Source organism: Capra hircus, chromosome 3, assembly GCF_001704415.2.
Source record: "Capra hircus breed San Clemente chromosome 3, ASM170441v1, whole genome shotgun sequence".
Classification (NCBI taxonomy): domain Eukaryota; kingdom Metazoa; phylum Chordata; class Mammalia; order Artiodactyla; family Bovidae; genus Capra; species Capra hircus.
Window position 1 is genome coordinate 94,361,384 of NC_030810.1, and position 71,482 is coordinate 94,432,865.

Sequence of the window (71,482 nt, forward strand, 5' to 3'; positions counted from 1 at the left end):
CATCTTTAATCCTAAGAGTTTACTGGGACGTCCACTCATCATGCCATTCAAATGCTATTACCTTGTTATTTAAGTGTTCAGTGTGTGCTAGATCAGTCTCCTCCAAATACTGAGCAAGTTCTTTGTGGTTAGAACAGCCGTTTTAAACTTTATATGTGAATAAATGGATTGTATATTTCCTAAGCACCTAGTCCACATTGGGTATACAAAAAGCTATCTATTAAGAACTTGTTTAATTCTTAATAAACAAGAAGAACTGTTTGCTCTCAGGTTTGTCTCCCGTCCTCTGGCTCCCTACGACATTTACATTCACCATATAGCTCAGATTTCCTAGAACTTGCAGATTCTCCTGTCCTACCGTCTCTGTAAATACAGTTACACACGCCACACCATATGTCTGTACATATGGTCCTCAATAGTTGTACGATTAAGCCATCTCTCTTGCCATGTCTGATTGCTATTCCTCCCTTTTTGTTGACTAAGAGATCTGATTACGATTTCAAATAGTCCCCTTTCTTTTAATTACACCCTCGATTTTTAATATTACAAACGCATACTAATAGAAAAAGTCTGACAATACAAAATTTACAGTATAAAACTCCCTTTCACGAAAGGCGGTCTATTCCTCCTGTTGTTTCCACTCTGACATTTCTAACTCAGGTCTCCTACACTGAGTGCCTGGAGAACACACAGTAGACACAGGAGGCAGTTTTCTGAGCACCGTCGGCCAACTGCCCACTCACTAATTCTCTAACCTGGGGGGACTCAAACTTTTGAATCTCGGGGTCCTTAAAATGCTGCGCATCCCACCAGGTTGTCAAGACAGACGTGTAGGGGTAAGGACTGTGTCGTGGGTTCTAGAGAAGTCTTTAGGCCCGCTCTACAAGACATGTCAGTTCACCGCTTAGCTCTAAAGGACGCCCCAACGGCCCTCACTCGCACCCCGCTTCGCCTCCACATGCAAATCCAGTGCCTCTTCCTGAGGCGGCGGCTTCTCTGGGACTCCCCTCCCTAGCGTTGGAGCGCGGAAGCGGAGCGCCCACCAGCGCTAGGACCCGGCTGGCATCCCGAAGACCGCGAAGCTCTAGGAGCTCTCGGCCTCGGGAAGAGAGTCTTTGTAGAGCTCTTCTCTGCAGTCTGTAATGCCTGCTTCCTCTAGGGATGCCTCTAGGTCTTAAATGCGTGCAAGGTAGAGTCGACCAGATCCTTCCTCGCAAAGCTTCCCTCCTCCGGAAAGCCCCTGCTGCTACTGCTGCTGCTGAGTCGCTTCAGTCATATCCGAATCTGTGCGACCCCATAGATGGCAGCCCACCATGCTCCCCCGTCCCTGGAATTCTCCAGGCAAGAACGCTGGAGTGGGTTGCCATTTCCTTCTCCAATGTATGAAAGTGAAAAGTGAAAGTGAAGTCGCTCAGTCGTGTCCAACTCGTAGCGACCCCTTGGACTGCAGCCTACCAGGCTTCTCCGCCCATGGGATTTTCCAGGCAAGAGTACTGGAGTGGGTTGCCATTGCCTTCCCCGCCGGAAAGCCCCGCCAGCCTCCAAAGCTCACTCCAGCTTCAGCCACGCCCCACCGACCCGCCAAAGACCAGGTTTCCCCCGCCCCATTTTTGATTTCGGCGCGCCGCGAAACTCAGGGCGGCAGTGTTTGGTTGGAGGTGAGCACATTTCCCGTCTGATTGGCTGATAGTAGTTAGGGTGGGTGTGGCTAAAGCCGCGGCGGTGAATTATGGGGGATTAAGAGTGGAGGAGGCGGGTGACGATTGGTTTCCGAATGAGGAGGGCGGAGAAAAAGGCGGAAGCAGGCGTTGGGAGAGGCGGTGCCTTCGGAGAAGACGAAAGCTGGAGCGAGATGGAAGTAGTTAGGTGTCCTGAGCATGGTAGGAGGTCAGGGTCCGAGGGTCCAAGGGGTCTGCCAGCCTAGCGTGGTGTAATCGTTGTCGACCTTCTCTCCTTAGGGACTTTATGTCTTCTGAAGACCGGCGTCCGAGAAGGCCCGAATAAAGGAAAGAGCTTCTACGTGTGCCGGGCGGACACATGCAACTTTGTGCGGGCCACCGAGTAGGTCTCCGAGCTAGGCCCAATTCCCTGGGTCTGCGCGTGGCCACTCAGGAGGAGTCGCCGGCTCCCCGCTGCCCAAAAGGACTAGGAGAGATGGGACTCCTGGTCTGCAGAGCCAGGGCCCTTGAAGTAGTTGGTAATCCCCGGCAGGTTAGGGACATGCTCCGCTACTGCTTGCTATGTGACCCATGGCTGTTTACTTTCCGTCTCTGGGCCGCCAGGGCTCTCATTTATAATCTGGAGGATTGGCTTCATCTGGATCCTTCTGGACATTTTCAGTTCTGGGTTCACTGGCCTGGCCTTGACAGTCCCTTTTCCTGTTGGGACATTACTCCCATCCCGTTTATAATTGAGAACGTGCAGACATAGCAGAAAATAATTGGCTCCAGCTTTACACTAGTCTTAGGCCCAATTGGTTTCCAAATGTTTAAAACACCCTGGTAGTCAGATTAACGGGACCCTTTAAAAACAGGATTCTCTGCATTTAAGTGGTGAGTTTGATACTCAAAAAAAAAAAAAAAAAAAATTAGGGATTCAAGCTGAAAAAACATAAGTAATCTGATTCAGCACTCTCGTTTTTACAAAATTAAAAGCTGAGACCGAGAAATAATAAGCATCGTCTTTGAAGTGAGAAAATACTGTTCTCATAAGTGTTGTTAGTATTTCATAGTACCTGGTGTCCACAGTTTCTATGTGAAATTTTAAACTATCACAATTATGCATTTTTTCCTGCTTTCTACTGAACTTGGTTTTAGAAAAGGCATTTTCTACATGTGTAAGACACTATGGATATCAATAGAAAAAAATTTTTTTCAACACATATATTAGCTTCTCATGTTTTCCCCGAATGATTTAGATGACTTGTGTTTTTGTTACACTTCCACTTTAAGTGGAAGATTTTTATCTTTTTTCAGATTTAGAAAATAAATTTTTTAGAGGAAGTATTTTCTTAGCCTTCTTTTGAGTTGTTTTTTCATTTGAAAGAAATTACTGGGATCCATTTAAATTAAATACAAAATGACTTTATTTAAATTAGTGTTAAATCTTAAGATAGAAGGAACCAAACAAATTACTCAAGCTATAAACATCATTATGTCAGGGTTTACTGTTTCATTTCTAATATGTATATGGAGCTTCTTAGGTTCAATACCTAGCTCAAGTTGCATGAGACACGAAAGCACATTCGCATTTGTAGAAATTAAATATTAATGGAAGCATGAGATTTGGCTTTAAATAAAAAGGAAAATGCCCTTATGTAAAGTACCATTTATAAGAACATATTGCTATACAAACTAGTATAATAATATTTGACTCAAAGGTGGTTATTTGATAATTTGACCCATTTGGGATATGTCTGGAAACCAGATTATAAGCAAAAAGAAGGAAAATGCCACAGGTCATATGAGAGTACTTTAGATTTTTGCTCTCAAATATTATATTCTTTCCTACTAAAAAGTTGGAAGGGAGGAGTTAAACTTAGGCCAATCAAGCATGAAGTGTAATTAGTAGAATGTGTTGCCAGAGTTCTCTTGTTGATAGTGACAGCTATCAGGTTATTAGAGGGAAAAGGATGATAGGAGAACCTGGGAAAAATTCACAGCTTGGAGGAATCACAGTATAGTGGTATGTAGCACAATATCATTTTAAACTTGAGTCCTCAGGAAAAAGATAAGTATGTTTATTGTCATACTTTATTTGGGGGCATGAGAAAAGAGGAAAAGATGGGCCCTTTCCCCAGAGGAATGCACATGGACAAGAAAGTGTGTCGGATTTACAAACCCAGTAGGGATTATACATGGGCCCTTATATTTAAGACACATATTTTAGATTTCATTTTAGGATATTGACTTCTATGCCTCCTAAAACACAAATTTCCTTTTTTTTTCCCTTCTAGCATTCCTGTTTCTCACTGTTTATTGCATGAGGACTTTGTGGTAGAGCTTCAGGGTCTGTCTCTATCACAGGGCAAGAGAGAATACAGGTAAGTGTCCAAAAGGAACAGCTAAGTGTATTTGTTTTTGTTTTCCTTTGCCTGAAAGGGTTATGGTCAGGTGTTTTCCTAGGATTGACTAGTCTTTAAAAGTCAATAAAAAACAAATGCTGTTTCTGTATGTACAGAATATCTTCTGGACTGTCACTTCCTAACTTCTGAGCTACTTGTTGATGTGAGAAGCCTGACCTCTATTCTGGATAAACTGCTTCACCTCCCTCCCTCTCCAGCTTTCAAGTAGCCAATAACATCAGCTCACCAACAGTCATTAATTTGCACTTGCTTGTCAACTTTCTCATTCTGGTAGTAGAACGAAAGTGAAAGTTAGTTGCTCAGTCGTGTCCGACTCTTTGCGACCCCTTGGACTGTAGCCCACCAGGCTCCTCTGTCCATGGGATTCTCCAGGCAAGAATATTGGAGTGGGTTTCCATTCACTTCTCCTGATCTCTAGCTCTCCAGGGGATCTTCCCCACCCAGGAATTGAACCCGGGTCTCTCGCATTCCAGGCAGAATCTTTACCATATGAACCACGAGGTAATGTATAAAAATGTCTGATGTATGTTAAGCACTCAATAAATGCTAGTTTCCTTTTCTATGGGAACTCAGAAGAAGGGCAGGGAAGTCTACATAGGTGGCAGATGATATTTGTCATGAGTATTGAAAAGTAAGTAGGAATTCCCTAGGGGCAAAAAGAGGTCATATATAACAGACCAGTCAGTATCCTGCATCAGTATATGGAGCGTGAAGTAATTGCAAACATTTGGTTCAATGGTTTTTTGTTTGTTGTTCAGTCATTAAGTCATGTCCAACTCTTTTTCGACCCCATGGACTGTTGCCCGCCAGGCTCCTCTCTCCATGGGATTTCCCAGGCAAGAATACTGGAGTGGATCTTCTTGACCCAGGGATCAAACCCATGTCCCTGGCATTGGCAGGCAGATTCTTTACCACTGAGCCATCAGGGAAACTCTGTTCAGTGGTCGTTTAGCATATATTTACGTGGAGAATTCAGAAGATAAGATTGGCCAGAAAGGCAGGGGCCATATGTAGTGGTCTTTATATGACATTTGTATGTAATGATCTTTATATGACATTTGTATGTAATGGTCTTTATATGACAGTTTGAAGTTTATATATTCTGGATTGATCCCTCCCCCCCACCAAATACAGGCATTCAAGTACCATCTTCACAATTTTATATAACTGAAAACTGCCTGTACTGCTATATTTCTTTACTGAGTTATGCATGCAATAAGATGCACAGTTCTTAAGTGTTCAACTAGTTCAGTTTTGTTTATTTTCTGATTGAGTTTTAAGAAAGGTATATACCCATCCTTAAAATCAAGATCCCAGTCAAAATATAGAATATTTATTTCCATTACCCCATTAAGTTCCATTGGATCCCATCTAGATAATCCCCCCATCTATCATAGCTGATTACTGTTTTTATTCATACTGCATGTATTCTTGGAATCTGGCTTCTTTTATGTAATAGTGTCTATGGAGATTTGTCCATGTAGTTGTATCTATCAGTAATTCATTCTTTATTATTGTCCAGAATACCATTTTGAATACCGTTTATGAAAGCCATTTTGTTTCATGTAGTTTTTTGCTATTTCTGTATATCTTCTTTGATGAAGTATCTGTTTAAAATTTTGCCCATTTTTTTAAATGGAAATTTTTGTTGAGATAATTATAGATTCATAGGCAGCTTAAGAAATAGTACAAGGAGATCCTCTGCAGACTTTACCTAATGGTAGGTATACATTTCAGTTCAGTTCAGTTCAGTTCAGTTCAGTTCAGTCGCTCAGTCAAGTCTGACTCTTTGCGACCCCATGAATCGCAGCACGCCAGGCCTCCCTGTCCATCACCAACTCCAGAGTTCACTCAGACTCATCCATCGAGTCAGTGATGCCATCCAGCCATCTCATCCTCTGTTGTCCCCTTCTCATCCTGCCCCCAATCCCTCCCAGCATCAGGGTCTTTTCCAGTGAGTCAACTCTTCTCATGAGGTGGCCAAAGTACTGGAGTTTCAGCTTCAGCATCATTCCTTCCAAAGAAATCCCAGGGCTGATGTCCTTCAGAATGGCCTGGTTGGATCTCCTTGCAGTCCAAGGGACTCTCAAGAGTTTTCTCCAACACCACAGTTCAAAAGCATCAGTTCTTCGGCGCTCATTCAGTTCTGTGCAAGTTTATCATGTGCACATGCATGCGTGCTTAGTTGCTCCGTCATCTCTGACACTTTGGGACCTCATGGACTGTAACCTGCCAAGTTCCTTTGTCTGTGGGAGTCTCCAGCCAAGAATACTGGAGTGGGTTGCCATTCCCTTCTCTAGGGATCTTCCCACCCCAGGGATTGAACCTAGATCTGCATTGCAGGCAGATTCTTTACCAGCTGAGCCACCTTTTGTGTATTTACCACAACAGTCAAGATATTGGGCAGTTCCTTTACCAGAGGATCCTTCTTGTTGCCCTGTTGTAACTATCCCCACCTTCCTCTTATTTCCCTCTGTACACTCCTGGCAACCATGAACCTGATCTCTAGCTCTAAAATGTTGTCATTTCAAAGTGTTACATACATGGAATCATACAGTGTAACTTTGGGGGATTTTTTTCTATCTTTAAAATTGTATTATCTTTTGTTATTGAGTTGGAAGGGTTCCTATGTATTCTCTGCACAGGTCCTAGTGTATATTTCCTCCTAGTCTGTGGCTTTGGTTTTCTTGACTGTCTTTTGAAGAGTAGAAACTTTTCATTTTATGAAATCCAATCTATCATTTTTTTATGATTTGTGCTGTTTGTCTTCTGTGGGAAATCTTTGCCTAACTCAAGATCATAAAGTTCTTCAGTGGTTTCTTTCAGAAGTTTTATAGTTGTTTTCTTTATTTTTTTATGACTTTTTGGTTTAGTCTACGCCTTTTGTTGCTGTTCAGTTGCTCAGTCTTGTCCAGCTCTGCATGCCCATGGACTGCTGCACGCCAGGCTTTTCTCTCTTTCACTATCTCTCTGTGCCCTACCTCAGATTAATTTGGCATACCTTATGAAATAGAAGGTCATTTATTTTTTCATGTAGTATCGAATGAATGCCATCCAATTGTTTCAGCACCAGTTTTTGAATGTTTCCCATGGAAACACTTGGCACCTTTGTGAAAAATTGACCGCTGTGTGTGGATCTATTTCTGGACTCGCTAATTTCTTCCATTGATCTTTTCGCCTATCCTGACATGATCAGATAAGATCCTGTGAGTCTTCTAACTTTCCTCTTCAAGATTTGCTATTCTGGGTCCTTTACATTTCCATATAAAATGTAGAATCACCTTTTACGGTTTCCTCAGAAAGCTCAGTTGGGATTCTATTGAATCTGTATAGATCAGTGTCGGGAGAACTGATATTAATCTTGATCTTCCAGTCCATAAGCAAGGTATATTTGCTTATGACGTTTAAAATTTCTTTTAGCATTTTGGAATAGTTCTGATTATAGAGTGCTATATACCCTTTTGATTAAATTTAGTCCTCAGTGTTTATGTTTCTTGACAATCTTATTATGAATGGAATTAAAAAAAAATCATTTATTTACCAATTTTTCGCTGTGCTGGGTCTTTGTTGCTTTGCACAGGCTTTCTCTAGTTTGGTGAGTGAGGGCCACTCTTGATTGCAGTGCCAGGCTTCTCATTGCTGCAGCTTCGCTTGTTGCGGAGCACAGGCTCTAGGCTCTCAGGCTTTAGTAGTTGTAGCATGTGGGCTAAGTAGTTGCAGCCTGTGGGCTCTAGAGCACCAGCCCAGTAGTTGTGGCTGGCCAGCTTAGTTGCTCCGCACATGTGTGATCTTCCTGGACCAGGGATCCAAGCTGTGTCCCCTGCATTGGCAGGCGGATTCTTATCCACTGCACCACCAGAGAAGTCTTTATAAGTGGAATTTTAAAAAATTTCACTTTTCTATTGTTTCCTGCTAGTACAGTGGGGCCAGGAAGCCTTTAGTGCCTGAATTTAAAGCAGTCTCCTTTACATACTACTGGGGGCCTTGGATCATACAGAAATACTGTTCTATGTGGTAGGAAGATGCTGAGGAATTTTTTATTCAATTTGCATCAAAAAAAGAACTATGGAAGTTAGATTAGGAAGTGATGGCAGTGGAGGCAAGGAACCCACTGAACTATTTGGGGCTATCGAGTGCCTACTACATGGCATGTTCATGACCTCTTCATAGAATCTACTGTGATAGGTTTCAGTATTCCTGTGTTATAGACAGATGAGAAAGCATTTAGAGAGGTTAGAAAAGGAATTTGAGGTCCCAGCATTATAATGTGGCATGGCTTTGATTTGAGCCTTGTTGTTATGTAGGCACTAAGTTGTGTCTGATTGTTTTGTGACCCCATGGAATGTAGCCCACCAGACTTCCCTGTCTATGGGAATTCCCAGGCAAGAACACTGGAGTGGGTTTCTAGTTCCTTCTCCAGGGGACCTTCCCAACCCAGGGATTGAACCTGTGTCTCCTGCATTGGCAGGCAGATTCTGTGCCACTGAGCCACCAGGGAAGCCCCTGGGATTTGAGCCTAGATCTAACCAACTTCAGGCACACCAACTTTCTCTAAGTGAAAGATGAATTTGGACTGAAGCCCTGGCATTAGAGTTGGGTGTGCTTAGACCAGTGGATTAGACAGTAAAGAATCTGCCTGCAGTGCAGGAGACCTGGGTTTGATCCCTGGATTAGGAAGATCTCCTAGAGAAGAGAATGGCTACCCACTCAAGTATTCTTGCCTAGAGAATTCCATGGACAGAGGAGTCTGGCAGGCTACAGTCCATGGGGTGGAGAAGACTCAGACATGACTCAGGGACTAACACACACACACACACACTGGAGGACACTTGCTGAAAGAGAATTGATACAACATGTTTCCTGGTGGTTAAGCATGTTCTTTCCTCCATTTAATCAGCTGGGATAGCAGTCATGGTAGCACTGGATTCCCTGGGCTGTGAGGGTCAGTGCAGTCATGCCTGTGATCACTTCGTTTGGTGTTTAGCACATGGTCAGCGCTCAGGAAATGGTTTCCTGGTTGGGTGAGTTTACCATTAAGCAAAACAAGGAAGGAAAGTTAACATCAGTAAAGGATGGCTAACACATAGAGCTTTGGACTCAACGTGTCTTGTACACGTGAAGCAGGCTGGAAAAGTGAGTGGGCAGTTCCAAAGAGAGGGCTAGGCTGAGGGTAGAATCTTGAAAACTTGTCTCTATTACTCTTTACACAAGGTAGACGAGGCTGAGGTGCTCATTATTTTAAAAATAGAAAAAATTCTTGAATGCATTTCTTTTAGCTCAAGTCTAGAACACTTATTAAGAGGAACTTAGTAGAGCTTTGAAAAGATTGTTTTAGCACAAATAAAATACAGTTCTACAGCACACAACAAATTAACAACAAAGCAAAAAAACAAAAAACAAACAGCAAAAAATCCAACAGGTATACCCTGATAAGTGGTATAGGCTGAAAACGTAAAAAAGAAATAGCTAATGTATCTATGGATGATGACTTCCTTAGTAGACAGTAAAGCATTTAGCCAGAATCCCTGCACTCTGGAGAAAGACATCAGGTAGCACAAGCTTTTCTTCCCCAGATTTGGGTTTTCTTTTCAAGAACTTTAAGGACTTTATATCCTTGAATTAGTACTGTTACGTTTAATGCTTAACCTAGCTAGGAGACAGTTGTAGCAGATTAGTGGAGGGGAGGTGTGAACCAAAGTGACACTAAGGTGCCCATTTTTCTTATGTTGGCATGAAGGTACTTTTTTGTGTAGTTCTGTTACTAAACACCAGATGGTACCACTCACCAGCATTTGACTGGCCCTTCAGCCATGACCCTGTTGTTGGGCATTAAAGAAAACTGTGATTGTTGCTCAGTAAAACCAGAGAGAAGAGCTCCTGCCTTGACAGGAACAGTGTGGCACATGTTGATATAGATGTTGGACATGGTCATCAAGCTCCTGAGTTCTGTTCTCTCCTCTCTTCCCTCTCTCTCTCTGTCTTTTAGCTTTTATTCTCAAGGATCAAAATAGATGGTAATATTCTTCGTCTATAGATTGGTAAAACAGGTTTTAGTTCTTTAAATAACTGGTGGTACTGGGATGTTTAAAATACTTTTATGTTTTTACTTTTTTTTTAAAGAGGTTTTTTTTTTTTTTTTTTTTTTTTTTGCGTCACTGGGTCTTCATTGCTGTGCGCAGGCTTTCTCCAGTGTGGAGAGCAGGGCCTGTTCTTCGTTGCAGTGTTCAGGCTTCTCACTGCAGTGACTTCTCACGTTGTTGAGCAAAGGCTCTAGGCATGCGGGCTTCAGTAGTTGTAGCAAATAGGCTCAGGAGTTGTGGCTCACCTACTTGGTTGCTCCAAGGCATGTGGAATTTTCCCAGACCAGGGATCGAACCCGTGACCCCTGCATTGGTAGGCAGATTCCTATCCACTGTACCACCAGAGAGGTCCCCCAAATGCTTCATTTTTAATAGCATATGAATCTGTGCACATCTAGGACACCCCTTTTGTGGTCGGTTGATTACTGGGTAAAATTGGCGTGCAGATTACCTAACCCAATGATGATGAGCTAGGCTGATGACAGAGAGGCACTGGAACGTGAGCCAGGCCCATGCAGAAGGACCTTGGGCTCCAGCAGCCCATAAAGAAGCCCACTCAGCAGAGCCAGTGCTGTGGCTAGGTGTGTGGAGTAGCATGTGCTGTGCTGTACCGCAGGAGTAATTCTTGTATGGGAACATTATTACGTGTGTGTGCTCTCTCAGTTGTGTCTGACGGTTTGCGGCCCCAGGGACTGTAGGCCACCCCCCCCCCCCCCCACTCTTCTGTCTGTGGGATTTTCCAGGCAAGGATACTGGAGTGGGTCGCTCTTTCCTTCTCCGGGGGATTTTCCTGACCCAGGGACTGAATCAGCATCTGCTGCATCTCCTGCCTTGGCAGGCCCACTGGGACACCTGGGAAGCCCATGGAGAGGATATTAGCCTTTTGTAATGTGTACAGCAATTCCTTTCCCCAGGTTGTCCTTTGTCTTGTAATTTTGCCTATGGTATTTTTACTATATGGACATTTAATACCTCTATGTAGTCAAATTACTAAATCCTTTATCTCTCAGCTGCAGGATTTTGTCATTCCCTTTTTACATTAGGATTGCCAAAATATTCATCTCCGTTTTTTTGTTCCTAGAACATTTACATTTTTATTCTATTCATTTTTGTTCCATCTTAAATTTTTGTGTAAAAGGTGAGGTAGAAATCCAGCTTTATGTTTTTCCATTGCTGCATGTGGAAGGGAACCTGTATTTCTAAGGGCCCTAAGACACGATTGGGCTTAGAGTTAAACACAGGAAGGTTGGTGAGCAGTCTGATCTGCATGCTATGCTCTGCTAAGTAGCTTCAGTCGTGTCCGACTCTGTGCGACCCCACAGACGGCAGCCCACCAGGCTGCCCCGCCCCTGGGATTCTCCAGCAGAACACTGGAGTGGGTTGCCATTGCCTTCTCCAATGCATGAAAGTGAAAAGTGAAAGTGAAGTCGCTCAGTCGTGTCCAACTCTTCGTGAACCCATAGACCGCAGCCTACCAGGCTCCTGTGTCCATGGGATTTTCCAGGGAAGAGTACTGGAGTTGGGTGCCATTGCCTTCTCCGCTGATCTGCATGTTAGAGTGCTAAATTGTATGTGTTTGAATGCCAGATGTTTCTCTGACTGTAAAACCAATGGTAAGAGATTAAGGCTGATGAAGGTTACTGAGAAAGTGGAGGAATTGAGACTTGAACTTGGTCTTGAATGATCCCTAGCTGGTTTCTTCATTTTTCTTGTTCATAACCTATGCCTTGGAAAATAATTAACGAATATACTGTAGAAATTACACTCTTTTTCATAGTGGACTCAGTGTTTGCTTTCTCTATGATAATATATTTCCACTGCTTTTTCTATTGATTTACAATTTAACAAACATGACAAACTTTTATCCTAAAAACAGAGAAGCTCTTCTAGATTGTTTTTAATAAAAATGTAAGCAGAAACATTTTTTGCAGTGCGCCTAGCACATAGCTGATGCTCATTGTGTGGTGTTTACTTCCCTCTTCAAATCTTGCCCTTCTCCTGAAAGTCTATGAAGTTTGGGCTTTAAAATACATGCTGTTTATAAAATATTCTTTCAGATAAGGTTTCAGGTACTTGATATACTTTCAACAGCAAGAATTTGTTCTTGACCTGTTTTCATAAGTAGTAGTACTCCCTAATAGTAGCCTTTGAGTTTTTTGCAATCAAGGCATTTCAGAGATTTTCAGAACTATATGCTCAGAACTAAATTTTCTTATTGAAGTAAGAAAAAATTAAAGAGACCAACACAGGTTTTTTTTATTGTGAACTTGAATGAGAAAATTATGAGTTTGTATGATAGGAGCTGGTCCTTTCTTCTTTTCTATTTTTTAAAAATAGTTTTATTTATTTTTTTTGGTTGCATTGGACCCTTTGTTGTCTGCGTGGGCTTTCTCTAGTTGTGGAGAGTGGGGGCTACTCTCTCGAGGCTGTGTGTGGGCTGCTTTTGTTGTGGAGCACAGAATCTAGGTGCACAGATGGCAGTGGTTGCAGGATGCAGGCTCAGTAGTTGTGGCTTGTGGGCCCTAGAGCATGTAGGCTCAGTGGTTGTGGTGCACGGGCCTACTTGCTCTGTGCCATGTGGAGCCTTCCCAGACCAGGGATCAAACCCGTGTCCCGGCATTGGCAGGTGGATTCTTATCATCTGTGCCACTAGGAAAGTCCATGTCTTCTTTTTCACTCTTATGGAACACTTGTCCATTTGGAGCTTGTTATCTTTGCTTTTACACGCAAGTGAAGTAATGGCATCGAGGGGTTGTGATCTGCTCAGGATTCATTTTGAGTTAGGACTCAGACTGTTGTGATTTGTGTTCTATTTGTTATTTAGTTGCTAAGTTGTATTTGACTCTGCGACCATGGATTGTAGCCCCCCAGGCTCCTCTGTCCCTGGGCTTTCTCAGGCAAGAATACTGAGATGCCGTTTCCTTCTCCAGGGAATCTTCCCAACACAGGGATCGAACCCACGTCTCCTGCATTGGCAGTCGGATTCTTTGCCACTGAGCCACCAATGAAGCCCTTGTGTTGTGTATCACAGTACTAATTTAAGAAGCTAGAAAAAGGACAAGAAATTAAACAGAAAGAAAACGAAAGCAGGAGTTAATGCAGATAAAATTGAACTTAATGAGGTAGAAAGGAAAAAAAAAAGTGAGCTAATAAATAAAATCTAGAAGCTAACTGATGAAGGAAAACAGAGAAGGCTCTAATATACAGCATGAAATATAGAGAGTTGCCCAATGGATATATTAAAACACCTGTTAAATGGCATATGCAAAAGGTTATTCATTGTGATATTGCTTTTAATAGTAAAGGATTGGAAATAACCAGAGGGGTCTGGTTAAATAAATAATGGAACATCCTTATAGTGGAAAACTGCTGCTGTGTAAAAAACTGTGCAGTTGTAGAAAATATATACATATAAGGAAGTCCTTTATGTATATGTTTTTATAGAAAAATCTCCAAGACATGTTGTTAAGTCTTTTTAAAAAAGGCAAGCAAGATATTTACCTGGGCTTCCCTGGTAGCTCAACTGGTAAAGAATCTGCCTGCAATGCAGGATTCTCTGGTTTGATTCCTGGGTCTGGAAGATCCCCTGGAGAAGGGATAGGCTACCCACTCAAGTATTCTTGGGCTTCCCTGGTGGCTCAAACAGTAAAGAATCCACCTCAATGAGGGAGACCTGGGTTTGATCCCTGGGTTGGGAAGATCCTCTGGAGGAGGGCATGGCAACCCACTCCAATATTCTTGCCTGGAGAATCCCCATGGACAGAGGAGCCTGGCGGGCTATAGCCCATGGGGTTGCAAAGAGTCAGACACAACTGGGCGACTAAGCACAGCACAGCATACTATGCTACCCACTTGAGTAAATAAGGAAGAAATAAAGAAAATACATTGACCTAAATATTCATTAAAGCTATCTCTGGAAAGGCAAACCAAAAACTAAGAGAAATGGTTACTTGGGAGGGATGTGAACTGAACAGATGGAGAGGAGGTGCTTTTCACTGTCGTTTTATACTTTTTGATTGAGCATTTTACCTATTTAAACAATTAAATGGAATACATATGTCAAAGGCTCTTATTTAACTGATTAAATGTTTTTGAGGAGTTATTTGGGGTAAGGAAGAATTCAGTTGGTTCTGTTAAATTCAACAATACTTAACTATTATGTACAAACAGCGAGGCTTAGGAATAAAGAGAGAGTTATCGCCTTCTAGTTGCTGACAGGCAGATATAAGCATAATATAACCATATACAACAAAAATACAGAAGCAGTACAGTGCATGAACAGGACAGAGAGCATGCAAAGGTGTGGAGGGACCTGTAGGATTGACAGCTGGTGATGGGGTAATGGTGGGCAAATAGGGGTAAGGAGGATATTCTTTGGATGGAGAGTGGTACACGTGCAAAGTCCAGTGGGATGGAGAGGGTGTGGCTTAGTTTGAGCTCGGGACAGCACAGCCATTTTTGCATAGCTGGAATATAGGTAGTGTTTGTGTGAGCAGCGACTGCCTTGCCCTGGGATGTAGGCCTGTAGTCAGTCTTTTTTTTTTCTTAATGAAAGATTGGAAACATATACAAAAGTAGACAGGATAGAATTACTGCACGTGAGCTTCAACAGTCACACTCATGGCGAATCTTGTTGCATCTATATCCTTGCACCCTACCCACCAGCTCCTCCATGTTTGGAGACAAATCCCACATAATGTCATTTCTTCTGTAAATATTTCAGTGCATAGCTGTAAAAAATATGGACTGTTTTTTTTAACCAATTGGAGTACAGATTTCCAGAAGAGTCATAAATACTGTAAATAGTTTATTTTTGGTAGTTTTTGCTCGTTTGCTTAAGTCAGAATTTGAATAAGGTCTACAGGTTGCAGGTAATTGATTTTCTCTTTACGTCTCTTAAATAGGTCCCCCCAGTCTTTTTCTTCTCCCTTGTGAGTTACTTATTGAAGGAATCAGGTTGTTTGTTCTATAGGAGTTTGCAGATTACATCCCCTGGTCTAGTTTTACGTGTTCATCTGTTTGCATTTCCTGTAAACTGTTAATTGGACCCAGAGGTTTGACCAGATTCAGGTTCGTTTTTGTCTTAGTTTTCTTTTCTTGGCCACGCCACTGTAAGTTTTGTGGGGTCTTAGTTCCCAGACCAGGGATGGAGCCCAGGCCCCCTGCAGAGGAGGTGCAGTCTTAACCATTGGGTAACTGGGGAGATCTTTGATTGGCTTATTTTTTTGGTTTTACTTTATAGGAAGTATTGTGGCCTCTCATTAGGGACACACAATGTCTGGTTATCTCCTTTTTTCTGGTTTTAGCAGCCCTTGTGGATCAGTGTTTCCATGTCAGTCATTCTGTAGAGTTAAAAGAATTAATCTATGAATACTCTGTGGTTACTATGACATCTGTACTCTTACACTTCTCAGGTCTTGTAAATATCCTATGAGGTAAAGAATTTTTAAATTAAAATTTTTAAATGGAGTACATGTTAAGAGCAATTGGTTTCAAGTGACCTTTCAAAGCTGTTATCAAATAAAAGGGTTTCTTGAATTAAAAACAAGTTCATCTTTTATTTTAATGGATTTTCACAAACTCGGTTATTTGTGTTTTATACTTTATCAGGTTGCTCTTCCGATGTGTTAAAAGTAAAGCAGAGGGGAAACAGTGGTGTGGAAATATCCCATGGCAGGTAGGAATTATTCATGTGTTTTCAGATCTGACTGCGTAAAGATGTTTAACCTGTGGGATCATCTGAAAATACCCTAAAGTCCATTATAAACTGATTGGTCTTCATCGAACTTTCTCTGAAAGAGTTCTTTTCTTTCAGCAAGGTAGACCCTGTTGGGACTCTTAATTCAAAGGACTATTTGGATCTTTTTTTTTTTTTAATTTTTAATATTATATTGGACTATGGCCAGTTAACAAACAATGTTGTGATAGTTTCAGGTGAACAGTGAAGGAACTCAGTCATACATAAATATCTATCCATTCTATAGTTAGTAGTAGTAGTGTTAGTCGCTCAGTTGTGTCCAATTCTTTTTGACCCCATGAACTATATATAGCCTGCCAGGCTCCTCTGTCCACGGAATTTTCCAGGCAAAAATACTGGAGTGGATAGCCATTCCCTTCTCCAGGGAATCTTCCCCACCCAGGAATCGAACCCAGGTCTCCTGCCTTACAGGCAGATTCTTTACCATCTGAACCACCAGGGAAGCCCATTCTATAGTTAGCATTCTCCTATTTAGGGAAAAAATTTAAATTTACTTGACTAACCTCAGGAATTTTTTAAAAATATTTATTTATTTGGCTACTCTTATTTTATTTGTAGCATGCAGGATCTTTAGTTGTGACATGTGGGATCTAGTTCGCTAACCAGGGATCAAACCCAGACCCCCTGCATTGGGAGCATGAAGTCTTAGCCACTAGACCGCCAGGGAAGTCCCAGCATGTTTTTATAGACTGTTATCTACTTGATGTTTGTATAAACTGGGTGTAATTTGTAAGCTTCTGGAATGTGAGAACTAGGAGAGACCCTGCAGATGTCTATTACATGAGGAACTAGACTGAGGGAGGTCTTGAGACTTGTAGAGGGATAGCTTGGACTTAAGGGTCTAGATTTGAAACCATCCTAAAGCCAAAATCAGAGCTGTTTAGGTTTGGGGAAAAGTTCATCTTGAGAGAGTCATTTTCATGAAAAATACACATTGTGGCTATTGCTATTATTAAAACAGTTTGACCCGCACACTGCTTTTCCTTGGGACCTGTAAAAGCAGTGATCACGGACAGAGAAGGAACCAAGCATTGAAAGTACTGTTAAGAAACGAATACTGTGTGAGTTTGGCAGTCCTTTCTAGAGCAGGAAATGATCCCAGGAACGTTTAGAAAAACTGGACTGCTTTTACTTTTCCCATTTCCTCTGAAGAAAGGCCTTCTAGGTGTGAAGGTTGCATTCATATTTTATATTAAGATTAGATTGTTTCCTTTGTCTTTTAGGATCCTAATTCTAAAGAACATTCTGGAACCAGTAAGTCTCAGCTTGCCTCTGAGCCATCTCATTATCCTTCCAGCCAGCTGAGAAATCCGTTCAAGGTACTTGATAAGAATCAAGAACCATCCGTCTGGAAACAGTTCATCAAAGGTGAAGATGAGGAAAAGACAGCTGATAAGAAGCAAAGAGAAAAGGGAGATCCACGCCTGGATCAAAAGAAGGAACAGAAGCCGGAATCTAAGTGCTGGGCGGAGAAAGAGCTCTCATCTGGCCTGGGAGCAAAGAAAAAACAGCCTGCAGTTCAAGACAGACAGCAAGGGGAGAAGACAGCGTTTCAGTGCGAAGCAAAGGAGATAGAAGGGATGCACGAAAGAAACCTTTTAGACATGAAAGCCAAACAGGTAGAAGGGATGCACAAAAGACACCTTTTAGAGATGAAAGCCAAACAGGTCTGTGGAAATGGGCTCAGAGGACCATCTGCATTTCAGGGGAAGTCAGATAGTGAGAGTCATTCTGTCCAAAAAGAATCAGAACCTCCGACAGAAAAGGAAACTAAGCCTTTGCCTCAAATTGTTCACAGTCAGCACTCAATAAGCCAGCCCGTGAAAGGGGAGCACCTCACCAAGGAGCACCCTGAGAGCTGGGAGGCTAGAGAAACAAAGACAGGGAATGACCCAAGCACACAGACTCTCCAAAAGAGTCTGCTCCAGGGCCATTTTCAGGCTCAGTCGGGGACCTGGGACATGCCTGCTCCAGAGGAACCAGCTGCTCAGCCTGCGCCACTGGCCGCAGGGCGCCCCGCAGGAGAGAGGCGAGAGGCTGACACAGGCAGTGGTGGCAGTGAGGACGATGACGTTGTTTTTGTTTCGTCTAAGCCAGGGAGCCCCTTACTCTTTGACTTGCCTCCTGACACACAGGAGAAGAAGGACCTTAAGCTCCCTGGTCAGAGTGTGCAAAGAAAAGTTTCTTCTGCCTCGAGTGTTTCCAAGAAGGGAGAACCTTCAGACCCAACAGCCCAACGTGTGTTCCTCACAACACAACTGAGACAAAAGAAGGTAACTGCCATCTGTGTTTGTTTATGAGGTCAGAGCATTGCCTGCTGTGGGCAGGTCAGGTGCGCCACGAACAGATATTAATGTGTGAAATATATTAATGTAAGGAAGGTCTCACAGGTGGATGTTTAGTTTCTGCCTTTTGCTATGGTTGTATGTTCAGGATTGGTAAATCAGCTGGGTTTAGAAAGAAGAAAGGTTCTGGTTTTCACACACATAGCTAAAAGACTAATGCTACAGTTTTAGCTTTCTAGGCTGTTTTAATCTGAAAGTACCTGTGACCTCTCGAGAGGAGCGAGTGACCCATTTTATAGGATCTGTTTTACAGAACACACTGGCATCGGTGAACATCCAGGCTCTTCCAGACAAGGGTCAGAAGTTGTTCAAGCAAATTCAGGAGCTGGAGGAAGCGCTCAGTGCCCTGGCCCTCTCCCCAGAGCAAGGTAAAAGGGGTTCTGCCCCTGAACCCGGGGTTTGCGTGAACTTCAAGAGACATTTGAGAGCCATTTCGATAAAGAAGAGGTTGGGGGACTTCCTTGGCTGTCCAGTGGTTAGGACTTCCCCTTCCAATGCAGGGGGTGCAGGTTCAGTCCCTGATCGGGGAGCTGAGATCCCAGATGCCACGTGGCCCCACACCCCCCAAAAAACCCAAAACATGAAAAGAGCAATGTAACAAATTCAATAAATACTTAAATTTTTTTTTAATCTGAGGAACAGTTCCTGACATTAAAAGAATAGGTTGATGCATTGACCTGCCCATCTTGTTGTCTGTTTCAGAACTTCCTTTTAAGCTGGATCTGTGATTGATAAAAATTTTCTCCTATTTCCTGTGGACTCAAGTCTTTTCCCATTGTTTAAGAAGCGGTTTAAATTCTTCACACTCTAGGAAGCCTTCCCCTGCTCATGGTGATCCCACCCTCTTGACCTCACCTCGCTCATAGAATTCCTTCACTTTTCTGAAGTGTAATCTGTTCTTTCCTGTGTTTTGAGCAGACACTAAGGAGAAGAGTAACACTCAAGAACCTCAGCAGAGTAACTTCACCAAAGAGACCACTGACCCTCCCCGCTTGGTGCCTCCCAAACCCCTGCAGGGTCAGGATCTCTGGCCTCTGGGTTTTCAAGGACTGAAGGCTGCCCACCAGGAAGCTGCTGGAGGGTCTGGTCAGTGCTGTGGAGGTGAGATCCGAGGGCCTGGCCCTGGGGGAATAGCTACACCTACAAGTTCAGTGCTGCCTTGTAGGTGCCTTTGTGTCCATGAGAAGGGAGAAGCCATTCTGTCTTGTGTAATAAAGCTGGGGGTGCTCAGCTGAGTTTTTACAGTGTAATTTAGACCTTCTTGAGAGCAGAGACTGTGTCTGCCCTATTCATTGACCTTGTTCATGGCCCTTAATCAACCAGCTTGGTGGCCAGCATGTGGGAGTCATCTACTAAATGTTTGTGAGTGAAAACTCAAACTTACATGAGGAGGAAGGCAAACCAGTGGATATGTCTGTAGTCGTGTGTGTGTGTGTGTGCGCGCTGAGACAGGGCAGGGGAGTAAGTGACCGTGACCAATAGACCCACAGAGAGCAGCACCACCCTATTTAAATGAGCGTTTCCATCCTGAACTCTACAGACAGCAATGAATTCTGAAGTAGCTGCAGGAGAAGGATCCCCAGAACAGCCTCAACTATGTAATATGATCATATGGTTTACTGACCAGGACACAGGAACTCGGCTGGGCTGACAGCGATGAGAAAAGCAAAAGCCAGTTTTCTCCTGAGAACTGCTCAGGTTGTGGAAAGGAAAAGGAGAGAAAAAAGAAAACCGGAGGGAGGGGAGAAAAGTTGAAAAGCAGTAGTCAGAAGAGGGTAAGGGATAGACAGGGTGCCATGTGACCCAAGGATCCCTCTAAAAGGGCACAGAGAAAATGTACTTATATAGGTAAAATAGATAAGCAGCAAGAATCTACTGCATAGCACTGGGATGTCTTATAATAACCTATCATGGAAAAGAATATGTATAAAAAAATGCATATAACTGAGTCACTCTGCTGTACACTCAAAACTAACACAGTGTTGTGAATTAACTACTTCCTCTGAAACAAAACAGAAAACGTATTTAGTCCAGTGGCACAGCTTAGTTAGGCTCCAGACGGAGGAACATTGCTGCATGACAGCGTCGTGCAGTCATCACCATGGTGATGGAGTTGCCTAGAGAAATTAAGGTGGATTATTAAGGTAAGAAGTTATGTAGTATGTTTAGGAAAGAATCCCATTAAAATAGATTTTCATTTAAAAACATTTTAACGTTTAAGTGGATAATTGATTTTTATTCATTTAGGAATCTCTTATTTGGGTACTTCATCCCTAAATTTGCAACCAGCTAAGGTGCTTGTATTTATTACCTAACCTGAGTAGAAGTTCTCTGTGTATCGATAGAACGAGTGGTCTCCAGCACTGAAGTATTCCCGGTGCAGTGCAGGCATCTTGGGATGTGCATATTTGGGGCTCTCTCTGTGCCTGAGTTGACTCATTGGAAAAGACTCTGATGCTGGGAGGGATTGGGGGCAGGAGGAGAAGGGGACGACAGAGGATGAGATGGCTGGATCGCATCACTGATTCGATGGACGTAAGTCTGAGTGAACTCCGGGAGTTGGTGATGAACAGGGAGGCCTGGCGTGCTGCAATTCATGGGCTCGCAAAGAGTCGGACACGACTGAGCGACTGAACTGAACTGAACTGAACTGTGCGCTCGGTCTCTTCTATTGCTGGCTTTTCTTCTTGGAATCCAGCCCCAGGGGTCTTTTTTTCCAAAAGTTCTGATGGTGTTGTTTTCTCTGCCACCTCTTCAAAGCTGAAAAAAAATTAAAAATATTATAGATTATCTTATATTTTAGTTATACTTTCTATTACTTTGTCCTTTATTAGAGCACTTATTAGTGGGAACTTTAAAAGACGGACATACAGAGAATGAGGCTAAAGGAGCCAGAGCGGCTAGGAGAATCTGGAGGCAAGAATTTTTAGCCCATACAGATCCATCATCTGGCAAATAATGAATTGCCTTTTTGCAGCTCTGGTCAGGACGTAATACTCACAATCTCGACTTGTCTGCAGGCACTGTGAGCCAGAATGGCCTTCATGCAGTGTGGAAGATCACAAGTGAAGCCATTGATGAGCTGCATCGCTCTCTTGAGTCTTGTCCTGAGGAGACCGCCATGGCAGAGGATCCAGCTGGGCTGAAGGTGAGCTGGGAAGGCCCGCAGGGCAGAGTATCCTGGATAATGCCCTAGCACCCACGAGGAGGGGGCCCAGCCGTTGGGAAAGTGCCTAGCAGAGTGCCATTCTTCGTTGTTTTTCTTTAAATAGTCCTTTTTGGTTTCTTTTTTAATTTACTATTTTAAAATTTTATTATGTATTTTTAGTTGTGGTTGCTCTGGGTCTCTGTTGCTGCACATGGGCTTTCTCTGGTTGCGTGCGGCGAGGGTGTTTTACTCTTCCTTGAGGTGCGCAGGCTTCGCATTGAGGTGGCTTCTTTCATTGTGGTGCTGGGCTTAGTTGCTCCCAGGACCTGTGGAATCTTCCCGGACCAGGGATTGAAACTGTCCCCTGCACTGTCAAGTGAGTTCTTATCCGCTCTGTCACCAGGGAAGTCCCAGAGAGCCGTTCTGACATATCTTTTCTACAAATCACACTCAAGTGGTTTCCCTTACGGTGTTTGCTTTTTTCCTGTTTAGCAGTGAAAATAAAAACCACTTTTTTTTCCTTAACATCATTAAGTTATATGTCTGTAGCAGTAACAGATGCATTTATCATTTATTGAGCTTCAATAGGCACCACAGGGATGCAGACGAATTACTGCGTTTAATGAGCTAGTTGGAGTAAAAATGCGTGTACAGTCAATGTAAGATGATTAGGCAATCATTGTAAGACAGAAAATGTGCATTGTCACATACTGTGACGTGTATGCAAAGTACAAAGGCATTTGAAACAAAGGAAAAGTTTTTCTCGGTCAGGAGTATTATTTGTGCCTTAAAGAAACTGCAAGCCTTTAAATAGGATAGAAACCAAACACCAGTGAGAGGGAGTGGTGGTCAGAGGGAAGATCAGATATTGATATTATTAAGTGATGATCCCAGCACCTGAGCTGGGAGCAGCAGGTGGTGTAACTTAGCACAAAGAGTCTCTTGCTATGGAGCCTAGCATTGGTGGAGGAATTTAGACTAGGATAGCATAAGAGAGTGGAGAAGGCGATGGCACCCCACTCCATTACTCTTGCCTGGAAGATCCCATGGACAGAGAAGCCTGGTGGGCTGCAGTCCATGGGGTTGCGAAGAGTCGGACATGACCGAGTGACTTCACTTTCACTTTTTACTTTCATGCATTGGAGAAGGAAATGGCAACCCACTCCAGTGTTCTTGCCTGGAGAATCCCAGGGACGGGGGAGCCTGTTAGGCTGCCATCTATGGGGTCGCACAGAATCGGACACGACTGAAGTGACTTAGCAGCAGCAGCAGCAGCATAAGAGAGGGCTTCCCTAGTAGCTCAGCTGGTAAAGAATCCACCTGCAATGCTGGAGACCTCGGTTTAATTCCTGGGTCAGAAAATTCCCCTGGAGAAGGGATAGGCTAACCACTCCAGTATTCTTGGGCTTCCCTGGTGGCTCAGATGGTAAAGAATCTGCCTGCAATGTGGGAGACCTGGGTTCGATCCCTGGATTGGGAATATCGCCTGGAGGAGGGCATAGCAACCCACTCCAGTATTCTTGCCTGGAGAATCCCCATGGACAGAGGAGCCTGGCGGGCTACAGTCCACGGAGTCGCAAAGAGTCGGACATGACTAAGCATAGCACAGCTTAAGAGATACTATGGAATCACTGTAGAAATTTGAGCAGGGATATTTTAAGGAAGTTATTTATGTCACCGAATTCCAGATAAACTGGGTGAAGGGAAGACTAGCAGGGAGGCCCCCAGTTAAAGGGCCATCATTTATGACTAGCACTGTGGACTGAGACAGTGCCCACAGAGAGGAGAGTCACGCTGAAGAGAGAACGAGGAAGAGCCCGCAGAGCGGCTGGTGGGAGTAGGGTGGTCACTCAGAGCTCTTGACTTGGACTGATTAAGCAGACGAAGCAGCTGTCACTTGAGAGTGACAGGCAGCCGCTGATAGACAGCCTGGGCCGTCGGCGTGAACGGTAACTGTGGGCAGGCCAGGACACGTGGTGACCCCCAGTGAGAGAGTGGAGTCCAAGACTTCACGGGGAAACAAGCGGCTTATCTGACAGCTAGAATGTTGAGAGGGTCACTTACAGGAGGTAAATGAGTGGAGGAGGGAGTCCATGTGGCCAGGCTGCAGCATGGCCTCTCTTCAGAAATCGGCGCCTAACTTCCGGTTACTACCTTTGTCAGATCTCTCTGCTGCCGCACCAGAAGCAGGCATTAGCCTGGCTGCTATGGCGGGAAAGCCAGAAGCCACAAGGAGGAATTTTGGGTGAGTCTCGCCTTGGGATAAGAACCCACAAATACTTTGCTTTGTTCAGTCCTCTCAACAACTGTTGTGGGTAGCTACTCTAACACCTTGTTTGACAGATGAGGAAACTGTAGTATGGGAAGCTTAAGCCACGTGCTCCGGAGTACACAGCCATAGGATCAGCCAGGAAGCTTAAGCTGCATGCTCCAGAGTACACAGCCATAGGATCAGCCAGGAAGCTTAAGCTGCACACTCCAAAGTACACAGCCATAGGATCAGCCAGGAAGCTTAAGCTGCATGCTCCAGAGTACACAGCCATAGCATCAGTCAGCAAGCTTAAGCTGTGGACTCCAGAGTACACAGCCATAACATCGATCAGAAAGTTTAAGTTACATGCTCCAGAGTACACGGCCATAGGATCAGTCAGGACGCTTAAGCTGTGGGCTCCAGAGTACACAGCCATAACATCAATCAGGAAGTTTAAGTTATATGCTCCAGAGTACATGGCCATAGGATCAGTCAGGACGCTTTAAGCTGCATGCTCCAGAGTACACAGCCATAGCATCAGTCAAGCAGCTTAAGCTGTGCACTCCAGAGTACACAGCCATAACATCAATCAGGAAGTTTAAGTTATGTGCTCCAGAGTACACGGCCATAGGATCAGTCAGGTCTTGGCTGCAGGCAATAGAGACTGGCTCTGGCTGATGAAGCAGAGGGAGGGTTTATTCTCTGGTGGCCCACAGAATCTTTGGAAGATGTGGAGGGCCAAGCTGGAGGCCAGACTTCTAGGAGCAATGGCCAGAGTCAACTTATCAATGGAATGTCCTGTGAGAACGATATGGCTGCTCCGTGCCTCGCAGCAGTAGAGGAAAGCACCGCTCCTCAGAGCCACACACTGCTGTCTCTACCCCTTCCTGTTGAGAGGGCTTCATGGGGAGCCTCATCTTCTGAAGATGCTCACATCTGAAACAAAGTCTGCTGTGAGTGTAAGTCTCTGTAGAGCCTGGTCTTGCTCCTGGTGCCTTAGCTACAGAGGAGGCAGGAAACAAGTTTTCCAGGCTCTGCTTTGGAGCCTCATCACACTAAAAATTTCCAAGGTGTTCAACTTCCAGAAAATGTGACAGAGGTCCACTACGGCTAGTAAGTGGCTGTGTCTTGGTCCCCAAGCTCACCTCCTGGTTGGATGATTTGCTAGAATGCACAGCATATAGTTATATGTTGCTCTTCAGTCACTAAGTCATGTCTGACTCTCTGTGACCCCATGGACTACAGCTCTCCAGGCTTCCCTGTTCCTCGCCATCTCCCAGAGTTTGCCCAGACTCATGTCCATTGAGTTAATAGTGCCATCCAACCATCTCATCCTCTGTCTCCCCCCACTGTCAGTCTTTCCCAGCATCATATTCATGGGTGTAACTTATTGCAGTCAAATAAACTGAATAATAATTTAGTTATTTTGATTTGATATAAATCAAAATCAGCTAGGGAAAAAGGCACATGGGGCACAGTCTAGGGGAAACTGGGTGCAAGTCCTGTCCCAGTGGAGTCACTCTGTGTACTTAATCTCCCAGCAGCAACGTATGAAAACACAGGTAAAACGTTGCCAGCCACGGAAGCTTGTTAGAGACTTGGCACCCAGGATTTTTACTGAGGGATAAAAACCCACATAGGCAGCTTCAGGCTGGCAGGTACTGAAATTCTAGATTCCCAGAGGGAAAGAAGGCATTCAGTACAAACTGTACTGTGGGTCCAAGGAGTTAAGGTGTAGTGAGCCACTCCTCCCAGTCTGGGAAGGGGGGGACCCCTCCTGAAATGAGTTTCCACATGCTAGCCGAGAGCCAGCCTTGTAAGCTGGCCTTTCAAAGGAGAGTAGTCAGCTGCTGTGGTAACTCTTCTGCACAGTGGCAGAGCCAGAACTTGAACCAGAGCCCATGTGACATTTTACCTCTGCTTATGTCAGAATGCATATTTAAACCATTGAAAAGAAGATAATACTATTTTATAGGGTGTAAATAGTAAATTGGATAAGCTTAGTAACTAGCATGGTGATGGTACCCAAGAAATGCTAATTTATGACCTTCACTGATGAATAAGTTAAGGGGATGGTGAGGACTGTCTTGAGTTAACTCTAACTCCAGAATTGCAGTAAAGTGGGTAGCAGGATATATCTACTGGGACCTTTTTGCTTTTGCAGGGTAATAAATAAGACTACTAGGCAACATCTGGAACTTCCCTGGTGGCTCAGATGGTAAAGAGTCTGCCTGCAATGTAGGAGACCTGAGTTTGATCCCTGGGTCAGGAAGATCCCCTGGAGAAGGGAATGACAACCCATTCCAGTATTCTTGCCTGGAGAATCCTATGGACATCAGAACCTGGTGGGCTACAGTCAATGGGGTCGCAAAGAGTTGGACATGACTGAGAGACTAACATACACATAGGTAACATCATCAAACTGAGAGAGATACCAATGAATGCATTGGATAAGGAACAATAAAACACAGAGACCCAAATAAGATCTAAATAATAAGTTTTAAATTTTACAGAGGTCATAATAAATGTCTGTGACTTAGATTGCAAAATAAATGGCAAGAGGGAATAGGCTGATATCTACCCTGACTGCATCTCTTGAAGTTGAACTGATTCCTTGCCCAAAGTAATTACCTCTCCTATTTTTGTTTTCATTTTGCAGCGGATGATATGGGGTTAGGAAAAACCCTGACAATGATTGCACTCATCCTGACCCAAAAGAAAAGCAAAGAAAAGGACAAAACCACAGCTTTGACTTGGCTTTCCAAAAATGGTATTCCAAAGTGTCTTGCTAGCCTGCTACTTCCTAAATCACGTTAGGTAGTGGGGAGTGGAAGTTTTTCAGCCATGAAACGATGCCTTTGGTCATATTTAAAGTTTTGGAAAACTGTTACCTTCCTACAGTGTCATTTCTGACACTGAATATGCTAACTAGAAGTGATCTTTTTTTTTCCTTTAAATATAAGGTTAGCTTGACCTGTGATTAGAAACAGTTTTATGGTGGGGGCTAAAAGTCTAAAAATGTTAGTTTAAACCTAGTGATTGTTTTTGTTAATGTTGAGAACATAACTACAGAGTAGACCCAAATAATTAAAATACTGTTTTCTGAAGGAAGATCTGTAACAAATTCAGACTTCAGCCACCATAGTGGACAGTTTTCCATGTTTCTGAAATTCCAGAAATTTCCAGATTCTAGGGAGTTTCTCTTATTTATATCTCTGCTTTTAAAATGTAATAACTGTATAAGTACTTTAAAGGTCCTGTATATTATATATAGATGACACCACATGTAAACTGGATGTACACAAATACACTTCTCAGTTGGTTAGACAGCCAAAGAATCTGGCCGTCTGCTGTCCGGGCCCCCGTCGGCCACTGTGGCAGCTGGGCCCTCTGTCCCTGTGTGGGACAGCAGCCTGTGTGCGTGTGCAGATGTGCACGTCTTTGCACAGGTACAGACACGCCATCACCATCTGGTTCTGAAGTAATGTTTGCTTATCCTAGAGGATTTGGTACTTATTCTTCAGTATGAATGTAATTAAGGTATGCTTTTCAAAGAAAAGTAATAATACTGCCCTCTAAGGAGTCAACGAAGAGTTAGGAAATGACCCAGCTTCTATCTTCTCGCCACTGGGAAAGTGCATTGAGGTTTTTTGGTTTTTTAAACTGAAGTAATGTACTAACCTCTCTCTCCCTTTTAAGCCTCTCTTTCTTCCACTTTTATAGGGGAAAAGAAACAAATAATTGTTTTGAGTTAAAAGATTATTTTTTTCCAGTTTCTATTCTACTTCATGCATGCCTCATTTTATTGCACTTCACAAATAGTGTTTTGTTTTTACATGTTGAGGGTCTGTGTCAACCCTGTGGTTTTGGCACCATTGTTGCACCAGCATTTCCTCACGTCATGTCTCCATGTCACATTTTGGTAATTGTTGGAATACTTCAAACCCTCCATCAGTAAAAAGATTACAAATGATGTTAGCACTGTCTAGCAATAAATATGTATTTTTAAATTAAACTATGCAACTTTTTAAAAAGTATTATACTATTGAACACTTAATAGACTATAATGTAGTGCAAACATAAATTTTCGTATGCACTGGGAAACTGCAAGGTTTTGTGTGACTCTCTTTATTGTGATATTTACTTTATTGCTGTGGTCTGGATCCCAGCCTGCAGTATCTCCAAGGTATAAGCTATATGTAGAAATAAGAGCAACAGTTGTTAAAAATATTGATTAAATGAATAGACATCAGTCAAGGAAAAGAGGTAATGCCTTGAAGAAGTTAAAGCTATTTAATGAGTCTAACTAGGTGTTGATTTTTTTCCCCCCTCTCAAGACTCCTCTGAGTCCACTTCTCATGGAACACTAATCATCTGTCCTGCTTCTCTGATCCATCATTGGAAAAATGAGGTGGAGAAACATGTGAGCCGCAACAGATTACGAGTCTGTCTCTATCACGGGCCAAACCGGAATCAACATGCAAAAGTGTAAGTGCAGAAATGTTGCCATCAGTATGAGGTATCGGCGTCTCGGCTGAAGGGTCACGTTGACCTTTGTGTGCTCTCTGGTATTTCATTTAATCAAGGCTCATGGTATTTGTGAAGACCACGGGCACTGTCATCACCAAACAGCCTTCACCTGTGCTGAGGGATGCATCTTGAGAGGGACTGGTGTTCTGAGCTATATCCCATCGCCAAGCTGCCGTGCAAGTTAGCCTGAGGTGCCTGAATCGTCAGCTAGGCAGTAGCGGAGTTCCCCTGGTAAAAGGAATATGTCACAATTATTTCATGATTGAATATCTGATTCCAAACTCACATTCTTTTTCTGTTAGTGTAAATGGAACCAACTCAGTCTTAACAGAGCATCTTGATGTAATATTAATGATTAGTTGATATATGCTAGTTAAATGGTTATGGCTGTATTTTTCATATGTGAACCATCTAAGAAGTTTAGATTCAAAAGTTTAGGATTAAACCTAACTGAATTCCTAAAGTGGGATTACCAGGAAGGAGGAAAGAAAATGTTTCCCGAGATGGTGATTGTAGTCCTATTCTTTGTCTTTTGGTTTTAAAGGACCTGTTTTTTGTTCTTAATTATGATATGATGGTCTGGATTGAATACTTGCTGATCTAGTCAAGAACTGAGTTGTTTTTCCATCTGAGTAATCTCTCTCCCCAACCTCTGATACTGGATATTTTATCTCTTAAAGAACAACACAGTAGTCTCTCGGGGGTGAGTTGCCAGAATGGTGATCCTAAGTCCTAAGGGCACACCAGCCCTCATGACTAGTAGTCATTTCAGCAGACGAAAGGAATCAAGGCAGTAGTGGCCATCCTGCACGCCTTCTGTAGCATGGAGTACTATAGATTTTTGTTTAGAAGTCAGTTCCATCTTATATGATTTGCATTTTGATTGTACTGGGTTTGGTGTCCTGAATACACTAGCTGACTGATGGGAATCATCTAAGGCAACAAGTAGGCATCACTGCCTGTCCAAATTCGCGTGTCATCTTTATCGAAAGTGTTACTGAAGTTCTCTCAGGTACACAATATTAAGCTTCCTTGGAGAAAGATTTGTGCTTTTCGTTAAGAATCTTTACATGTAAAGAGTATAGGCGAGGTGAGCTGAAAGTGTACAGCGTGTATTTTTGTGCCCGAATGTCAAAGCTAGATGAATGGGTTTTCACGAATCCATTACAGAACAATGAGGAGGAAGCACCATTGATATAAGATGAACAGTACTTCAGAGTTTTCTTACTTCCTTGGGACTTTAGGATCATCTGTGTCAAATTAAATATTAAATTCCAATCCTGCCCAACTTTCTGTTCTTGTCAGATCTCATCAAGCTTAATTTGACCTCAGCCAGAGATGATCCTTTGTGACTTGGCTGGGAAGAGGGGGGCTCTTCTAGTTACAGTGAGTAGTCTGTAAAAATGACCAGTGGTAAGTGATAAGGAAGTCAAGTGTGTAAAATTTACCTCTTCAGGGTGTGTGTGTGTGTGTGAATTGACACAAATTAATGAGTTCTGCTGGAGGGATTTTTGTGAAGGAAATCAGCTCTGTCTCACTTTGTCAGAATCATGCTGGATGGTTTACCATTTGCTTTGTTTTATATCTGCAGCCTCTCCACATATGACATCGTGATCACCACCTACAGCCTCCTGGCCAAGGAGATTCCCACAGCAAAACAAGACGAAAAAATCCCGGGTGCAAACCCCAGTGTGGAGGTGAGGCGTGGACCCTGCTGGGGAAGTAGGGTCAGGACTGCAGATTGTTTAACAGGAGTCTTTTCACAGCATCAGAGATGGAAAGGTCCCCTCTACTGGGGTCGTGAGCATTCATACTGCTTCTTCTGTGGAAACAGAGTTCTTTCCTCTGTCCCTTCACTTTTACTGTAGGCGTCCTCCTCAGTGCTGAAGGTGGAGATGCAATTTGCTGTTTTTTAGAAATAATGACTACATTGCAGTTGTGCTGATCATGGTGTAAATATAGGGAAGCTTCACTTGTTGCAGTGTTTGTTTGAGAGTCTGGGGTGTACTCTCAGGATGTGTTTTGTATTCAGTGTCAGGACTAGTATTTTGATATTAAGGCATTATTCCCTGCCTTTACTCCACCTCCCAGGAAAAGGGGTTGCAAAGAAAAAGGCTACAATGGGCCAGAGGCTAAACAATAACCAGGGGAAAAAGCCTGAATGTTGCTGTGTCCAGCCTAGTCTCAGTTATGTAGGGGCTTTATTGCATAACTCTTATGGGCTTTCCCCCCCTGGAAATGCAGTGTTGTTCCAAAACCTACTGTTTTGCACACACTTTTATTCTTAGTGCAATAGAATATTCACAGCTGCTTGTATTTCGGGTGATCTCTAGAGTGCTTGATTCATGGACCTAACATTCCAGGTTCCTATGCAATATTGCTCTTTGCAGCATGGGACTTTACTTCCATAACCAGTCACATCCACAACTGGGTGTTGTTTTTGCTTTGGCTCCATCCCTTCATTCTTTCTGGAGTTATTTCTCCACTGATCTCCAGTAGCATATTGGGCACCTACCAACCTGGGGAGTTCATCTTTCAGTGTCCTGTCTTTTTGCCTTTTCATGCTGTTTGTGGGGTTCTCAAGGCAAGAATACTGAAGTGGTTTGCCATTCCCTTCTCCAGTGGACCACATTGTGTCAGACCTCTCCACCATGACCCTCCCATCTTGGGTGGCCCCACAGGGCATGGCCCTACACGGTATAGCACTGCACGGCATGGCTCATGGCCACACGGCAGGGCTCGTCTCAAACAGGAGATGGCAGATGGGAATGTCAACATTCTAGGAATCAGTGCACCAAAATGCACTGGAATGGGTGAATTTAACTCAGGTGACCATTATATCTACTGCTATGGGCAAGAATCCCTTAGAAGAAATGGAGTAGCCCTCATAGTCAACAGAGGAGTCTGAAATGCAGTACTTGGGTGCAGTCTCAAAAATGACAGAATGATCTCTGTTTCCAAGGCAAACCATTCAATATCACATAATCGAAGTCTATGCCCCAACTGGTAATGCTGAATAAGTTGAAGTTGAACGGTTCTATGAAGACCTACAAGACCTTCTAGAACTGACACCCAAAAAAGATGCCCTTTCCATTATAGGGGACTGGAATGCAAATCTAGGAAGTCAAGAGACACCTGGAGTAACAGGCAAATTTGGCCATGGAATACGGAATGAAGCAAGGCAAAGACTAACGGAGTTTTGCTAAGAGAACGCACTGGTCATAGCAAACACCCTCTTCCAACAACACAAGAGACGACTCTACATATGGACATCACCAGATGGTCAATACCGAAATCAGATTGATTATAGTTTTTGCAGCCAAAGATACAGAAGCTGTCTACAGTCAGCAAAAACAAGACTCCTTATTGCCAAATTCAGACTTAAATTGAAGAAAGTAGGGAAAACCACTAGACCATTCAAGTATGACCTAAATCAAATCCCTTACGATTATACAGTGCAAGTGAGAAATAGATTCAAGGGATTAGATCTGATAGACAGAGTGCCTGAAGATCTATGGATGGAGGTCCGAGACACTGTACAGGAGGCAGTGATCAAGACCATCCTCAAGAAAAAGAAACACAAAAAGCAAAATGGTTGTCTGAGGAGTCCTTACAAATAGCTGAGAAAAGAAGAGAAGCAAAAGGCAAAGGAGAAAAGGAAAGATATACCCATTTGAATGCAGAATTCCAAAGAACAGCAAGGAGAGATAAGAAAGCCTTCCTCAGTGATCAAGGCAAAGAAATAGAGAAAAACAATAGAATGGGAAAGACTAAAGATCTCTTCAAGAAAATTAGCGATACCAAGGGAATATTTCATACAAGGATGGGTACAATAAAGGACAGAAATAGTATAGACCTAACAGAAGCAGAAGATATTGAGAAGAGGTGGCAAGAATACACAGAAGAACTATACAAAAAAGATCTTCATGACTCAGATAACCATGATGGTGTGATCACTCATCTAGAGCCAGACATCCTGGAATGCAAAGTCAAGTGGGCCTTAGGAAACATCGCTACGAACAAAGCTAGTGGAGGTGATGGAATTCCGGTTGAGCTATTTCAAATCCTAAAAGATGATGCTGTGAAAGTGCTGCATTCAATATGCCAGCAGATTTGGAAAACACAGGAGTGGCCACAGGACTGGAAAAGGTCAGTTTTCATTCCAGTCCCAAAGAAAGGCAATGCCAAAGAATGCTCAGACTACCACACAATTGCACTCATCTCACACACTAGCAAAAGTAATGCTCAAAATCCTCCAAGCCAGGCTTTAACACTACTTGAACCATAAACTTCCAGACATTCAAGCTGTATTTAGAAAAGGCAGAGGAACCAGAGATCAAATTGCCAACACCCGTTGGATCATTGAAAAAGCAAGAGAGTTCCAGAAAAACATCTCTTCTGCTAAATTGACTACACCAAAGCCTTTGACTGTGTGGATCACAACAAACTATAAAATTCTTTGAGAGATGGGAATACCAGACCACCTGACCTGCCTCCTGAGAAATCTGTATGCCTGTCAAGAAGCAACAGTTAGAACCAGACATGGAACAACAGATTGGTTCCAAATTGGGAAAGAAGTATGTCAAGGCTGTATATTGTCACCCTGCTTATTTAACATATATGTAGAGTACATCATGTGAAATGCTGAGCTGGGTGAAGCATAAGCTGGAATCAAGATTGCCGGGAGAAATACCAGTAACCTCAGGTATGCAGATGACACTACCCTTATGGCAGAAAGCGAAGAAGAACTAAAGAATCTCTTGATGAAAGTGAAAGAGGAGAGTGAAAATGTTGGCTTAAAACTCAACATTTAGAAAACTAAGATCATGGCATCTGGTCCCATCCCGTCATGGCAAATAGATGGGGAAACAGTGGAAACAGTGAGAGACTTTATTTGGGGGGCTCCAAAATCACTGCAGATGGTGACTGCAGCCATGAAATTAAAAGATGCTTACTCCTTGGAAGAAAAGCTGTGACCAACCTAGACAGCATATTCAAAAGCAGAGACATTACTTTGCCAACAAAGGTCTGTCTACTCAAAGCTGTGGTTTTTCCAGTAATCACGTATGGATGTGAGAGTTGGACTATAAAGAAAGTTGAGCGGCAAAGAACTGATGCTTTTGAACTGTGGTGTTGGAGAAGACTTTTAAGAGTCCCTTGGACTGCAAGGAGATCCAACTAGTCCATCCTAAAGGAGATCAGTCCTAAATATTCATTGGAAGGACTAATGCTGAAGCTGAAACTCCAATCCTTTGGCCACCTAATGTGAAGAACTGCCTCATTTGAAAGGACCCTGATCCTGGGAAGGATTGAAGGCGGGAGGAGAAGGGGATGACAGAGGATGAGATGGTTGGATGCCATCACCGACTTGATGGACATGAATGAGTAAACTCTGGGAGTTGGTGATGGACAGGGAACTGGTGTGCTGCAGTCCATGGGGTCACAAAGAGTCGGACAGGACTGAGTGACTGAACTGACTAGAGTGCTTGCCCATCTCATGACCAGCTCTGCCTTCTTGCAGATGATTAACTTTTCAGATTCCTCAATGGTTTCTCTTAGCTTTCAGGTTAAAACCTTCATTCCTTTAAATGATTTTTTACGCCTTGTACAGTCTTGCCCTTCCTGAGTGTCCCTTATCCAATACCTGCCCGCCTCCCTGAGCAGGGGCACCCCATGCTCAGCTGTACCAAGGGCTGTACTTCCCTCCATACTCTGTTGTGCTGTTGAGCCGTTCTCCCTCTGAATGGAGTGCTTTGCTGTCCTCTGTGCTCAAATGCATCTCCTGGCACCTACTGCTGGCTTATACCTTGACACTCCATTCATTCTGCAAATACTGAGTATCTACCATGTGCCAGATGCTATTTTCAGGTAAACAGCAGTGAGCAAGACCCTACTAGATTCCTGCTGTTCTGTATTAAATCATCTATAGGACTTGCTGTATATACATTGTATATAATGATCTTTATGCTTGTTTTATTTTTTCTGCCCCGCTAGATTGTGAGCTCCTTGAAGAGAGGAAATGATCTTTGTGTCTGGCTTAGTATCTTACATGTAAAAGGAGACTTTTAGGGAGTTTTCCTGGTGACCCAGGGGTTAAGACTCCACGCTTCCACTGCAGGGGGCATGGGTTTGATCTCTGATTGGGGAACTGAGACCACTCATGCTATGTGGTACGGCCAGAAAAGAAAACAAGTAGACTTTCAGTAAATTTTTAGTGAACTATTGTAAATTTAGGGAAAGTGAGTGAATATTTTATTGATTGAATGACTTTGCAGCCTCAACAGCTAGAGTATCCCTTACCTGTGGCCATTGCTCGAAAGTGGGTTGAAAGAATACAGAAAACTAAAATTAGGAAACATTTTACCCTTAAACATCTTATGCTCAACAATGGGGATGTCAGGTGGCTTGTTTATTTGTACTCATTGAATTTCTGCTCTTGGTTTCTTAAGCTTAATCCTTATTTCAATGTGTACCTGGAACTTGAAGATAAGAGTGAGTCTTTGAAGTTTGCTTATTTCCCCTTATTCCTGGAAGACACACAGCGTTTTCCTGTATTTTTGCTAGATTTCACTTGTGTTTCTTCCAGAGTACGTCATCACCTTTGCTTCGAGTAGTGTGGGCTCGAATCATATTGGATGAAGCTCACAATGTTAAGAATCCCCGGGTACAGACTTCCATGGCCGTGTGTAAGCTCCAGGCCCAAGCCCGTTGGGCTGTCACAGGAACCCCCATTCAGAACAACTTGTTGGACATGTATTCACTGCTGAAGTGAGTAGACTCTTTGAGATGAGGTAGATGTGAGCCCTGTCAGTAACCCTTCCTGATTATTTCATGTCTCATCTCAGCCGTGTGCACACCAGGTTAGCGTGTGCAGCAGGTGAGAAATCTGTCACCATGTAAAGGACAAGGGAATCAATATCTGTGAGAGTATAACCTGTTGATTGACTGGCTGATACAGGACTTTCATGACACGCAGTCCTTCTATGTGGAAGAATACAGGGCCAGTTAAATTAAAGGAAATGGAAGTCACTTTCTTCGGTCCTAGTAACGTTTTGTGCTACTTTTGCTTGAAAACATGTGGCCTGAGGTCAGGGCTACAGTTTATTTCAAGCAAACAGAAAAGAATGCTGATTTTTAAATATTTGCTTTTATTTAAGTCAGCTCATGAGAGGATATAGAATTTCTGTATTAGCCTTTGAACCTTTAGGAATGAATTCTAGCTATTGGTTATATGTCCTATTGTGATGATATAGACAATTTAATGGGAAAGGGCACATTTTCATAATGTGGTTTTATGATGTGGTTATTGACTTGGATCGTATTGCTCTGTCTAGCAGAGCTTTGCTATGAAATTGACTTTTAACATTGATTGGGATGACATGTAAAACCTAATTTGCTTTTCATCTTATGTCTGTCTTTGACTCTCTCCTCCATCCTCCCATGCTTCTTTTCTGTTCTCTAATGAAAAAGATTTCTCCGTTGTTCTCCATTTGATGAGTTTAATCTGTGGAAGAGTCAAGTAGACAATGGCTCAAAGAAAGGAGGAGAACGGTTAAATATCTTAACCAGGAGCCTTTTGCTGAGGAGAACAAAGGACCAGCTGGACTCCACCGGCAAGCCCTTGGTAATCCCATTGACACTTGTCCCTGGGTGGATGTGGGGGGTGGTCAGGAAGGAGGGGACCACGGCCTGACTGCTTGCACTGCCATGGCCTTTGCTTCAGGAGCTTCTGAGTCTCCCATGTTCCTACACAGAGGCCCTTGCGTTGCTGTCCTGCCCCCGGGGTCATAGCTGGCCTGTTTTGTGGTGTGTTAGTACTCTTGCCTGGAAAATCCCATGGACGGAGGAGCCTGGTGGGCTGCAGTCCATGGGGTCGCAACTGAGAGACTTCACTTTCACTTCTCACTTTCATGCATTGGAGAAGGAAATGGCAACCCACTCCAGTGTTCTTGCCTGGAGAATCCCAGGGACGGCGGAGCCTGGTGGACTGCCATCTATGGGGTCACACAGAGTCGGACATGACTGAAGTGACTTAGCAGCAGCAGCAGCAGAGCCATTCTGTTTTCAGGGGAGGGCGGGAGCTGCTGTCCAAGGGTTGACTAGATTTCCATTGTGAGCTCTGGGGGACGTGCTCTGTAATATTCAGTTAATTTGTAGAACTTCATTGCAGCTACTTTTGTCTTTTACTCTTCCAGGTGGTGCTGCCCCAGCGTAAATTTCAGTTGCACCATTTAAAACTCTCTGAAGATGAAGAGACTGTTTATAGTGTCCTTTTTGCAAGATCGAGGTATGTGCTGTGAAGAAGCACCTTCTCACAGCTGTTGTTGTATTCTTGTTCTTGCTTGGGATTGAATCAAGGTTCTTCTAACTGCAATTACGGTATTGTTGACAAGCTGAATATCTGTGTTCCTTTTTAAAAAAGCTCCCTTGTTCTCTCACCTCGCCCGCAGCTCACCTTTGTCTCATATACACTGTGAACCTGTTCACTGGCTGTCTTGCATGGAAGGTCTAGGGTGTGCACACTGTCACCAGGTCTTTCTGGTCATTGTGGGGCTGTATTAGGAAAGTATTGGCCAACATAGTACATCTCTTTGACCTTTGACCTGTTATCCAGCCTCCCACCAGAGCTTTTAAGAAGCTGTTCAGTAAACCTTCCAAAGTGATTAAGTTTTTTCTCTTTGTAGATCTTATATTTATTAATAAACATTTTAATAGTAATTTTAACTAATTAATAATGTATTACTGTTACATATTTAACATTAAATTGATATAGAATATAATACTAATATTTTATAGTATCAATAAGCTTGTTAATATTTATTACTCATTTTTAAATGGCTTAGCTTTTAAAGTAATTATTTTTATTACCTTTGGCCAATGCTTGCTGTGAGCCTGCCTTCATTTAACAAGTCCACTTTTCCACTGCTTTTTAAGTTAACTTATTTTCGGCTGTGGTGGGTCTTTGTTGTTGAACGTAGGCTTTCTCTAATTGGAGCAGTCGGGAGCTGCTCTTCCTTGCGGTGCACTGGCTTCTCATTTCGGTGGCGTCTCTGTTGCAGAGCACGGGCTCACGGGCTAAAGCATGCCGGCCCAGTAGTTGGGGCACACAGGCTTGGTTGCCGCGCTGCATGTGGGATCTTCCCAGAGCAGGGACTGAACCCGTGTCCCCTGCATTGGCAGGTGTGTCCTTAACCACTGGACTACCAGGGAGGTCCAACAAGTCCACTTTTACAATTTTTCAAGGTCCTACCACTATCACAGTTCAGCAGTGACCATGGTAAACCTGTTTGGTCTTAGTGACCGTTATATGTGCATTTTGTTTCTTGATGAGGCAGGTTGGCTCTGCAGTACTATCTAAAAAGACATGAAAGTGGGAGCAACCAGTCTGGAAGAAGCCCTGACAACCCATTCGATAGAGGTGAGCAGTGGGACACTTCTACATAGAGACTCATGAAAATGTGGATGCAGATTTGGTGAACTTACAGACATGGGTGGGGCGGGGGGGTGGTGGTCATGAATTCTTGATAGCAGAGACTTGACCTCAGCTTGGAACCTCAAACTAAAGTAAAATATAATCTGCAAGCACCAGACCTGGTGATGTAAGCTTGTTTTTAGTTATTTCCGAAATCTGTTTTATTAAAATGCAGATACAATAGGTCTGTAGAGAAAATGAGTATTTCGTTTTTCTTCATTAGTAGAGAAGTGAGTTACAACTGTGTTATTGAACCTCGGATCAAAGAAGGTTTCAAATCTCCTCATTTAGTTCAGGGTTTTTCCCCATGTTTCTGTTTTAAACATTGTACTATTTGCTGTGTCTGTTTTCCTTCTCGGAAGTGGCCCAGGAGTTTGGGTCCAGCGGGCCTGGGCCCTCCATGGCAGCCACCTGGGCGACCTCCAGCACCGTCCACATACTGTCACAGCTGCTGAGGCTCCGCCAGTGCTGCTGCCACCTGTCTCTGCTGAAGTCGGTAAGCAGAGGGCCTGTGTGGGGCCCTGAGGGGCTGCGGAGAAGGCCGCCTCAGTGTCCTGTAGCTGGGCTCAAGCAAGATGGGATTTGAGGGTATTTTGTATGTTGGTGGGGCAGCAAAGAGGAGACTGCTTATTTTACTGTATTTTAAGCGTTAGTGATCTTGAGATAATTCCCATGATGTTGAGAACAGTTTTTATTATTTGTTTTATTTTTTAAAATAGCTTTATTTTAGAATAGAAAATAGTACCTCATTAAAAAGGAAACCATTTGTGAATACCTTGGAATTTTAGGGTGTCATAAAGCTAATGAGTCTAGTTATGAAAACTCAAGTATTTATACAATTGGAAAAGTTGTCTGTACAATGGATAGACACACATTCATAATTAAGAATATGTTACAGGCAGAACACTCTGACATAAATTGGAATAATATGTTTTTGAATTTGTTCTCTAGAGTAATGGAAATAAGAACAAAAAGAAACAAATGGGACCTAATTAAACTTAAAAGGTTTTGCAAAGCAAAAGAAACCGTAAACAAAATGAAAAGACAACCTATGGACTGGGACAAAATATTTGCAAACAATGCCACTGACTAGGGATTAATTTCCAAAATACACAAATAACTCATAAGGTAATATCAAAAAGCCAAACAATCCAGTCAAAAAATGGGCAGAAGATCCACATAGACATTTCTCCAAAGAAGACATACAGATGACCAACAGATGCACTGAAAGATGCTCAATATTCTAATTATTAGAGAAATGCAAATCAAAACCACAATGAGGTACCGCCTTATAGGGATCAGAGTGGCTATCATTAAAAAGTCTACAAATAATGCTGGAGATGGTGTGGAGAGAAAGGAACCATTCTACCCTGTTGGTGAGAATGTAAATCGGTGCGGCCACTATGGAACATAGCATGGAGGTTCCTTCAGTTCAGTTCAGTTACCACACCATCCAGCAATTGTACTCCTGGGCACATGCCAGAGAAAACTACTTCAAAAACGTACATGCACCCCAGTGTTCATAGCAACACTATTTACAGTAGCCAAGGTATAGAGGCAACCTAAATGTCCATCAACAGAATATTGGAGAAAAAAGATGTGGTATGTATACATATATATATATATATACAGATATGCATACATACATACAATGAAATATTAGTCAAAAGAATGAAATAATGCCATTTGCAGCAACATGAATGGACCTAGAGAGTTCATATTAAGTAAGAGAAAGACAACTGCAATCCAAAAAGATGATATGGATGAACTTATTTACAAAGCAGGAATAGTCTCACAGACATAGAAAACAAACTTACAGTTACCAAAGGGGATAGCAGAGGGCTAGGAGGGAGAATAAATTAGGAGTCTGAGGTTAACATATTCATAGTGCTATACATTGAATAGGTAACAACAAGGACCTACTCTATAGCACAGGGAACTAAACCCAGTATCTTATAATATCCTATAATGGAAAGGAACCTGAAAACGAATGTATATGTATATAAAACTGAATCACTTTGCTGTATGCTCAAAACTTTGTAAATAACAGAACTTTGTAAATTAACTACAGGCTGCCAGGAAGCGGTCAGGGTTGCTCCCCAGGGCTGTGGGGTTCAGACCCCAAGGTATCGCTGTCCAGTTCTAGGGCCGGGGCTCCATGGAGGAGGCCCGCCGGGAGGCCCTGCGGAAGCTCAGCCTCCTGAAGGAGAACTTATGATGGAGCGCGAGTGGGCGCCGGGGAAGGCAGGGTGGCCTGGTGTGCAGAGCCAAAAATGGATGCGCACATGCGCACAGCACAGCTGCAAAGCCCCAACTGGGTACCCGATTGACGACTAGAGATGAGGGCCTGGGAGTCAGTAGACGAGCTGACGCCCTCCATTCTGCGTCCGAGCTGGGACATCCTTCCATGTGAGAGGGTCCGCACCACGTCTTGTCTTCCCTTTTCCAAGAGCTCAGAGAATAACCTTGAAAACCTACAGGTTTCTATGATTTGTAAATGCCGTATGTTTTTTGGATCTAGGAGGAAGGGGATTTAGGTCTGATTTTTTTTTTTTTGCTGTTACTGAGTCTCTGATCTAACCTTTAATCCTCGAATGCATGAGAGGAAAGCCAGTGTAGATTTTATACTCGTTTCCCTAAGAAAGGGAACTTCCCCTTCTTTTCAAGAAAATAAAGAAGTGCTTGTTCAATTTTCGTAGTGTCTTAAAGTACTGTTTTGGTCTTTTGTTAGTTTTTTTAAAGGTGAAAGAATGTTAGCCTGAGATATGCCTTTGTTTCTTGATAAAATTTGGTTTGCCCAGGTTTTTTTTTTTTTTAATTGAAAATTAAAGCCTTTAGAGTATGATTTGCTGTAATGTTGAGTTATGAGAATGGAATGTAAGGGTTCAATTTGGAAAAGGGGGTAATTTTAAGAAAGTCATATCAAAGTACAGAATCTTTGTTACTGGGAGATATGTGTATGGTCATGTATTGTGTATATACGTGTACATAATGTATGTTTATAGGGACATATATACAGATATCGGAGAAGGTGATGGCACCCCACTCCAGTACTCTTGCCTGGAAAATCCCATGGACAGAGGAGCCTGGTAGGCTGCGGTCCATGGGGTCGTGAAGAGTCGGACACCACTGAGTGGCTTCCCTTTCCCTTTCCCTTTCAATGAAAAAAAAGAGAAATGTGTTACTTTTTTTCCTCCTTGGCAGTTAAAATTTATATTATTTTCTCCTTGGTTATCAATGATTCTTTTCTTTATACTCTTTTGAACTTTTCCAGATTTTCTATAATAAGCATATATCATTTTTACAAACAGAAAAAAAAAACTACTTAGTACTTGAAAATTTTTTTTATTTAAAAAGTTTTTATTGAAGTATTTTTTTGAGGCATTGAAATAACGTGTCTTTTTTTTTTGGTAGTACTGTAAATTATGTCTTGATTATCAATAGCTTAATTTACTATTTTTCTAGCCAGGGCAAATAGCATAATCTTGTAGTCTATCTGGCAATTTTCTAAAAAGTTCCACTTTGGTTTATTTTTGATCTAGTGAGAAAAACTTGTAAGACTTCATTTTAATCTGGGTTTACTCACGGGGGTACTGATGGTAAATTACAAAACATTTTGCCATGTGCAGTGTTGAACAGTCAGCACTTTGCAAGTCCCATGGCTTGCTGCCTCAGTCGCCCATTTGCTGTGTCCCCTGTCTGATTCTGCTCAGGCCCTAGATCCAACGGAGCTGAAGAGTGAAGGTCTGGCCCTCTCCCTGGAGGAGCAGCTCAGTGCTTTGACCTTGTCCGAATTCCACGACTCAGAACCGTCTGCCTCCGTTTCCCTTAATGGCAAATGCTTCAAGACGGAGCTTTTTGATGACAAGAGAGAGAGCACCAAGGTAGTATGATTACCTCTATTCTAGTAGAAAGACTTCAACTCCTCACCTATTTCCCTGAGAGCGCAGTATTTGTCCAAGTGGGTCCAGCCATTTGATGGCAGAGCTGGAGCTACCAGATGTTAGCTGGTCAAATTCTCCCTCTAGTCTTGAATTCTGGTTTCATTTCATGAATAGAACTGAAGTGGGCTTTCAGAGAGTGGCTTGGGCCCACCTCTCACATCAAGGCAGATTTCTGGCATGGATTCCTGGAGAAAGTGTCTGTCAGGTTTACACTGGCGATGGGGCCTGGGCAAGTGAGCAGTTTGTTTTGGGAATACCGCAAAGACCTGAGCCTTGAAACAATGTCTTACGTCTGAGCGCCAATTGCTTTCCTTTGTTGAGAGGCTTCAATCTGCCAGGTTTGATTGTTACCAGCCTTCTGTCCTCATTAGTCACTCTATTCCCACGGGAGCTGGAGAAGGGAATGGCAAACCACTTCAGTATTCTTGCTTTGAGAACCCCATGAACAGTATGAAAAGGCAAAAAGATAAGACACTGAGATGCTTTTGAACTGCGGTGTTGGAGAAGACTCTTGAGAGTCCCTTGGACTGCAAGGAGATCCAACCAGTCCATTCTAAAGGAGATCAGTCCTGGGTATTCATTGGAAGGACTGATGCTAAAGCTGAAACTCCGATACTTTGGCCACCTCATGTGAAGAGTTGACTCATTGGAAAAGACTGATGCTGGGAGGGACTAGGGGCAGGAGGAGAAGGGGACGACAGAGGATGAGATGGCTGGATGGCATCACCGACTCAATGGACATGAGTTTGAGTGAACTCTGGGAGTGGGTAATGGACAGGGAGTCCTTGTGTGCTGCGATTCATGGGGTCGCAAAGAGTTGGACACGACTGAGTGACTGAACTGAACTTAGGAAGGAGGTCACTGCCAAGGGAATGGTGTTACTAAGAGTTAAAGGGTACCCTATGTTGCCAGATTTCAGGCCCTGGCACCCTCAGTTAGCAGATGGGTTGAAACCTCACATTTTTAATAATCTGTGTTCTTCACAACTTGTCTGATACTCGGTTAATGATTCACAAGCCTTCTTAATGTGAGCCCATTAATCATAGTTCAAATCTCTTAAGGTGGTTTCACGTAAGGAAGGGAGTTTGTTTGATAACACAAACCAAAACTCGTACAGAATGTTATTAGAATTAGTCTACAGCTCACAGACCATAAATCCTGCTCTCCCACTGCATTTTTTTTTTCTTCAAAATAACCTATGGCTAGGTTTTTTATGTGGCAATTCAAGAACTTTCTATAAGTTGTCAACTTTCTGATTTCTGATAACTTTCTCAAGTTGTCAGAACACCAGGCATTTCATGTACGTGCATTTTAAATTCCTGTTGATTCAAAATGGTACAGTTCTGTGACTGTCTTCCTGCCCAGTCATATTCAGATTGGAACGCAGCCTCACGTGGGGGCCTCTACAGGTTACCACTAACATCACAACAGCATAGAGGGGAAGAGCTAAGCGCATCTCTGTTGTTCTGGCTCAGCTCCTTTTACCCATGAGGAAGCTGAACTCTTCCCTAGGAGTTTCAGGGTGATCTAGCCCTGTGATGGCAAAGTAGGAACACTGTTCACCTCCTGGTTCCTAGTCTAATGCTCTTCCTCCTCTACCACTCTGGAGAGGAACTCTAGGCCTCTTAGAAACTTTAGAAAGGTCATTCACCTTAGCAGTCAGGAAGAATGAACTCAGTCACTCTTTGAAGTCCTGCCCATGTGTTCTTACTGCCTGATCCTTCATTGACTTGAATGTGCCCTGAGCAGTTGTGGATAAATTGGATTTTCCAGGCAAGAGTACTGGAGTGGGATGCCATTGCCTTCTCTGAAATAGCCAGGGAGCTTGTCGCAAAGCTTGAGCAAGTGTTCCTCAATCTGGAAAGGTTTTCTTCAACACCATCTGCAGCAGGCCTCAGACTGGGTCAGGCTCTTTTACTTTCTCCTTCTGCAAATATCAGGATAGTATCTTCTGTGGTCCTGCAGTGTGCTGGGTGCTAAGGGTGCAGATGAACCAGACACATGCCAGCTCTGCCTCCTTGGAGCATCTCTGGCCTTGAAAGCAAGAGACAACTAATAAGCAATTAGTATATAATTTTTTTAAAAGACCATAATAATAGAAAGAAAAGGTGTATAATTAGTGGGCACCTTGGATTGGGGAGGACCTCCAAGAAATGACATTAAGCTGGCACCTAAGGCTGTTCTGAGCAGAGGGAATGGACAAAGATGAGACAAAGCACAGCTCAGTGGAGGGAGAATGTTGGTATCACCCAAGCATCATTTGGATGTAGTGAGGGATAAGGCTGGAGACGTGAGACGAAGTGAGAATCTGGGAGGTCATTGTAAGGAGCTTGGGCTTTATTCTCTGTGGGAGGCTACTGGAGGGTCTTCAGTCAGCGAAAGAAAATAAGAAACTGGCATTCTGGAAATAGTCCTCTGGCTGCCAAGAGGAAAGGGAACCAGAGAGGAGTAATACTTAAAGCTGAGAGGCCCTAGGGGAGACTGATTCTTTCATTCAGGGGAGAGAAAATGGAGAAAAGCAAATTTGCTTAAACCTACTTATGTTAATTCAACCTTTTTCCAGATTTCATCTCTCTTGGCAGAATTGGAGGCAGTCCGAAGAAATTCAGGGTCCCAAAAGAGGTAAGTGTGTTATTTCATTATCCAAATGTTGCTTGTAATTATGCAAGAAAGTTGGATATTGTGGATGGTTATAAGTCTTAGCTTTTTATATCAAGGACCTTGAGTCACACTCAGCAGAAAGTACTGAGGTTACAGCACAAATTCCCTATGATTTCTAATTAAAATATTTCTGACAGTGGTTGCGAAGGCAATCCTTGGAGGATCTAAGTAAACTGAGGATCTGAAAAGGTGTTTAAGAGCAGAGAAGAAGCATCTTAAACAAAGCAAGACAGTAACAGAGGGAGATGGAGGGAGAGGGGTGTGGTCAGACCGGGAGCCCCCACAGTGCTGGGCGTGTTCCTGAGCTAGGGGCGGGGGGTGCAGGAGGGTCAGTCATTGTTTGTTTTACTTTACTCTGTATTACTCACTGCATTTGTAGATCAGAAAGATTTTGATCTAAACACGTAAAACTCTAATTAAAGCACAGCATGGGGGGAACAGAGAAACCCTAGAGCCTTATGGTTCTGACTGGCAAGGGGAGGGGCCTGTCCTCCTTTTCTGCAGGAGGACAGACCTCCTCTAGATGAGAACTAGGCCCCCAGATAATCGGAGGCTGCAGCCGTCACTTTAGTTTCACCACCACTTTGTTCTGACTTGTAAGTTGCAGACTGGATATAGAAATAACTGGGAGCATTATAATCTTATGTCACCTAAGTGTGTACCCTTAAGTATCAGAAGGCTTTCCTTCTTCCACATTTGATAACTGAATCGTATGGAAGCCCTGCAGATGAGTTTATTTCATCTGCGTCGGTTTTCTGTTTTCTCCTCTCTTCCAGTGTCATTGTCTCGCAGTGGACCAGCATGCTGAAGGTTGCAGCCTTGCATCTTAAAAGATGTGGATTTACTTATGCCACCATCGATGGCTCTGTCAACCCTAAACAGAGAATGGACTTGGTAGAGGCATTTAACAGCCCCAGGGGCCCTCAGGTACGAGCTGATCACAACTGAGTTCTGTAATTAAGAGCAGACTGTTCCTGATTACACAGAAAATTTTAACATAGCTCATTTGAAAAGTATTCATAGCTTTGATCCCTCCAGGTATTTTTGATTCTTTTGACATTTATCAGGGGTACGTGTCAAAGTGTGAAAATACTCTAAGAGAATAAAATATGAAGGTTAAAAAGAGTAAGGACAGAACTGGTTAGGATCAAGAAACTTTGTGGAAAAGGCAAGCCTGGAAGGATGTGTGGGATCTTGATATGAGGAAAGATGCAGGGAAATGGGAGAACAGTCAGTTCAGTTCAGTTGCTCAGTCATGACTGACTCTTTGCGACCCAATGGACTGCAGCATGTCAGTCTTCCCTGTCCCTCACCAGCTCCTGGAACTTACTCAAACTCATGTCCATTGAGTCAGTGATGCCATCCAACCATCTCATCCTCTGTCGTCCCCTTCTCCTCCCACCTTCAATCATTCCCAGCATCGGGGTCAGCTCTTTGCATCAGGTGGCCAAAGTATTGGAGTTTCAGCTTCAACATCAGTCCTTCCAATGAATATTCAGGACTGGTTTCCTTTAGGATGAATGGGTTGGATCTTCTTGCAGCCCAAGGAACTCTCAAGAGTCTTCTCCAACACCACAGTTCAAAAGCATCAATTCTTCGGTGGTCAGTTTTCTTTATAGTCCAACTCTCATATCTGTAAATGACTACTGGAAAAACCATAGCTTTGAGTAGATGGACCTTTGTTGGCAAAGTAATGTCTGCTTTTTGATATGCTGTCTAGGTTGGTCATAGCTTTTCTTCCAAGGAGCTAGCGTCTTTTAATTTCATGGCTGCAGTCACCATCAGCAGTGATTTTGGAGCCCCCAAAAATAAAGTCTCTCACTGTTTCGATCTATTTGCCATGAAGTGATGGGAGACGATGCCATGATCTTAGTTTTCTGAATGTTGAGTTTTAAGTCAGTTTTTTCACTCTCCTCTCAAAGACATCTAGTTATGGATGATGGGAATTTGGGGCTTCCCTCATGGCTCAGTGGTAAAGAATCTCCTGCCAAGGGGGAGACTTGGGGTTGATCCCTGGGTGGGGAAGATCTGTTGGAGAAGGGAATGGCTACCCACTCCAGTATTCTTGCCTGGGAAATCCCATGGACAGAGGAGCCTGGTGGTCTACAGTCCACGGGGGTCACAAAGAGTCAGACATGACTGAGCGACCAAACCACAGCTGAGTGATCGGCAGGAGAGTCACGGCAGTGGTGGGGGACTGGCGGATTAGACAGTATCTGGTTGATGGAAAGTGTACTGCACTGACCAGCCCCAGCACTCTAAGTGGTAGTATTCATATATTTGGCAGGCACGCAATTAATGTCTTGCGATTGACTCACCAAAACAAGGTTAAATGAGAATCTTCTCAAAGGTGAGGCAAGGAAAATAGCATCTCAAAGTTTCGAAACAGTGCCTTTATGACTGCAGAAGGAAATTTGATAAGAACATGTTGCTTATTTGTATTGATCTTGGTATTGAACCTGTGACAGGAGGAGAGATGCTTTATGAGACCGAATCTGTGTAAAGTGAATGGTGTGCTTCCTTTTGAAGGTTATGCTAATTTCTCTCTTGGCTGGAGGTGTCGGTCTAAACCTGACTGGAGGAAACCATCTTTTTCTTCTGGACATGCACTGGTAACAATTGTGGGTTTTTCTTGAGTTGTCCCTGCATCGCAGGGGGACCAGAGGGGCAGTAAAACCTGACCTCATATGAGTGTGTTCCTTTCGTATTGTGGAGGTGCCTCTGTGCATACGTGTGTACAGATACAGATCAAAATGGTGTAGGCTGAGTTGATGGCCCTGTATTCCTGACCAAGGAAGGATTCAAATGACTATTTAAAATAGTTTGTTCACTTTATTGTTAACCTGATGTCTGTTTCCATGGAAACTGGGAGTAGGGCTTTTTCTCATGGCTAAGAGCTACTTCACCCAACGAAGAGTTTTCTCTCTTCAAAACACCGTATCTCAGACATACTTGTTGAAGTCCAAGGAAATCTCAGCATTGGCAAAGAGTGAGAACCATTACTCCTAAAGGAAAAGGCAAAGAAATTTTCTAATTATGTTAGATACATGCTTAACACGTAGCCTTGGACTCACCGCTCATAGTGTCAACACCAGGAGCATAGCAGCATCCTTCTTAGATACGAAGTAAATGATTCATGTGTTGCTAGGAGAAAGTATCATAATCTGTCCCAGCTTTGCTTTTTCAGTGATGCCAGTTAGGGATTGCTGCTCCAGGCACCGTTGCCAGGGATTGTCGTTTGTTCTCCAGGCAGCCCAGATGGGCACAGACAGGCCCACCTGTTGTTATCTTCCTGGAGAATGTGTTTAGGTCTTACTTGGGACCCCTCCCACCCCCATACATGAGGAAAGCAGAATTGGAATCATGCTGGCTTCTGAATTGGAGAAATGTTATTCAGGTTTTTAAAGAGGTAAGATGAGAAACTAGTTTGGAATTGAAAAGGAGAATCTAGAAAGAAGGAAACAAATTAAGTCTCCTTATTTGAATCATAGAAAGTTAAAAGTTGAAAAAGGCGTTAGAGGGGACTTTCCTGATGGTCCAGTAGTTAAAAGATTTTGTCTTCCATCGCAGGGGGTGCGGGTTCAATCCCTGTTTGGGGAGCTAAGATCCCATAAGCCTTGCAGCTAAAAAACCAAAACATAAAGCAAACGGTATTGTAGTAAGTTCAATATAGACTTTAAAAGTGGTCCACAGTTAAAAAAAATCTTTAAAAAGATAAAGGCATTAATGATCATTTGCCAGCCCTCTGATTCCCAAGCCTTTTAGGTTATGGTTAGATGACTTGCCCAGAGTCATCCAGCTAGTTAATGATTGGATTTGAGCATCACTTTAGCCTCTGTTACCTATAGTTTTCAGCTGATGGTGGTGCTAAGAGTTCCTGTTGGAGGCAAATCTGAGCCCAGTTTCTCATGAGAGGGCAAGAAGACATCTGGGAGTCTCCAAGCCCCACATAGACTAGAACAGAGATCTACCAACTTTTTCTATAAATATTTTAGGCTTTGCAGATACATAGGTCTCTGTCACATATTCTTTTTTGTGGATTTTGGTTTTAATTTTTTTTTTTTTTTACAAACCTTTAAAAATGTAACAACTATTTCAAACTCAAGAGCCATACAGAGACAGACTGCAGGCTGGATTTGGCCTGTGGGATTTGCCTGCCCCTTGTTGAGGATGTCAGTTCCCCTGAGCTCAAAACCTGTCTTCTCACAGGAATCCATCACTTGAAGATCAAGCTTGTGACCGAATCTACCGAGTAGGGCAGCAAAAAGATGTCGTCATACATAAGTAAGTATGTAAAGGTCTCCTGGGGCCAGGATCTGCTCCTGTGAAAATCTTTCTTGGTAGTGTGTTAACAGGATGTAAAGTATTTGGTGGTCACTGTGGGGCTCATCCTCCTTGGCACTCATGGTCAAGAAGGGAACACTAGCAAATTTGGGGGTAACCTTGGAGCTGGTCCCTGCAGAAGAAAACTTAAGTACAGTGATGAGCCTTATCTCAGTCAAGGCTGCCCATGAAAGGACCCTCCTCTCTGTCTTTCTCTCTCTTTCTTTCGCTTTTATTTCGACATAACTTCAGACATAGAAAAGAATGTAGGAATTCTTACAAAAATACCCCAGAGTTCTCGATTGTAAGAATAATACCAAAAGATTCCTGACTGCTGTGACATTTGTGTGTGTGTGTGTAAGCTTTTTTCTGGACCATTTGACAGTAAGTTGCAGACATGATGTTCCTTTACCTCTAAATACTAAAATAGGCACTTTCTAAAAATGACATCTCTTACATAATCACAGTAAAATTATCAAAACCAGGATGTTAACAATGATACAATACTATCATCTGATCTGTGGACCTTATTCAGTTTTGCCGCTTGTTCCAGTGATGTCCTTCCCAGCAAAAGGTCCTGCATAGCATTCAGTTCTTCTCACTCTCTTGTCCCCTTTAATCTGGAACAACACTTCAGTCTTTCTTTGTGTTTTATGACCGTGACATTTTTAAAGTGCACAGGACAGTTATTTTGTAGAGTGTCCCTCTACGTGAGACCCTCCTCTTTTTAAAAACAATGACAGAACCTGCCTTAACAGTGCAATCCAGCCCAGTTATGGACTGCTTTCCTTCATCTTCATGGCCAAGTTTCTTGAAGAATTAGAAATCATTGTCTCTCTTTACTTATTTTCCATTCATTCCTCAGCCTGTATGAACTGGCTTTCACCTCGTCATGTCACTGAAGCCGCTCTTGCTAACAGGACCAATGAATTGCAAAATGTGCCAAGTACAGCAATTGTGTCCATTGTTCTGTCTTTAGCTCTCTTCTCAGCTTACTTTGTATGCACCTCTCTCAATAATCCTATCTACTCCAGCAAGTCCAAAATCTATACCATCAGTTCCAAGGTCTCCTCAGGCCCAGATATCCAAATCCCCACAAAATGTATGAATCCAAGTGTCCGCATCCGCACCCATTATTCATTTACTTATGGATTTATCTCATTCACCTCGAAAAAATGAACACCTGTTAGGCTTCCCAGGTGGCTTAGTGGTAAAGAACTCTCCTGCAATGCAGGAGACCTGGGTTTGATTCCTGGGTTGGGAAGATTCCCTGGAGAAGGTAATGGCAACCCACTCCAGTATTCTTGCCTGGGAAATACCATGGACAGAGGAGCCTGGCAGAATGTAGTCCATGAGGTTGCAAAGAGTCAGATACGACCTCACAACTAAACAGACAACAAAAGTGGGGAGTCCCCATGTAGCAAGTACTGTTACCTGCTCTAGGGACTCACAGTACCGCATGCTGAGATTGTTTCTCCCTACTTCCCCGTATCTGTTGATTCTTCTGAATTCCTTATCTTTGTGAATAGTGCCAGTATTTTTATCTAATCATGGAGCCAAAACCAGACTCCAGCTTCTTACTTTTCACAAACCATGTCCATTCATTTTATTTCCTAGATGTTTCTTATAACCATCCCTTTCTTCCTATCCACTGCCATTTCCTCCTTTCAACTCTTAAGCTTCTTGGCGTCACAGGAATGGTCACTCCTGATCCAGCCCCCACCAGTCTCCTGAACTTCTGTCGTTGTGGTACAACGTAGTGTTTGACTTTTGCCCTGGCCAGATTGGATGACCTCCCCAAGCATACCATGTTCCAAAACTCAGCAAAGGTTTTGTTTCTTTTTTCTAAATATAAGTGATTACTTTATAGCTTAAACATGTAACCATACTCCTGCTTCCTTTGAGGCTCAGATGGTGAAGAACCTGCTTATGACGCAGGAGACCTGAGTTAGGTCCTTGGGTCAGGAAGGTCTCCTGGAGAAGGGAATGGCAACCCACTCCAGTATTCTTGCCTGGAGGATTCCATGGACAGGGAAGCCTGGCAGGCTATAGTCCATGGCATTGCAGAGAGTTGGACAATTTCTCTATTCCATTCATTCTGTTTTTTCTTTGTTGTTATTTTTAATTTTACTGACGTACAGTTGATTTACAGTGTTTGTTAATTTCTGCTGTATAGCAAAAGTGGCAGTTATATATATTCTTTTTTGTATTTTCCCTTATGGTTTATCACAGGACATTGAATATATTTCCCTGTGCTATACCGCAGGACTTTGCTGTTTATCCATCATATAATAGTTTGCCTCTGCTAACCCCAAACTCCCAAGCCATCCCTCCTCCACCCCCACCCTCCTTGGCAACCACAAGCCTGTTCTCTATACCTGTGAGTCTATTTCTGTTTCATAGATATGTTCATTTCTGTTGTGTTCTAGGCTCCACATATAAGTGATATCATGTATATTTGTCTCTTTCTGGTTTAGTACGATAATCTCTAGATCCATCCATGTTGCTGCACATGTTAGCCATGGTTTTATACATGTTCCCATTCCCTGGGATGCCCTCCCCACTGTTCTATCTGGCAAACCCTCGCTCATCCTACAAGTCACATGAAGAATTAACCCGTCACTGGGGTCGTCCCTGAATAGCCCAGACAGATTTCCTTTCACTCGTCTTGTACAGTGGACACATCGCGATTAGAGCGGTTCCCAAGGCATATCACCATTCCTGCTGTTTATTTTCACATCTCTGTCTTGGGTTCTCTGACTGCACGAGCATGTTCGTCTATGTTCTCTGGCATGGTGCGTGGCATATAGTGAATCTCCATCGGTACTTGTTGACTGAGTGAAGAAAGGACAACAGTGGCATTTCCTCAACTGGTCAAACCTGTTTTCAGTGTGAATCAGCCATGAAATAAGACACTCTGTACTTAAACCAGTACACATTCCTAGCAGAAGCCTGATAGCTTTAGACCTTCTGACCTTCCCAAGGTGGAGCTTTCTGTGTGAAAGCTGGATCTCTACAATTTTTATTTTTGGGGGTTGGCATATTCCCTGGTGGCTCAGTTGGTAGAGAATCCGCCTGCAATGCAAGAGACCTGGGTTCGATCCCTGGGTTGGCAAGATCCCCTTGAGGAGGGCATGGCAACCCGCTTCAGTACTCTTGCCTGGAGAATCCTCAAGGACAGAGGAGCCTGTCAGGCTGCAGTTCATGGGGTCGGAAAATCGGACATGACTGAGTGACTAGGCACATATCTCTTGTGATTCTGGCGTTTCTCAATTATTTCAGCTTAAGAAATGAAAAGTCAGTCTGAGTTCAGATCACTTTAAACGGATGTATATATTTAGTCTAAGTTGTTTAGGTTTAGTTATTAATCAAACCTAAGGAAAAATAGAGGAGGAAATTTTTAAAAACTAAGCATGCATAGAAGGTTGAATATTTCTTTAGATATGCTGCTTTGGGGTTCTGATTATTTGCTTGTCTGTTTCTCAGATTTGTCTGCGAGGGAACAGTGGAAGAGAAGATCTTGCAACTCCAAGAAAAAAAGAAAGATTTAGCCAAACAGATTCTATCAGGATCTGGAGAATTTGTCACCAAGCTCTCCTTGGCTGACCTCAAAGTCCTTTTTGGGATCTAACTTCCTGTTTTTCAAGCTTAGAATAGTGCCACTGCTGGTTTGTACTAGGATCTGGGGGGAACGACTTAACCCTGGTCCTTTGAGCTTTCCTTGGCTTTCAGTTTCACCTTCAAGCCTGATGCCATGCCCTTCTCCAAGCGAGGATGAATTATCATGTTAACCAGCTAGTTAACCAGTCATGTTAACCAATCAGCGTATTAAATAAAATCAATAAAGTACTTTGGATAAACAGCCCTGGGAGAGTTGTACCTAAGCTTCAGCAAAAACTTAAAAAGCCCTCTGTGCCTTTTTCTTCTCAGCTAATGGGGACCCCGTGTTACTGCCTTTTCTAACACAGACTCCCTCCCATCTCTTCAATTCCTACCAATAAGGCTACTCCTATAACCATCTCTTCTAGACCATTTTTCTAGATTTCACATATACACATTAATATACTATATTTGTTTTTCTCTTTTTGACCTACTTGACTTTGTTTGACAGTCTCTAGGTCCATCCACATCTCTACGAATGACTCCGTTTTGTCCCTTTTTGCGGCTGACATCCCGTTGTATACATGCACCACATCTTTATCCATTCCTCTGTTGACGGACGTTTAGGTTGCTTCCGTGTCTTGGCGTGCTATTGTAAATAGCCAGGACATGGAAGCAGTGAACACTGGTGTGCATGTGTCTTTTTGAATTATGGCTTTCTCTGGGTGTATGGAAAATGGGAGTGCGGGGTCGTACAGTAGTTCTGCTTTTAGTTTTTTAAGGCGCCGCCATACGGTTCTCCATAGTGACTGTCTCAATTTACATTCCCACCAACAGTGCAGGAGGGTCCCCTTTTCTCCACACCCTCTCCAGCATTTATTGTTTGTAGATTTTTCAGTGATGGCCATTCTGACAGGTAAGAGGTGATACCTCCTTGTAGTTTCGATTTGCATTTCTCTTAAAATGAGCGATGTTGAGCATCTTTTCTTGTGTTGTTGGCCATCTCTATATCTTCTTTGGAGAAATATCTATTTAGGTTTTCCACCCATTTTTTGATTGGGTTGTTTGTCTTTTTTTTTTTTTGATGTTGAGCTGCATGAGCAGTTTGTGTGTATTGGAGATTAATCCTTGATCCACTGCTTTGTTTGCAAACATTTTTCTCCCATTCTGGGGGTTGTCTTTTCATCTTGTTTATGGTTTCCTTTGCTGTGCAAAAGCTTTTAAGTTTAATTAGATCCCAATTTGTTGATTTTTGTTTTTGTTTTCATTACTCTGGCAGGTGGGTCAAAAAAGATCCTGGTGCTTATGTCAAAAGAGTGTTCTGCCTGTGTTTCTCTCTAAGAGTTTCATAGTAACCGTCTGTATAGGCTGAGCAGAAGTGGGTTCCTATCTAATATGTGGTTGGGTAGTATTTGTATTATTGTATCATTTAGAATTTGATATCATTTATGTTATTATATCATTTTGTGTTGTTATGTAGTATTTTGTCATATAGTTTAACATTTGTATTTTTATAGTATTTGTAGTTTTACACATTTGCGGTATAGAAGCACTTAGTCTCATTGTTATTTTCAGTATTACTGAATCATATAGTATTTGTATTATCATTGGCATAATCCACTAAATATGTTTGACGTATAGCAGAGATAATGCTTTGTGTCCACTAACCCCCACGTCCCTTTTCCTCCTGACTACCGGAGACTACATGTCCTATTCTTCACTGCAGTTACATGGGTCGTATTACGCAGTTCTAAGTCAGTGGAATGTGGAGAGAAGCGATGTGTAAGTCATTTCTTATCTGCCCTTCTAAAACTTTGCATATGATTCTTTGTGCTGTTCCTTTTCTTGTTGGCCCACTGAATACAAAGGAGCTGATGGACAATTGCAGGGCCCTACAGAACTGTGGAGCCACTAGATCAGAGGTGTTGAATCTGCTGTTGGCCATGGGCCCTTTGGTAGACTGGTAAGCCTCAGTTCCTGAATGACAGCAGAGCAAAGCCTTCCAGTGCCTCCCTCCCATCCCAGCTCACCCACGTCGGACTATGACATAATCAAGAAATAATTTTTTTTTTAACTATGAGATTTGGGGATTGTTTATATAGCAGTTCATATCTTAACTAATACAAACTCTTTGAGAATTTCCCTTTGGGGAACTATTCAGATTCCCTTTCTGTTGGCAGTCATTTTCAAAGCACTTACTCCGCACATTTCTGCTGAAAAGAGTTGTGTTTCTTCTTCACTAGAATTGTCGCCCTCTTTTGAGTTAGGATTACATGACAAAGCCCTGTGTTAGGCCAGTCACAGTGTGGACTGAGGCCCTGGGGCCTTTTTAAGCAAAGGTGCCCCCTAAGGACGTGACTGTGCTGGGCATTGTTTTTAGAACTTCAGCAGCTATAGTGAGGTCCCTGATAAAATCGGGAAATAGAAGATGTAAGATTACCCTCCGAGAGTTTGGTTGTGTGCTCCACACACCAGGTTAAAGGGAATGTCATCTGAGAAGCCCTGCCTCCCAGGCTGGTAGGAACAATTGCTGACTCTCTGGTGTTTAGCTAGTTGCAGATTCCCCAGGCACCTCAGTTCTTTCCGTCTGTGAGGTGTGAGGATTGGCATACAGTCACTGTGCTCCACGGGGATATTAACAACATAAACACACCACGCCCATTTGACACGACAGGTGGGTCATGTCAGTTGAAAGCACATTAAGTCAACACTATCAGTGTCCTTTCCAGGCTGTTGAGGAGAGTGTGTGTGTGTGTTCTCAGTCACGTCCGACTCTGACCCCGTGGACAGTAACCCACCAGGCTCCTGTGTCCATGGGATTCTCCAGGCAAGAATCCTGGAGTGGGTTGCCATTTCCTCCTCCAGGGGATCTTCTCAGTCCAGGGATAGAACTCACACTTCTCCTGCATTGGTAGGCAGATTCTTTACCGCTGAGCCACCTGTGAAGCCCTGTTTAGGAGAGAGGCAGTGTTAACTTTGAGGTTCAAATATGCTTCCTTTTAGTCTGAAGATGGATGCAGGGATTATAATGTACAATCTTCAGATACTCAGAGCCCATTGACTGATGGGGTCTACTCAAGATTCCTTCTGGTATCTCAGACAGTTTCTCTAGCTTTCATCATTCAGATTCTAAACTGGCAAAGCCTCCCAGCTTTGTCTTGGTATAACAGGGAGAAGCTATGGATGTGAGGCGCATACAGCAAAAATGGGAGCCACTGTCGTTACCAGATGTGTGTCCTGAAATCTTAACCCCGGGCTGCCAGTGTCCCTGCCAGTGAGTTATGAGTAGCATTCTGGTGTCCATCTCAGGCTCACACTCAGTTTAGTTACTGTGAGCCCGTTTCTTAAGGTCAGCGTGTGACAAGGTGGGTCTGCACCCTCTGGCAGTGGGCAGTATCTCACAATGTGACAGTCGAAGTGCCGGCCTGAGTTCTGCCGGTGCCAACCAACCCTCGTTCATGTGACACTGTAACTGTTGGGTTTTCTTTTTACATCTCCCTGCCTACCTCACCAGACTTAGGCAAGGACAAAATGGGATAATAAATACTTTATTAAGCATGACGTGCTATCCAAATGCTGGTGTTATTGCTGTGGGACGAGGTATTGGAATATGAGAATAAAATAGAAGCATGGGTGCAGCTGAACGAGCCAGATGGTGAACATCTGTTTCCAAAGCACAACGCTGTTGAGCACCCAGCTTACAAGGTATTTTTATATGGCAGAGTTGCCCTCAAAGTTTAGAGTTTGACTTCTCTTTGGCAGTGTCAATCAAGAAAAGGGCATTGTGCATGCCATGGCTGGATGGAACCTGGGCCCTTGAAAACCTTCCCTAGGAGTCGCCATGCAACTACTATGAACACAGTAGGTAGAACGATGTCTTTGTGGGGCACAACCCCCTCCTCTAGCAATCATAGATGTGATTTGGAATGGCTGCATGTGATTACTGGGTTCTCTCTTCTCTCCGATTGTCTTGCCTGCTGCTAAGTCACTTCAGTCGTGTCCGACTATGTGTGAACCTATAGACGGCCTGGTGAGGTATTAATAGCTTTCAGCAGGGCTCCGGGGTGAAGCCAGATTCTCCTTCACTAACAGGATGGTCATGGAAATGCCACTGTGCAGTGTGACCCCTGTTTGTCTGTGAGCTTGGTATCTACCATAATGCCTTTAGAGAATCTGGGTTTACAGAGTGGGATGTGCTGCTATTTGCTATGCACCATCTAGCTTTAGAAGAAGCCAGAAAGAATTAAAAGGCATGACTTTAAGCACAGAGAGAATAACAATAGGAATTTAGAAATTGTAGACATATAACCTGGAGAAGGCGATGGCACCCCACTCCAGTGCTCTTGCCTGGAAAATCCCATGGATGGAGGAGCCTTATAGGCTGCAGTTCATGGAGTCGCGAAGATTCGGACATGACTGAGCAACTTCACTTTCACTTTTCACTTTCATGCATTGGAGAAGGCAATGGCAACCCACTCCAGTGTTCTTGCCTGGAGAATCCCAGGGATGGGGGAGCCTGGTGGGCTGCCGTCTATGGGGTCGCACAGAGTCGGACACGACTGAAGCGACTTAGCAGCAGCAGCAGGCATATAACCTAGAATAAAATGCTTTCATAAATAGCAATGCAATTAGCGTCGGTTACATACAAAGAACCACTCAAATCAGTAGCCAGGGGACAGGAATGGAAATGAAAGAATCCAGGGATCCCCAGCCTCTGTGATCTAATGCCTAATGATCTGAAATGGAGTTAATGTAATAATAATAGAAATAAAGTGCATGATAAATGTAATGCACTTGTATCTCCTATCCCTCGTCCATGGAAAAATTGTCTTCTATGAAACTGGTCCCTGGTGCCAAAAAGGTTGGAGGCTCCTGCTGTAACCCCTAGGGGGAAACGAGAGACCGTGTCTTCACTAGCTCACGTCCTTTGTGCTTAGAATCCTTGGCTAGTTCTGCATGTAGCAGAGATTACATATGAAAGGAAGGATGGGAAAATACTTTCTTGTTGTTGAGTCACTCAGTGTCCTACACCATTTCCTGGAGCTTGTTCACACTCAAGTCCATTGAGTCGGTGATGCCATCCAAACATCTCATCTTCCTGCCTTCAGTGTTTCCCAGCATCAAGATCTTTTCTAATGAGTCGGCTCTTTGAATCAGGTGGCCAAAGTACTGGAGCTTCAGCTTCAGCATCAGTCCTTCCAATGAATATTCAGAATCAGGGTTGATTCTGTAGGATTGGCTGGTTGGATCTCCTTGCAGTCCAAGGGACTCTCAAGAGTCTTCTCCAACACCACAGTTCAAAAGCATCGATTCTTCAGTACTCAGCCTTCTTTATGGTCCAACTCTCACATCCACACACGACCACTGGAAAAACCATAGCTTTGACTTTACGGACCTTTGTCAGCAAAGTAACGTCTCTACTTTTTAATACACCATCTAGGTTTAATGTGCTGTCTGGTCATAGCTTTTCTTCCAAGGACCGAGCATCTTAATTTCATGTCTGCATTCACCATCTGCAGTGATTTTGGAGCCCAAGTTAATAAAGTCTGTCACTGTTTCCATTGTTTCCCCATCTATTTGCCATGAAGTGATGGGACTGGATGCCATGGTCTTCATTTTTTGAATGTTGAGTTTTAAGCCAACTTTTTCACTTTCTTGTTTCACCTTCATCAAGAGGCTTTTTAGTTCCCTCTTCGCTTTCTGCCATAAGCATGGTGTCATCTGCATGTTTGAGATTATTGATATTTCTCCCGGCAGTCTTGATTCCAGCTTGTGCTTCATCCAGCCCAGCATTTTCGCATGATATACTTTGCATATAAGTTAAATAAGCAGGGTGACAATATATAGCTTTGACATACTCCTTTCCCAATTTGGGATCAGTCCATTGTTCCATGTCTAGTTCTAACTGTTGCTTCTTCAGCTGCATACAGGCTTCTCAAGGTGCAGGTAAGGTGGTCTGGTATTCCCATCTCTTGAAGAATTTTCCACAGTTTGTTGTGATCCACAGAGTCAAAGGCTTTAGGCACTTCAATGTCCAAGAAGCAGAAGCAGAAGTAGAAGTAAAACCTTTTACAATTTGATTATTCGTGTGCATCCATGCTCAGTCTCTTTGATTGTGTCCTATTCTTTGAGACTCTATGGACTGTAGCCTGCCAGTCCCCTCTGTCCATGGGATTCTCCAGGCAAGAATACTAGAGTAGGTTGCCATGCCCTCCTCTAGGAAATCTTCCTGACCCAGGGATCAAACCCACATTTCCTGTGCCTCCTGCATTGCAGGTGGATTCTTTACCACTGAACCACTGGAGAAGCACTTGATTATTCATACATTAATTTAAAAACATATTAAATGTGCCAGGCACTTCTGAGCACTAAGTGAAAGTTGGTCAGTCGTGTCCAATTCTTTGCTACCCTATGGACTATACCGTCCATGGAATTCTCCAGGCCAGAATACTGGAGAGGGTAGCTGTTCTTCTCAAGGGGATCTTCCCAACCCAGGGATCGAACCCAGATCTCGCGCATTGCAGGCGGATTCTTTACCAGCTGAGCCACAAGGGAAGCCCAAGAATACTGGAGTGGGTAGCCCATCCCTTCTCCAGGGGATCTTCCTGAATCAAGAATCTAACTGGGGTCTCCTGCATTGCAGGCAGGTTCTTTACCAGCTGAGCTACCAGGGAAGCCCTTATAAGGGTGAGCAAAGCTGAAAAACAATGTGTCCTCCTGAGGCTTCCAGCCTTATTAAGGGAGAGGGGCATTAGTCAGATCATGGATTACTGTGAAGTGGCTATGGCAATGAGTGCTACAGTCTGGAGGTCCACATAGCTGGGAGGACTTAGAGCAGGATTGAAGCTAGTTAAGGAGGACTTGAGGAAGTGGTGAAGGAATTGAAATCATATAGGAGTTAATAAGGGGGTTCTCAGGTGGTACTAGTGGTAAAGAATCTGGCTGCCAGTGTAGGAGATGCAAGAGATGTGGGTTGGATCCCTGGGTCGAGAAGACCCCCTGGAGGAGGGCATGGCAACCCTTTCCAGTATTCTTGCCTGGAGAAGCCCATGGACTGAGGAGCCTGGCAGGCTACAGTACACAGGGTCACAAAGAGTCGGACACAACTGAAGTGACTCAGCACACACAGAAGCTAATAAAGCAAAAAGGGTGAAACGCCTCTTCTGTATTACACTTTTAATTAGCATTTGCTTCACCCAGCCACCTCTTAATGGCAACAAACCTAGCTTACACGCACGCTTCCTCTGGAGCAAAGCCGAGTGGCCACTACATTTCAGAGAGTGGAGAGTGGGCAGCCTGGCAGGCTAGTGTGTGTGTATGTTGTCCACAGCAACCCAGACGCTTATCCTGTACATCATCCCAGGGCACAGAGGCTGTGATTTGTGGCTCTCTTTTTCCTACCTGTAACACCAGAGATACAGCTTACATCATAATGCTGTACCTTGATGCTTCCGTGCTCTCAACTCAGAGGTGATTTCTGGGGACAGTTCTTAAATCCTGAAACTTCTTTTTGTCCTCACCTTGGAATCTTGGGCTCTGCTGACCAGTCTTACTTTGCCAAGTCTTTCAGCTGGATTTAGACACAGACTAAAAATAGCCTCTCCCTCCCCTCCAACACCTGCGCAAATTTTGTAAATATTTGTGATGGAACTGTTACCATTCAGTTCAATTCAGTTTAGTCGCTCAGTCGTGTCTGACTCTTTGCGACCCCATGGACTGCAGCACACCAGGCCTCCCTGTCCATCACCAACTCCTGGAGTTTACTCAAACTCATGCCTGTTGAGTCGGTGATGCCATCCAACCATCTCATCCTCTGTCGTTCCCTTCTCCTGCCTTCAATCTTTCCCTGATGCTGGGAAAGCTCTTCACATCAGGTGGCCAAAGTACTGGAGTTTCAGCTTCAGCATCAGTCCTTCCAATGAATATTCAGGACTGATTAACTTTAGGATGGACTGGTTGGATCTCCTTGCAGTCCAAGGGACTCTTAAGAGTCTTCTCCAACACCACAGTTCAAAAGCATCAATTCTTTGGTGTTCAGCTTTCTTTGTAGTCCAACTCGCATATCCATACCTGACCACAGGAAAAACCATAGCCTTGACTAGATGGACCTTTGGTGGCAAAGTAATGTCTCTGCTTTTTAATATGCTATCTAGGTTGGTCATAACTTTTCTTCCAAGGAGTAAGCATCTTCTAATTTCATGGCTGCAGTCACCATCTGCAGTGATTTTGGAGCCCCCCAAAATAGTCTGCTACCATTGATACTGCTTAAAAGCTAGGTAGGGCATTTGCCAGACCTAGATGCCTTAATTTTCTCTCATAACAGTTCATCTACAGTACAGCTATCCAGTGACCAAAATCTTTTCCCAACTGAAATAAATGATAAACTTTTTCATTCTTAGTTCTGAAATCTGATTCATTAAAAGACATTTGGTGGGGACTTCCCTGGCAGTCCCATGGTTAAGAATGAGCCTTCTAATGCAGGGGATGTGGGTTTGATCCCTGGTCAGGGAACTGAGATCCCTCATGTGATGGGGCAACTAAGCCTGTGCGCTGCACTACTGAGCCCCTACAATCTAGAGCCCATGCTCCACAAGTAGAGAAATCCCCACATGGGAACAAGAAGCCCACACCCCACATCTAGAGAAAAGCCTCCATGTGCTGCAAAAGACCTAGTGCAGCAAAAGGAAAAAAAAGACACATGGGGGAAAATGATGTAATACAACGAGCTTCTTCATGGCAAGTAATTCCCTAGATGTCCAAGGTAATTGGAAAATTCAAGGCTGGTCCCTAAGGTGCATAGAATTTATCCAACAGGTTTGAGACAAGGCTGAGATTTTTTTCCAAGTGGTATCTAGTTAAAGGAAAAAAAATATCAGTTTGGAGGAAGAGTAGTCTGGCTTGTAGAAACAAATACCAAGGAGATCCAAACTAAAAATTCTACCAGTTAGATCTTTACTCATTCAACAAAATGTTGATTAAGCCTCTCCTATTAATATGTGCCAGAAACTGTCTTACACAGGAATAGTATAATGGTTTTGCGTGCCTGCTAAGTTGCTTCAGTCATGTCCAACTCTTTGCAACCCCATGGACTATAGCCCACCAGGCTCCTCTGTCCATATGATTCTCCAGGCAAGAATACTGGAGTGGGTTGCCATGCCCTTTTCCAGAGGATCACCCCAAACTCAGGATTGAACACACGTCTCTTATGTCTCCTGCACTGGCAAAAGTTATTTACCACTAATGCTACCTGGGAAGCCCAGTATCAGTTCAGTTCAGTCGCTCAGTCATGTCCGAGTCTTTGCGACCCCATGAATCGCAGCACGCCAGGCCTCCCTGTCCATCACCAACTCCCGGAGTTCACTCAGACTCACGTCCATCGAGTCCGTGATGCCATCCAGCCATCTCATCCTCTGTCATCCCCTTCTCCTCCTGCCCCCAATCCCTCCCAGCATCACAGTCTTTTCCAATGAGTCAGCTCTTCGCATGAGGTGGCCAAAGTACTGGAGTTTCAGCTTTAGCATCATTCCTTCCAAAGAAACCCCAGGGCTGATCTCCTTCAGAATGGACTGGTTGGATCTCCTTGCAGTCCAAGGGACTCTCAAGAGTCTTCTCCAACACCACAGTTCAAAAGCATCAATTCTTCGGCACTCAGCTTTCTTCACAGTCCAATTCTCACATCCATACATGACCACAGGAAAAACCATAGCCTTGACTAGACAGACCGTTGTTGGCAAAGTAATGTCTCTGCTCTTGAATATGCTATCTAGGTTGGTCATAACTTTTCTTCCAAGGAGTAAACGTCTTTTAATTTCATGGCTGCAGTCACCATCTGCAGTGATTTTGGAGCCCAGGAAAATAAAGTCTGACACTGTTTCCACTGTTTCCCCATCTATTTCCCATGAAGTGATGGGACCAGATGCCATGATCTTCGTTTTCTGAATGTTGAGTTTTAAGCCAACTTTTTCACTCTCCACTTTCGAAGCCCAGTATAGTGATTAATAAATGTCAAATCCCTGCCTTCACAGACCTTACAGTCTAGGATAAAAGGACAGATAAGAAATAGAATATATATGTTAGATGGTGATGAAGCTGAGTAAGGATGATACAGAGTGTTGGAGTGGGAGTTGCTATTTTATACAGGGTAGTGAAGGACCTCTCCAATCAGATGATATTTAACACAGGAGCAAAAACCTTAGCAAAATGAGGGAGTGAATCATGTAGGTATCTGTGAGAGGAGCATGCTAGAGGGAGGGACAGTGATTGTAAAGGCTGTAAGACAGATTTTGAGGGCCCCAGACAGGCCAGTTTTGCTGGAATAGAGTGATGGAAACTGCTCTAAGATGGGATGCCTTTGGAGGGCTTTCCAGGTAGTGCTAGTGGTAGAGAACTCGCCTGCCAATGCAGGAGACGTAAGTAATGCAGGTTTGATCCCTGAGTCGGGAAGATCCCCTGGAGGAGGACATGGCAATCCACTCCAGTATTCTTGCCTTGGAGAATCCCATGGACAGAGGAGCCTGGTAAGCTAGTCTGTGCATGCATCCATGCTAAGTTGCTTCAGTCATGTCTGACTCTTTGCGACCCCATGAACTGTAACTCACCAGGCTTCTCTGTCCATGGGATTTTCCAGGCAAGCATACTGGAGTTAGTCATCATGCCCTCCTTCGGGAGATCTTCCTGACCCAGGGATCAAATCCACATCTCTTGTGTTTCCTACACTGGCAGGCACTTTCTTTACCACTTGAGCCCCCTGGGAAGCCCCAAGCTACAGTCCATAGCGTCACAGAGTCAGACACAGCTGAAGTGACTAAACACACGCACACAGGAGGTCTTTGGAGGGTGTTTAGCAGAAGAATGACAGGATGTGATGTATTTTAAAGGACCTCTCTGACTGTGGGGTGGAGAATAGAGCAGAGGATTAAGGGCGAAAGCAGAGAGATTAGTCAGAAGGCTGTTCCAAAACTCCAGATGAGAAATTGTGGTATCTTAGATCAGGATGGTTAGCCGTGCATGGAGGCAGATAGCAGTGCTCTACTGATGTATTTTGAAGGGACAGCCAGCAGGATTTGCCAGGGGTTTGGATGTAGTGTATGAGAGGGGAGTCAAGGATGTTTCCAAGGTGACTGGCTCCACCATCTGTAAGAACAGACATGGACTTTCCTTTTAAAGAGATGGAAAAGACTGCAGGAGAAACACTTTGGTGCTGGTGGGCAGGCAGACAGTGAGAATTAGGTATTGAGAGTTCTGTTTTGGACATCTTAAAGATAAGGTGTCTATGATACATCCAAGTGGAGGTGTTAGGTAGGCTCTTGGATATACAGTAATCATAATGGAATTTGGAACTGGAGATAAATTCAGGAGTCATCAGTATATAAAAGATAGTTAAACTCATGAGAGGATGACATCACCTAGGATGTAGAGGGGAGATGAAAATGCAAGGACTGATTCTTGGAGCTCTTAAAGGTGTAGCGAATGGAGAGAGGAGGAGGAGCTAGCAAAGGAGACTGAGAAGAAAAGTCAGTGAGATAGGTGATTAAGAAGAGCTATATGCATTAGCCAAGTGAAGAAAATCTTTCTTGGAGGAATAAGTGATCAGCTTTGTCCGATGCTATGGATAGGTCAGAAGGATAAAGATCAAGAACTGACCCCTGGATTGCATAGCATGGATATTACCGGTGAGCATGACGGGAGCTGTGGTGTGCGAGCATGAAAGACTGCATTAGATCTAACAGAGGGAACTCAAGGAGGGGAAGTAGGGGTAACAAACAACACACTTTTTTTTAAAGGGGAGCGGAACAATGGCGTGGCTGTCAGAGAGTGATGAAGAAAACCATTATGGACTGAATGAATTATGTTCTTCCCAAATTCATGGATTGAAGCCCTAACCCGCAGTGTGACGATATTTGAAGACAGGGCCTTTAAGGAGATAATTGAGGTTAAATGAGATCATGTGGCTGAGCCATAAACTAGTAGGACTGACGTCTTGATAAGAAGAGGGAGAGACACCAGGGATACATGTGCAAAGAAAAGGCCACGTGATGATACAGGAGAAGGTGCCACCTGCAAGCCAAGGGGAGGCCTCAGGAGAAACCAACCCCGCTGGCACCTTAATCTCGGACTTCCAGTCTCCAGAACTGTGAGAACGTAATTTATGTTGTTTCAGCCCCCCAGTCTGTGGTATTCTAGCAGACTAATAAAAAATCAACAGCAATTTGTTTTTTAAGATGGGGGAGGAATTCCCTGGCATTCCAGTGCTTAGGACTTGGCACTCTTACTGTTGAGGGCCTGGATTCAAGACCTGGTTGGGGAACTAAGATCCCACAAACCCAGTGGTTTGACCAAAAAAAAGAAGATGGGGAATATTGTAGCATGTTTATTTTCTGAAATGAGCAATCCAATAGAGGGAGAAATTACTGGAGCAACGTTCTTGGGTTGTTGAGATGGAATGAGAACTCATATAAACGTTTACTTTTTATAGGAATATGGGTAGATTTGTTGATACAGTGGAAAGGTTGGGAAATTCTCTTCTGAATTATTTTGTTTTCTTGGTGAAGTAATAAGCAGGTCATACATGGAGAAGGGAAGGGGGTACAAATTGCAGTTTGAGGAGGGGTATGAAATAAGTTTCTAGGAGAGTGGAAGAGTAAACGGACTAGAGAGATGTTGTCAAACTACTGGGCAATGCTAAGTCCATTGAAATCAGTGGTCTCAGATTTAAAGTGAGATTAGCCATCATAACATTTTTGTTTTTTCTCCAGGATCATTCAGTTGGGTTAGATGGAGATCTAAATCTAATCTGGAGTATTTCCAGGGAAAAAGAACAGAGGGATACTACATGCAAGAATACAAAGATGTTCTGTGGAGTTTAAGCTGAGCAAGGCTGAAGGAAAGGACATGAGGCAAGAAGGGAGTAGTGGGAAGGTGGTCACTATCCTGGGGACTCTAGGAAGGTAGAAGAATTAGAGTCAGGTGGGTGAGCTGGAAAGATGGGAGGTTATGGTCGCAGGATGCTTAAAGTTGAGATTATGCAGAGGGAGCAGGTGGACTCAAGGTCTAGGGTATGACTGATTGTCTGCTGAGTTAGGGAATAAAGAACATTAGAGAATTGGTCATAGAATTACAACCATTATGTCTACATAGACATTGAATTATTCTAAGACTGATGAGGGGTAGTACTGGAGTAGCAGCAAGTTTGATGTTAAAATCTTCAAGGAATAAGGGAGAAATGACTCAGGGCTCTGTTGATGGCTGAACCACGTACAGGTCACAGGTTGTATAAAGACATGAGTTTCAAGGCTGGCCATTTTTAAAGGGGGGAGTAATGGTCTAGAACAAGATTTCTCAACAGCAGCATTATTAATACTTTGACCTGTATAATTTTTCATTGTGGGAAGCTGTTCCAAATTGATCATAAGCAACATTCCTGACTTCTCCCCAAAAGATGCTAGTGGCACCCTGCTCCCAGCTGTGGCAAGGAAAAATGTCTGAGACTTTACTAAATATCCTTGAGGGGCAAATTCACTCTTGGTTGAAAACCACTGATTTTAAAGCACCAGTGCTCAGCTAAAGAACTGTTTCCTGACCGCTGGGCCCAGTGATTGATTATAAGGAGTGAGGAAGAGCAAGTAATACTCTCAGAGGATTACAGGGTCGTCAGGGCTTCTGGGAAGATCAGATTTTGGTCAGAGATAGGGCTGAAGGGAATCTTTCCAGAAAAGGGTTTAGCATTTGGTATCTTCAAATTTACAGCTACAATGTAGCTACCTCCTTAAGGAGGAAACATATTCCATGATGACATGACAGTCAATGTGTTTTGTCTAATTATTTCACTTCCTTTGCCTGAGCCAACTCATCACTCTAATGAGTCACTTCTTAATGAATCTTACAATGCAGACTTCAATAATTATATTTAATACATGCTGTGTTTTTGCTATATAAGAAATCAAATATCCCAGAAGAACACATTGAATTGAATGTGAACACACTGAATATATACAGTGAAGACCTTGGCAGAGCTGGGGCACCAGTCCTTCGTCTCCCAAGAATTCTCTTCCGTTAAGCTGGCATGCTCTGGGAGCCAAAGCTTGTAGGTAATTTCCTAGATATGCAGACAAAGATGAAGATGACTCTCTAGAAGACAAGGCTGTAAGATGTAAGGACAATGAAGGTATGTCGATCACCTGGCATGAGTAAATCTGTAAGGAATTTGTAAGGTCCTATTTCAACAGCATTCCCCTTTATTTGCTGGCTACATGTCTGCTGCTGCTGCTACTGCTGCTAAGTCACTTCAGAGTCGTGTCCGACTCTGTGCGACCCCATAGACGGCAGCCCACCAGGCTCCCCCATCCCTGGGATTCTCCAGGCAAGAATACTGGAGTGGGTTGCCATTTCCTTCTCCAACGGATAAAAGTGAAAAGTGAAAGTGAAGTCGTTCAGTCGTGTCTGACTCTTAGCGACCCCATGGACTGCAGCCTACCAGACTCCTCTGTCCATGGGATTTTCCAGGCAAGAGTACTGGAATGGGGTGCCATTGTCTTCTCCTACCCTTGACCAAATAGTAACCTTCTAGGCTCTAGGGGCTATGAGATGAACATGGTGTAGAGGGCAAGTGGGGGACACTCCCACCTAAACAGCAGTATCATATTATAATCCATTTAAGGTGTGCTAGCAACTGACTGAGCAACTTCACTTTGACTTTTCACTTTCATGCATTGGAGAAGGAAATGGCAACCCACTCCAGTGTTCTTGCCTGGAGAATCCCAGGGACGGGGGAGCCTGATGGGCTACCGTCTATGGGGTCGCATGGAGTCGGACACAACTGAAGCGACTTAGCAGCAGCAGCAACAAGTGGACACGAGGAAAGGTTTTTATTCTTTGAGGGAAACAAATATCTAATGTGTAGCTCAGGGAAAATTTTTTTAAAGTTATGTATCAAAAAGTTAAGGAACTAAATTACTCCCATGAGCTCTAAATTCCAATGGCATAGGTACTTCCGTGCCTATACAAAATAGAAGGTAGCCTTCTAGGTATAGAAATAACACTTTTTTTTTTGAGGGGGTAGCCTACAGTTTATTGGATTAGATTTTGCTATTTATAACTGAGACCACATCTACATACTATTTTGTTAGTCTACATGGATACATTATTTCTAACAAGTTTAGATTTATGATGAATGGGCTCAGTCATACAAAAGCATGTGCACACACTCATACTAATTGTCTTAACAACAGTAGTGCATACGTTATACACCTCCTATAAAGCCAGCTTTGATTAAAAACTGCAAGTTTCAAAGATCAATCTGATTTTGAAGATGATCTAAGATACACACTGTGTGATTCTAAAGTCTATTTTAGTCATTTTGTACAGTAGCTATCTTACTGGACTACAGTACATATTTTTTAAAAGGACACTGATGAGGGGCACCATCTGGCATTTAACTTAAACCAGATAGCCAATTACCTCCCCCTCCCTCTGGCCAAGAAGACAAATGTAATGTGGTCTCTGGTTGGTACCCAATTGCCCACACGTGCCATCAGTGAATAACTCACAAAGAGGTCCTCGGATTTGAGGGTATAACATAAGGCACTTTGTTTTTAATTCTATCAGTTTCTTCAGAATTAAGGTCTGTGGTCCTCTGGTGATCTGAAGCCATGCTGGCCACAGCTGTGACCATGGACGCAGGAAGCCATCAGAGGGCCACTGTCCTCAGTAGACTCCTCGGTGCGCTCTGCCCACCTGCCCACGTGCATTCCGACTTCTCCGTAAACTTCCCACAGCACGACCAGTGGGGACGTCCTGGGTGGCCTTTGTGTCCGTGGCCACAGCCTAGGTACCCACCTGCATGGTCCAAAGAGAAGAGGGAAAAACCATTAGAAGGAAGTCCAGCAGTTACCATGGAAATTAACACTCCTGGCTATATTCAGACTCATGGATATTTTTACATCTAAAAACAACCCAGCGAGAGAACAAGCTCTCGGATGCCTCTGTAGTTGGGAAGACTCTCAAGACAGATGATAGCAAATCAATTAAGGTTAGCTGGAATTGTAAGAACAGTGTTATTTTAACACTCTTAAGGAGAAGAATTGGTTTGGATTTTAACGTAACAAAATCTAAATAAACGAGAAGGGCAGAATGCTAGAAATAAACAGAATAGATCCTGAAGTGTTTCTATGCAGGTTTACAACAGCCTATGTTAAGGCTCACCGTAAGAGTTAGGACAGGACAGAACACCGAAAATAATTAGATTTCTTGCCTGGATGCTGACCTTTCTGCCCACGTTTCCTTCCCCCAAGAAAAGAGCCAGACTTGGTTCAGCTGATTTATTCATCTGTTCTCCCATCCCTGGAATTTCTTTAAGGTTTCAAAAGGAATAGGATGGGTTTATGTTTTTGACAGTGCTCGGGCTGTTGGAAAGGGTACAGGCTGAAACTGACCATCCCAGGGGAAGCACAGGGCTTCTAGAATCAGTGAACTGTATCAAAACTAGAAGCACTCAGAACTTTTCATCTTGCTGTTTCCATTTCCATAACCAAGAGGCTTTACATGAAACTTTTAGAACTGTGATACATTTAACATGCACAGACTACATTCCTAGGAACAAAGCCTGAGTCTGAATATCCTGACCCTGGTCACGGTGGTGGCTGATCCCACTGCTGGGAGACAGGCACAGAGGGAGAGCAAGGGCTTTCCGGAGAGACTGGTTCCCCTTACCTGGCATGGTGCCTCCACACGCGCAGCGAGCAGTTTTCTGGCCTCCACTGGAGCAGAATGTGCAACAGTGAAACACGCCTGGGTGTGAGCGGTGCCTTTTCCTCACGGTCACAGTGAACGGCGAGCCCTTCAGTGTTCAGACCAAGAGCAAAGAACAGTGCCTCATGAGTCAACAGGCGTGTGCTGAGCATCACACAGACTAAACAGAGCATAAGTCACAGGCCCTGCCCCTGGAGGGATGAGGACAGTAGAGGCAAACAGTGACTGGGGGTCAGCTGGGTGCTCAGCTGGACAGGGCCAGATACAAATGCAGTGAGGGGCATCAGGGAGTCTGTGCTGCTGCCCCGGCACGCAGACCGCCTGACACACTGAAACTGTTAGTTGCTCAGTCATGTCCGACTGTTTGCAACCCTATGGACTGCAGCCCGCAAAGCCGCTCTGTCCGTGGAATTCTCCAGGCAAGAATACTGGAGCGGATTGCTGCGCCCTCCTCCGGGGACCTTCCCGACCAGGGATTGAACCTGGGTCTCCTGCATTACCGGCAGATTCTTTACCATCCGAGCCACCAGGCAAGCCCTAGTAAACTCAACTGTGCTTTCAAGTCACTGACTTCGGTCTCCATCTCCTCCACTCCTGAGCAGTCTAAGAACATCTGTGGTCCCTTCTCCAATTTCTCAGGCACACACTCCCATCCCTCACATCCTAAGCCAATTCCTTTCCTTTCATCCCTCCATCCTGGACACAACTGTTTACCCATCCACTCATTCTAGGTTGGTGAAATTAGATGAAATGGAGGAAGATTAGGCATGTGGTTAATAATTCTCGTATTAGAAATTCTCCCACCTGCCTTCTTTCCTTTAAGGATAATTTTCCTTCTTGAATTTCTACCCTATGCTAAACAATAAATATTTAATGAGTGTTGCTATCTGCCTCTTCCTATATGAGAATCCCATACCATGCAAAAGCACAAAGCAGAGAGGCTTGATCTCTCTTCCTTTAAAGAGTTTAGTCTTTTTTTTTTTTTTTGGCTACATGGTATGTGGGATTTTAGTTCCCTGACCAGGGATCAAACCTGTATTCCCTGCATTGGGAGTGCAGAGTCTTAACCATGGGATGGCCAGGGAAGTCCCTACAATCTGTTTTAAAAACAACTTGGGAGTTCAAACATGTGCTTTCAAATTCCGATTTTTCTACCCAGGTACTCTGTATTGCAGCAAGTTTGTTTTCTTGGTCTAATTGGATGATCCTTATGTTTGAGTGGTTTGTTAGAAAAGTGGAACAATGTCTGAAAAAATATCTAACCTATCTTGCATCCTGTAAGTAGGCAAGCAGCAAGTGGCTACTATGAGTCTTCCTAGGGCACAGGCCACAAGCCTAACACATCCTGATGCTCTATGGTGTTTTCTTGTCCCTGTCAGTGTTAATTTCCCGTTGGGGGAAACCCTCTGGCAGCTTGTATGTCAGCAGAGAGATTCTGCTGGACATGTTGAGTATTACTCAATTTTTAAAAATTCATAATCTCTAAACCAGAAAAGTGTTACATATGTCTGTGGAGGTGATGTAGTAACCATGGTAACAGAGAAGCATATATATATATATGTATATATATACACACATATGTATACATATAAACAGAGTAGAGAATTATCTGGGCAAATGATTAGGCAGAGAGTTGACTGATAAGTTACAGGAGAGGGCATAACTCTCCCAGTGGTTGGTATTCCAGTAAGTCCATGTCTGGTCATAGTCTGAACAAAGCTGGAAAATCCTGAGTGAGGTTATATTTCTTGTATGTGTACATACTCATCTGCTGGTAGATTGTCCACTGTGATCAAGGCATCTTTCCCAAATTAAGAACTCCAGTAAACTAACTGGGAGAATGATAAAATACAGGCATAACTGCTAAGAGGTGAAGTTGGGATAAAGAGGTTTTAGGGTCACCAGTATCCTCTAGTAAGAATAAGAGCTGCAAAATTTGGGCCCTTTCTCAAGTGAGGTGAAGTAAGAAAGAAGAGAATCCTGGTCAATCCCTCTACACAGCTGGTCCTGTGTGAAATGTCTCTACATTCTAAGATGACAAAACCGGGGCGGGGGCGGGGTGAAAGGTCAGGGAAGTGTAGGCAAGACCTCACTCACCTGCACGTGCTGCTCCTTGACACAGACCAACACAGTATAGGTGCCAGGTTCCTTGGGTGTATAGGAAACATAGTATGTCCCATCCTTGTTATCATGGACCATCGTTTTCACGGGACTGTATAGAAACGGGAGTTCAAAAATACCACTTATTCTCACAAAGCCTGCTTCAGCTGCCTGCTGATTTAGGATGTAAACTCTACCATACAGCCAATATTAATTTTAAGTGTCCCCCAAGCAGGATGTGTCTTCTCTGTGTCTCAGAAAGTAACTTTACAATAGAAGGTAACATCAATCCTCATTTAATCTGACATTCAGAAGAATTCCTGAAAACATTAGTGTTCTCTCTAATCAGCTCCTGTTGTACCTCCTGCTCTTCTTCCTCCCTCCTCCATCCTCCAATCCTGAAGACTTTGCTTATAACTTCGCTCCCAGCACAAACAGTA

General features: G+C 43.5%; 2 protein-coding genes across 3 annotated transcripts in view; one reads left to right on the top strand and one right to left on the bottom strand.

The window, feature by feature from the left end:
* On the top strand, positions 1,801 to 52,460 carry TTF2 (transcription termination factor 2). 2 transcript variants are annotated; one of them, XM_018045970.1, is made up of 24 exons: positions 1,801 to 1,880; positions 1,959 to 2,061; positions 3,956 to 4,042; positions 15,775 to 15,841; positions 17,146 to 17,541; positions 18,058 to 18,195; positions 18,521 to 18,635; positions 19,186 to 19,368; positions 21,288 to 21,415; positions 23,579 to 23,660; positions 26,326 to 26,436; positions 28,004 to 28,154; positions 29,788 to 29,893; positions 34,783 to 34,964; positions 35,667 to 35,820; positions 36,392 to 36,483; positions 37,532 to 37,614; positions 38,031 to 38,164; positions 41,382 to 41,552; positions 44,176 to 44,234; positions 45,050 to 45,200; positions 46,803 to 46,885; positions 48,483 to 48,557; positions 52,083 to 52,460. In XM_018045970.1, exons 1-24 carry the CDS (start codon positions 1,853 to 1,855, stop codon positions 52,225 to 52,227), a joined length of 3,024 nt encoding a protein of 1,007 aa, XP_017901459.1. In that variant the 5' UTR covers positions 1,801 to 1,852; the 3' UTR covers positions 52,228 to 52,460. The 2 variants fall into 2 exon arrangements, with proteins under 2 accessions (XP_017901459.1, XP_005677865.2); XM_005677808.3 differs by having other exon boundaries at positions 17,146 to 18,195.
* TRIM45 (tripartite motif containing 45) overlaps positions 67,001 to 71,482 on the bottom strand; it is a 10,232-nt gene continuing 5,750 nt past the window's right edge. Inside the window, exons 4-6 of the mRNA XM_005677806.3 lie at positions 71,040 to 71,154; positions 68,904 to 69,030; positions 67,001 to 68,030 (exon numbers count right to left, since the gene is read on the bottom strand). Coding sequence (XP_005677863.1) covers positions 67,882 to 68,030; positions 68,904 to 69,030; positions 71,040 to 71,154 — 391 coding nt within the window. The 3' untranslated portion in view covers positions 67,001 to 67,881. The remainder of the gene's footprint in view (positions 68,031 to 68,903; positions 69,031 to 71,039; positions 71,155 to 71,482) is intronic.

Bases quoted from the DNA above. Each gene is read 5' to 3' on its own strand.
- TTF2 (XM_005677808.3), top strand. From the start codon at position 1,853: ATGGAAGTAGTTAGGTGTCCTGAGCATG. The intron at 36,484-37,531 runs GTATGTGCTGTG...TTGATGAGGCAG, and splicing joins GTCCTTTTTGCAAGATCGAG to GTTGGCTCTGCAGTACTATC. The intron at 48,558-52,082 runs GTAAGTATGTAA...TCTGTTTCTCAG, and splicing joins AAAGATGTCGTCATACATAA to ATTTGTCTGCGAGGGAACAG.